Raw genomic sequence first — 72089 nt, forward strand, 5'->3', positions numbered from 1 at the left:
TCATGGTTTGCACTGTGGTGGTCTACTCTGTGTTAGACATTGCCTGGTGTGGCTCAGGAACCCCACTCTGGCATGGCAGTCTCTGCCACAGTTTCTGCAGAGGGCGACAGTGGGCTAAGAAGGTGAATGATTTGTTGGCCTCTGTTTTCTCTGGGCCCCCTTCTCGGCCAGCTGAGTTTTCCTCTTCCATCTCCCCCTCCAAACAGTCAACCTCCAGAGATCCCAGCCATCGGGAACTGTCTCCCAGTTGTCAGGGTCAATGTGCGCCATCTTCATATCTCACTTGCAGGTGTCCTTGTAACAAAGGTATGGACACCCAGGAGGTCATGACCCTGTGGCTAATTTACCATAAAAAACGTCTTTGGGTATTTGGCCATCATCCATCCAATGAATGTGGCCGAGCCAGTGCAGGCATTGTTGGCTTAACAGTGAGTGTATGCTAATGGAATTAACATCCTCCAGGACCTCTGAGTTGGTGACCTTGTCCTGCCAAGGGATATCAAGGATACATCTGAGACAGCAAAGGTGGAAACTGTTCAGTCTTTTCCCCTATCTAGCCTATGTTGTCCAGGTCTCACCACTGTACAGGAGTGCGCTGAGGACACAGGCTTTGTAGACTTGTAGTTTGGTGTTCTCAGTTACGTTGCTATCGTTCCACACTCTTACTCAGCTTGGACATAACAGCTGCAGCTTTTGCAATGCGTGTGGTTGATTTCATCATCAAGTGACAGACTGCTGATTGCTGGTGATTGTGGAGTCAAGATATGTGAAATTATCAACCACCTCCACCGTCACATTGTCAATGCTGATTACGGTATGGCAGCATCCTGGACCATGACATTTATCTTCCTGATGCTGATGGTCAAATCAAACTCTCTACAGGTGTAAGAGAGTCTGTCCATTTGCTGCTGCTGCTGTTCCCAGTGTGGGGAATGCTAGTGCGGCATCATTAGCGAGAGCAACTCTCTGATGAGGACTTGGAGCACCTTTGTTTTGGATCTCAGGTGAACAAGGTTGAACAGCTTTCCATCAGCTCTGTAATGAACAGAAGGTAGATGGTAGCAGCAAAGTGATGAAGTTGCCAAAGAATGTCAGCACCAGAACACAACCCTTCTTGATCCCACTGCACATCTCAAAGGGCTCTGATGTTGCCCTGGCATAGCTGACCTAACCTATCATGTTGTCATGGAAAGAGGAGATCACATTGAGCAGCTTTGGTCAGCAGCCAATTTTCTCCAGCAGCTTAAATAGCCACCTGTACTCATATGGTCAAATGCCTTGGTGAGATCGAGGAAGGCAATATATAGTGGTCTCTGTTCACAGCACTTCTCTTGCTAAGAAGATCCTGTCAATTGTGGATCTTCCAGTTCTGAAACTACTTCAACAACAATTACAACTTATATCTATACACTGCCTTTAATGTTTGAGTGTGCTGAACCTAAATAAGGGTAATTACAATGGAATGAGGGCAGAGTTGGCTGGAGTGGACTGGGAAAGGAGTTTAGCAAAAAAGATGGTTGATGAACAATGGCAGACGTTTAAGAAAATAGTTCATGACTCACAACAAAGATATATCCCAGTGAGGAAGAAGGATTCAAGGAAGGGGATAAACCAACCTTGGTTAACCAAGGAAGTTAAGGACAGTTTCAAATTGAAAGAAAAAACATACTGTGTGGGAAAGATTAGCGCTAAGCCAGAGGATTGGGAAAGTTTTAGAAACCAACAAAAGATAATCAAAAAAAAAGGGAGAAAATAAACTTTGAGGCTACACTAGCAAGTAATATAAAAATGGACAGTAAGAGCTTCTTTAAATATATAAAAAGGAAGAGAGAGGTCAAAATGAACATAGGCCCCTTAGAGAATGAGGCTGGGAAAATAATAATGGGGAACCAGGAAATGGCAGATGAGTTGAATAAATATTCTGCTTCAGTCTTCATGGTAGAAGTTACCAATAGCATTCCAAAAATACAAAATAATCAAGGGGCAAAAGGTTTGGAGGAAATAAATTCAACAACTATCACTGGAGAAAAAGTACTAGGGAAATTAATAGGGCTAAAGGCCGATAAGTCCCCTGGATGGGTTGCATCCTAGGATATTAAAGGAAGTAGCCACAGAGATAGTGGATGCACTGGTAGTAATCTTCCAAGTATCCTTAGATTCTGGAAAAGTCCCAGAGGATTGGAGAATGGTCAATGTAACACTCTTATTCAAAAAAATTAAGAAATAATTGTAGGGGAAACATTTTATCAACATCTACTAACAGATAGATTAAAAGCCTAAAAGTTCAACTGGAGGGAGGGAGACAAAAAGCAGGTAACTATAGGTCAGTTAGCTTAACATCTCTCATTGGGAAAATGTTAGAGTCTATTATAAAGGATGTAATAGAGCATTTAGAAATACATAATTTAATCATGCAGAGTCAGCATGGCTTCATGAAGGGGAAATCATGCCTAACAACTTTATTAGAATTCTTTGAGGAGGTAACAAGCAGGATAGATAAAGGGGAACCAGTAGATGTAATATACTTGGATTTCCAAAAGGCGCTCGATAAGGTGCCACACTTAAGGGTACTTAATAAGATAAGAGCCCATGGTATTGGGGGTAGTTTACTGGCATGGCTTGAGGATTGGCTAACTAATAGAAGACAGTGGGTTGGGATAAGGGGGGCATTTTCAGGATGGCAACCTGTAACTAGTGGAGTGCCACAGGGATCAGTGCCGGGGCTTCAATTATTTACAATATATATTCATGACTTAGATGGGGAAATGAATGTACTATCACCAAGTTTGTTGCGGATGTCACAAAAATAGGTGGGAAAGCAAGTGGTGAGGATGGCACAAGGAGTGTACAGAGGGATATAGATAGGTTAAGTGAGTGAGCAAAAACTTGGCAGATGGAATATAGGGAATTCTTGCTAAAACTATCGAAGGCACCAGTCAGGCCACACCTAGAATACTGTGAACAATTTTGGTCCCCTTATTTAATGAAAGATATACTGGCATTGGGGGAAGTCCAGAGAAGGTTCACTAGGTTGATCCCGGGTATGGAGGGATTTTCTTATGAGAAGAGGTTGAGTAGGTAGGGCCTGTACTCATTGGAATTTAGAAGAATGAGAGATGCCCTTATTGAAACATAAGGTTCTTAGGAGGCTTGACAGGGTAGATGCTGTGAAGTTGTTTTCCCTTCTGGGAGAGTCTAGGACCAGAGGGCATAATCTCAAGGTAAGAGGGCACCCATTTAAAACAGAGATGAGGAGGAATTTATTCTCTCAGAGGGTAGTGAATTTGTGGAATTCTTTACCGCAGAGGGCTGTAGAAGTTGGGTCGTTAAGTATATTCAAGGCTGAGGTAGGCAGATTTTTAATCAGTAAGGGAATCAAGGGTTATGGGGAAAAGGCAGGAAAGTGGAGTTGAGGATCATCCGATCAGCCATGATCTCATTGAATGGTAGAGCAGACTTGATGGGCCGAAAGACCTACTTCTGCTCCTACGTCTTATGGTCTTATGGTAATGAATCATACCAATGTGCTTCATAGTAGTATTATAAAACAAAGTATGACAATGAGCCGCATAAAGAGATATTGGGTGGAGTTTTAAGACACTCCCGCCCCTCCAGGGAGTAGGCTGGGAGTGGTGAGGTGTATAAAGGAGCAGGAAGGTGCAGGATGGAGACTCCGCTACCTTCTCGACCTCCCCCCAATTAAATCCACAACAGGAAGGGTCGAGGATGGCCTTCCCATTTGGAGGCCAACTGAGGCCCTTAAGTGGCCAGGGCTTAAGGGCCTCTAAAGGGCTTCGTCCCACCACCATTGGCATGTTGATGAAATGCCAGGTAAAACCTGGTAGGTCTGCCTGCGGCATGGAGGGAGGGGGTTCCTCTATCTCAGGCATCTTGTGCCCAATGAAGGGACCCTCAGGGAAAGGAAGGGACCGTGGAAGCTATCCCTTGCACTTCACAATAAACTCCCTCCCTCCTGAATTGCCAGGGTCTCACTAACTGGCCCCAGCAATCCTGCCCCATTCACCTATGTCTGAGAGTTCTGGTGATGAACCTCATCCTTGGACCTCCTGCGTACTGGCAGTGGCCACCTGGTGGCGCTGCCAGTGCTGGAGAGCTGCCGGTCTCTGATTGGTCAGCAGCAACCTATACGGTGGGAAATTACCGCACAGAGCTGGGAACCCTGATGGGAGCCAGTGGGTTGCCTAACAGGGACTTAATCCTGATGGGACTCTTGGAGCAGTGGCTCGCCAGATGTTGGCCAGGCCCACCATCGTGACCATTAAATTCTGCCCATTAGATCAGATGACAAAAACTCGGTCAAAGGAGATAGGTTTTAAGAAGTGTTTTAAAGGAAGGAAGTGAGGTAGAAAGACGGAAAGGTGTAGGGAGGGAATTCCAGAGCTTCAGGCCCAGGCAACTGAAAGCATGGCCACCAATGGTGGAGCGATTAAAATCGTGGATGCTCAAGAGGCCAGAGTAGAGGAATGCTGATATCTTGAAGAGCTGTGTGGGGTTGGGGGAGATTAGAGAGAGGAGGAGGGGAAAGGCCATGCAGAATTTGAAAACAAGGATAAGAATTTTAAAATCAAGATGTTGCTTGATCAGGAGCCACTGCAGATCAGTGAGAACAGGGATGACAGGGAATGGGACTTGCTGCGAGTTAAGACACAGGCAGCAGAGATTTGGATGCCCTCTAATTTACAGAGGGTAGTATATGGGAGATCCCCAACGTACGTTGAAGTAGCTGATTCTAGAGGTAATGAAGATATGGATGAGACTTTCAGCAGCAGATGAGCTGAGACAGGGCAAAGTGACCGACATTTCAGAGGTGGAAATAGGCAGTCTTAGTAATGGCAGGAATTCTCCTCTCTGCCTTTAGAAGCTCATCTCAGGAACAAATGTGACACCAAGGTTGCAAACAACCTTGTGCTGCCAGGGAGATGGATGGAGTCAGTAGCTAGGGAATGGAGTTTGGAGTAGGGACTGGAAACAATGGTTTCAGTCTTCAAAATATTTAATTGGAGGAAATTTCTGCTCATCCAGCACTGGATGTCGGATAACCAGTTTGATAATTTAGCAACAGTGGAGGAGTCAAGAAAGGTGGAGGTGAGGTAAGGCCGGGTGTCATCAATGTACATTTGAAAACTGATGCTGTGCTTTCAGATGATGTCGCCAAGGGGCAACGTGTGGATAAGAAATAGGAGGGGGGTGCAGGGATTGATTCTTGGGGGACGCTGGAGGTAATGGTAGGGGAGCAGAAAGAGAAGCCGCCACAAAATTCACCTTCCCCTCTGCTCCCCTTTCAACAATCAGAAGGAACCATTCCCTCCTTGATATCCTGTTCCGCTTTTCCATCACTCCCAACACCATGTCCCTCTCCCCTTCCCACAGCCCAATCCCCTCCAAGTGCAGGCAATGCAACATCTGCCTTTTTACCTCCTGCTTTCCCACTGCCAAAGGCCCCAAACACTCCTTTCAGGTGAAACAGTGATTTACATGTACTTTTTCAATTTAGCATACTGTATTCACTACTCATGAGGTGGTCTGCCCTATACTGGGGAGACCCAACCTCCATTCAGTTTGTAAACATGACCCTGAGCCTCCAATTGCCTGCCTTTTTAATTTTTCACCCCACTTCCATTCTGACCTCTCTGTCTTTGGCCTCCTGCACTGTTCTAAAGAAGCTCAATTGAAGCTCCTCATCCTTCAGTTAGACACTTCATAGCCTTCACAATTCAACATTGTGTTCAACAATTTCAGATCACAATCCCTGCTGGCTATTGGTAATGATACTGCTATTGCCACTTACTTCTCCTCAAGACCTAATTCTTTGTTTCTTTACTTAACCCAGTGTCACCTCTTTTTTTCCTTGCACTATCATTCCTTTTGTCATTTAATCACTCCTTCTTTCACCCTATCACAGACCTCTGCCTCTCTATTTACTTAAAATCTGTTGCATCTCTAATTTTTTCCAGTTCTCATTGACCTGAAACGTTAACTCTGTTTCTTTCTCCATAGATGCTGCCAGCCCTGTTGAGTTTCCAGCATTTTCTGTTTTTATTTGAAGTTTACATTTACATAGGCCACACAAAAAGATTGGCTCACAAATCCCATCAGCCACCCACCCAAAACAGTCTAATGCCTTCTCCACCCATTCAGTTTTCCCTCGCTAACTGTTCCTGTGACTGAGGGACTCACACAGCAGATTGAGGAATCATACAGCATGCCATGAGGATTGAGCCTTCCTAGGTCCATTTGGCTCCATTTTATATTGGTCAGCATTTCAACCAAATGAGTCACACTGTGGAGTTAAAGGGTGATGGCCTCTTAATATATTTTTTGATGGGTCAGCCAACTCTACTAAACAAACGCCTGAACTAACTACAGATCTCAAGGCGATTCCCCAATCTGCTGTGTGAGTCCCTCAGTCCTATGAACAGTCAGAAAATTAGTCTATGTTCTCCAGTTCATAAGACCATAAGACCATAAGACGTAGGAGCAGAAGTATGCCATTTGGACCATTGAGCCTGCTCTGCCATTCAATGAGATCATGGCTGATCTGATAATCCTCAACTCCACTTTCCTGCCTTTGCCCCATAACCCTTGATTCCCTTACTGATTAAAAACCTGTCTATCTCAGCCTTGATTATACTTAATGACCCAGCCTCTACAACCCTCTGTGGGAAAGAATTCCACTACCTTCTGAGAGAAGAAATTCCTCCTCATCTCTGTCTTAAATGGGCGACCCCTTACTTTGAGATTATACCCTCTGGTCCTAGACTCTCCCACAAGGGAAAACAACCTCTCAGCACCTACCCTGTCAAGCCCCCTAAGAATCTTATGTTTTAAATAAGGTTGCCTCTCATTCTTCTAAACTCTAATGAGTACTGGCCCAACCTACTCAACCTCACCTCATAAGAAAATCCCTCCATACCCAGGATCAACCTAGTGAAACTTCTCTGGAATGCCTCCAATGTCAGTACATCTTTCCATCATATGTGCAATGAAGTTTAATATATCTTCACAAGCCAGTTGAAGACCCCATTGCCCACACGCAGGGTTGCCAGATTCTGCTGGTTTCCGTCCGCATAGCTTTTCTCCTGCTGGTATTATGAAAGTGACACATACGCAAAGCAAGGGCACGTGAAGCGAGATGTCATTGTCTATGAGAGCCGTGCGCTCCCTCTGCACCCAATCAAAGCGCTGCAATGGTTCAATCGGCACGCCCCGCTAATTCTTATTCATGGGGTCATGGTTGGTGCACATGCCCGATTTCAATCTTGCGGCCCACTGAGATGAAGGGGGGCCACTCATGCGGCCCACTCACTCGCCTAGGCTGCCCATCACTGCACTACAGGAAGCACTGCTGTTTAATTGGAATGAATTCATTCAGAAGCATGGCATCCAGCTGTAGCTTTACAACAACATTTTCTATAAAAGGTCAAGTAAAATTCAGCGTATGTGAGATAATAAATGAGTAAAGGTTTAGAAGTCCAGAGCTTTAGGCCTCCGTCTCTGCTTAGTTCACCAGCCTCACCCAGTGGAGATATTACAGTTGATTTTAGTGTTCCATGTCAGAAGGAAATCAAGTAGGGGTTCTGCTCTTGATCATTATCTAGTGATCTTTGCTGGCAAGGACAGGTCTGAGCACATTCAACAAAGACAGGATTGAGCTGCACTATGATGCCCGCGCCTTTGAATAATCTGACAATCCTCACGATCAAACTCACACTTGAATGTCAACTTAAACCAGATACTGGAAAATTTCTGGTACTTGGATACCTGTGTCCCTGACAGCACATTTAGGGAAGGATGTTGGAAGGAAAATAAATCAGTTAAAATGCTGTGATTTTATATATGCACTTTGCTTAAATGATTGATGTTGAAAATAATTTTTTAAGGTGCAGTAATTCTTTTAAGCAAGGTAAGGTAATTAGCCATAGCCCACAAGGGACCATAGATATCACTTTCTATTAGAGAGAGAATTGATTTTATAGCTTGAGGGACGCAGCTTTGCATTAAGCATGAGACAAGGAAAGGAGGTAGCCCTCCATAAATGGCCACACTCAGCACCAGGATTGAAACTGTACCTTTGGTATCATACTACACCATTCACTAGCTAGTTGAGCTAAGCAGCCACACACCAACCCCATGCTTCCATGCAAAGTATTTTACTAACCTGATATATTTGACATAATTTTCGCTGCCCTTCTAGAACGAGGTTTTCAAGTATTTGGACTATTGCATAATGCATCTGCAATTGCACAACAAGAATTTGCACTGTTAACATAGGAAAACATTCCAAGCACATCACAAGAGCTTGATGCACAGAACTGGCACAGGGGGGCTGCTGTGATGAGGGGGTAGTTAAAAGCTTTTTCAAACTGCTAGGTTTTAAGGAGAATCTTAAAGGAGGAGCAAGAGGTAGTTATGAGAGGAAGAGGGTTATGAGAGGAATACTGGATCTTTGAGCCAAGATAGTTGTAGGGAAAATGAAAACAGTGACCTACATTTTTGGTTCTGTTTTGAAGAAAAGATTTATAAAGTTGCTGAAAAAATGGTTCTCATTTGCAGTCACCCGAGTCATTTCTTATGTTACAAATGCCTGAGTCTGGCCAGTTTATGTCATTTAACCCCTATAAAACATTCTCTGAAGAAAAATAAAAATAATAATTTTCAATCAAACTAATTGCCCTCACTCTGGCAATGAAGTCAGATGCTGTGGAAATATTGAGGAATTAGATTGACCCATGATCCTTAATGAGACAGGCTTCAGTTGCACAATGAAAGCATCTGGGCCTCTGCATCATTAGGAGACAACCAAAGTACTTGAAACATGATCTGAGTTTATAATTTATCATACTCGTATTAATTATTAATGTTGGTCCTGTCAAATTGACAGGGGCCCAGTTTTGGAACTTGAAGGGAGCCTCTTCATTACCAATGTTGCTAGCTAGTAGACATGAGCGAGGTTGAGTGTATAGAAATGGAGGGGAATGGCACTGCACGATGGAAAGGATACCTCATAATCTCTGCATGCCATGCTGCTGCTGACAGATTTTTCAATTATTCTGATATGCAGGAGGCTTCCACAGAAATGGCTGCATTTTTAAATTAACATACCTGATGAATGCACAAGACCTCTGTGCAGAATGCCACCAAGGTTGGAAAGAATAGAAGAAAGAAAAATGAAAAAATAGTGATTAGATGACATCAATCGTGAGCTTTTGTTAGCTAAGGGTATTAAATGATAAAAACCCAAAGCAGTTAAATGGAGATACAGATCAGTTATGATCTAGTTAAATGATGGAACGGGTTCAAGGGGGTAAACAACCTACTCCTGTTACTACAGTATTCTCCTTTATAAAGCTTTATAGATTTCAAGAAGAAGACTGAGCAATGTAGATGCTTTTGAGGTACTGAGAAAGAGTGATTTCAAATAGTGTGATTTTATTTCAAACAGTAAAAGTGCAGGAAGGTACTGTGTGGAACCACATATTTGGAACTTGCAGGGGACAGAAGAGCTATTCACTGGGTGGAATTTTATGGCGCCTCCCGTCAATGGGATTTTCTGGTCCCGCTGAAGTCAATGGACTGACTATCGCATGGCTCACCGCATTTTACGATCCCACCTCCTCCACGATGGGGCCGTAAGATTCCACCCACTGAAATAATGACCGCAGTAATATTGAAAAATAAAGGTAATAAGGATTGTGACAGAGAGATTGAAAGCTGAGAGGAGCTAGAAGGTGAGAGGTTTTCCTATCAGATATCAAGTTTTTTCCAGCTTTGTCAGTTTTCATGGGTCTATGATTCTGCTACAAAAAGGATAAAGGAGTCTTGATTTATTAGAGCAAATGAGGGAAGCTTCTCTAGACCACTGATCTCCCAGGATCCAAATTAAACAAGTCCCAATGTCTTGTCCATTGTGAAAGCATTGTCATCATTATACAGTCCAAAGTACATTGAGGCTTTTGAAATAAAACCTCAGATTTCCATGTGTCCTGAACAGTTCTCTAGTGTCTAATGTTAACTCCACTTTATTACCAAGCCAAGCATACAAGAATATCCCAGGTTTGATTTCTGTCCCATGCTCAGTTATCTTATCTCAGTTGAGATGTTAGACATGATGTGCCCCCTCCCTCGGCTAAGAAGGGGGGAAATCATCTTAATGACTGCAACAGTTATTCATGCTGAAAATTTTGTTTATGTGGACTTTGGCCGTGGACAGGAAAAGGCTCAGTCCTAATGCTTTCTTTGTGAGGTCTTGGTGAGTTACCAATAGGCTGCTGTTGCCACAGCGGCAATGGAACCCCTACGCAATTTTGGGGCTAGGTTTTTCCAGCATCATTCTTCAGGATTGTCACCATAAACCATGAATTGATTGATCACATGCTAACAAAAGATTCACAATTTGTATATATGTTTAGAGTGCAAAAATGCTCAGTATAGTCATAAATCAGTACACTAGATGGGCCAAATGGATAGGATAGAGAAAATTAATAGAGCTTGCAGAAATAACGCTCTGCTCTACTCACTCTCTACCAGTATTTGTATCCCAGCAGCATCCTCTATGAACTCAAGACAAGGGGCACAGTTTTACTCATTGGTCTTTGCACTGAGCTGATCTCTCATTGGCTTGGATCTCCACAAGTGAAGCAGGATTCAAAGTTAATCATGAAATGTCACAGGGAAGTCTCACCATTGAAATCTGACAATGCACATTGGACTCGCGTGCCACTCTGCTGAGGGCTTCCACCAGCTCTGCGTGATGTTCCCTCGCCTTCTGCTGACCCTCCACAATGAGTTGGAAAGTTGAATCCAGAGGCTCGTCATCTGACTTGGACCTCACAGATCCCTCTTCCCCAGCAGTCAGTCCAAGCGCCAGGGAGATCAGCTGAACCTGCCTCCTCCTGCTGCCAACGCGTGTCCGTGCAGTGACCACCAGATTGTCCTGCTCTAGATCTAGATCTAGTTCCCACTGAGGTGTGTGTCTCTGCACTGGCGGAGGGTGTGGGTAAGCGCTGTGACGGGTCTTCCAGGCTGCTTATTTTCAGCTCTTCAGTGGAGGAGGTGTCCTCTTTGCTGGAGGTGTGGATATGGACGGAGCTCAAGAACTAGCTGGCTGGCTGACGGCGTTGGTCACTTGGCAGAGCTCCCTGCGAACCAAAGTAGAAATAATTAGTATATGGCAACAGAGTCAAAAGCAGGAGAGAGAGCACACACAGTTGCATTAAGAAAGGGATGATGTTCTGCAGGATCCTCATGTGGGTGTTCGCCGCCGACCTCCCCATTCCTGCAGGCACAGTCCACGCCCTCACCAGGCAGTGCGATGGCACGCTCCTCAAAGTGAGTGAGGCGCCTAATGTTTGCCACTCCACCCCTCCCACCCCCAGTCTGGGACCTCTCCCTGCTGTTGTGAGCCAGATTCTCCTGCATGAAAACAGATGGAGAGTGTGTGAGCAGGACGCATGGCACTGTGTGGAATGTTTGTGTGGTGAGCGGAGCCATGGATGGGATGAGGAAGAAAGCTCCAGAGGATATCAGCCTGATGGAGATTTGAGGGCATGTGTGAGAGTTAATGGTGTTGTCCCTTGAGGTGTGAGATCCCTGTCGATGTGTGATTGGAATTAAAGATGAGCAACAAATGCTGGCCTTGCCAATGATGCTCACATCCCATGAAAGAATAAAGGAAAATGCTTCCACTGAATAGCAGAACAGGCTTGGGGGCTAAATGGCCTACACATGTTCCCTATATTCCTATGAGCGAGCTATCCAATTAGTTCCACTTCTCTGTATTCCCCTTTAGTTCTGCAAATCAGCAATCGGAAATAGTTTATCTTTATTTACTGTAGCTAAATGCTTCATGATTTTAAACAGCTCTTAGCATTTTCTGCTCACAAGAGAACAACTGCAGCTTCTCCAGTCACTACACAGGCTGCATTTTATGGTGGTGGCCAGGGTCCCACTCTCAGGATTGAAAATGAGGGGTGCAAACCCACTTTGGCGGTTGCAGGGTCCGGGATCACATTGGGCGGTGGTAGCCAATTAAGTGGCTGCCGTTGAGAGGTCCGACAGCACCTGCAGGATGAGGGTTCATCGATGGACGTGCGCCCTCAAAGTCAACTAGTGGTGCCTGGGGGTGCTGGGGCCAGTAATGCAGGCCCCAGCTAGGAGAGGGGAGTGGGTCGATCAGGGCAGGTGGCGCCATTGCTGCGGGGGTGGCCATTGCTACCAGGCAGGCCCCTCTGTAGGCCAAAGAATGTCAGAATAGGAGGTCCTCACCCTGGGTTCTGCTGGAGAGGACACAAATGCTGTTAAAATGCCAGCGGAGGTGGGAAGAGGCCCTTAATTCACCACTTATGTGGCCCAGCTAGACTCCAATGAGTGGGTCATCTAACACCTTTCCCACCACTGGCCAGATGGCATGGTTGCAGGAAGACAACAGGCATATCATGCCCTGCCTTCCCCCACCATTTTGCCAGCCATCCAGCCTCCCAGTCCCCCAGCCCTTCCCCAAAGGGCTTGTAAAATCCAGCCTCATATTATTGTAATTTCTGGTCCTTGGAACCATTCTAGTAAATCTCTCCTGTACTCTCTCCAAAGCTAACACACCCTTCCTAAGGTGTGGTGGTCAGAATGAGGCGCAATCCTTCAGCTGAGGCCTAACCAATGATTTATAAAGGCTAGCATGACTTCCTTGCTTTTGTACTTCATGTCTTTATTTACCAAACAAAACAATTACCATGCTTTTTTTAAACAGGCTTCTCAACCTTTTCTGCAACTTTCAAAGATTTCTGTACATAACAAATCTCCTTGTTCCTGCATCGCCTTTAAAATTATACCATTTAGTTTTTATAACCTCTTCTCATTCTTAACCTTTTTGGCCATCTGTCCTAAATTACCTTATGGATATGTTTTGTTTCATAAAGCTCCTGTGAAGCATTTTGGGACATGTTGCTACAGGCAGTCCTCAGACTTATGACACAATTGGTTCCTGAAAACTGCATCTTAAGTCGAAACGTCATAACTTGGAACCGATGTTCCCATAAGAGCAATGTTATAAATGGGGGATCCCCACACCCTATTTTCACCAAAATAACCCAGAATTTTGTACTCAATCAATTATAGACGAGTAACATAGCAACATTAATGTACTTATGTTGTAGAGAGCAATCATATCGACATTTTAAAAATCACATAATAAGCTAAAAATACATATAGAAATATAATGCAGTACTGTACTAATGGCGTTGGAACAGCAACTGAGCATGTTGAGTCAGGCAGATAGGGGGCGCAGACCATCGATGCGCATCAATGAATGTTTGAACTTGTTCGTTGGTGTGTCGTCGTAAAGTCAAAACCGACGTGCGAAAGTCAGAACGGGATGGCGATTTATAACTATCGTTAAGTGCCGCTCGTTGTAACTTGGACATCGTAAAGTCCTGGACTGCCTGTATGTTAGAGACAGTGTAAGCTGTTGTTGTTTCTTTCAAAACAGATCACATTATACCTCACTGTCATCTATGTCCATCTGAAATCTGCTACTGACCACCTTATTGTTTGCTATGTTCCCTAGGTGAATTCAATTTAATTGAAATCAGCCTCCTTCCGCTTGAATGTTTTTAAGTTCAACTGAACTTTGTCCTTTTCCATAATAATCTAAGGCTGTATTTCCCATTGCTCTTCTACTGATATGTGCTCCACTTAATCCCCCAGAACTAGATTCAGCAGTGCTGCTTTCCTTGTTTGGCTCGATACATAATAAAGGGAATCAAAACAGGGCTCGTCCGGGATTTGAACCCGGGACCTCTCGCACCCTAAGCGAGAATCATACCCCTAGACCAACGAGCCAATGCGATGAATGAATTCCTCCCTTATTTCACTTTTAGTATTATCTTGTGCTGCTAGTCCGTCTGCAATTTCTTTATACCGTTTTCTCATTATCATTCATTGAATGCAGTTAGTTCACTGAGAGGTATTGGCTGATGTTGGCAGGGAGGATTAACTGACCTCCCCCAAGCAAGGTTTTTTAACATTTAAACTGTTAAAGAATACCTAGTTCTTCCCCCCCAATGTGTGTAAATTAACTTAAGTTTATTAAAATGCTTGGATTGTGATTTGATCATTCCCACATTAGTAGATTGCCTTGAATTCGTGCACATTGTGTGGTGTAAAGAGCAATGTGCTATGCTGCATTCTTAATCATCCCTGTGAACCTGGACCGTACCCTCACTGCAGAAGCTCTCTGCCTTCGGTGTTTTGAAACACGTCCTTGTTCATACTGCAGGACAGGTCCAGCAGTAATGTTAGCTCCCAGTAACCGGATGCTGGGTACAAGTCCAACCCCCAAGCAATTTTTTTTTTCAACTGGGTGTCTGTCTCCCTCTGTATGATGGGGACGACAGCGCCGTATCATTCATAGTCTCCCTGGGATTGATAGTGCTGCATAGATGGAGTTTATACTATTATTAAAAATGCAACATTGAGCCCTAGCCCGGAAATAGGTGTCCAGCTTTCATTTGCGGACCTAGACGGTGAGCTCTGCAAAGCTGCGATGTCCTTTCACATAATCACTGACCACGTTCATCCGTTTCTTTCAAACATGCAGCACAATAAGCTTCTGTTGACAGTTTAGTACCGTTAACTTTAGCACTGCACAGAGCTTCACAGGTCGGCTCGTTGGTCTAGGGGCATGATTCTCGGTTTGGGTCCGAGAGGTCCCGGGTTCAAATCCCGGACGAGCCCCATGTTTTGAAATTAAACACCCGGGGTACTCAGTTTCAAGACCCCTTACCGATTTTTGTAAAATTTTACGTGTCTTTTTTTTAAAAAAAAAGCGGTATGCTGTCCAGGATTTGAACCCAGAGACTCTCACACGTTAAGCGAGAACATTACCCCTCGGCCAACATATTCCAAGCCACCCACTGTAAACTCTCCATTGGTTGCACTGGGGATTTGTCATTCTATTGTTATATTGCAGTGATTGTTCTGGAAAATTGGCCTCAGTGACTGTACTGGGACCTCCTTCTGTGGTTCTGAGATTTGATTCTATGATAACCTTAGCGTGCAATCCGAATTTAACGCGTTCTTATAAAATTGCACGCAACAATGAACTATTAATGTGTATTAATAAAATAGTAAGAAATTTGCACAATAAAGCTCGGGGCGGCACTTTGTGGTTACAGACGCTGTCACACGAGCATGTGGTTTACCACTTTTTTGTTATCAGTTTAATGTCCTGGAAGCCCCTTAAATTGTTACTGCGTGGATTTTGATGTAACCTACATCAGCTCTTTTTCTCGAATGCATGTTTAATTTGCATTTTCCTCCGTTTTAAGACGCACGGTACAGATAATAGTCCTTTTGTTTTTGTAATTTCAGGGAACACTTCACGAGCACAGGCAGCATCTGTTGAGAAATATGGGGCGAACGTTTCAAGGCGGCAACTTCGGATCGGATGCAGATCTGCCGAATTTTTTACAGTTGAGATTTTTTTTTCTTCTTTCGTGATGTCGTAATTTGTTCTGCGCATATCCTATCCACATTGTAGTTCATCAAACTTGTTACTGAAACAATTCATTAACTTCACAATAAGGAGCATGTTAAAAGATATAAGAGGAAACTAAGGCTCATTAACTTTGCTTCATAACATCCACATCCATGTGTAAAATTGGGTCAGTTTTCCCAAAATGAACATCAAGTTTATTAACATCTGAAGTTTTTTTTTGCAAAAATATACTTTATTCATAAAATATCTTCAATCACATTCCAAACCATTTCAAAAACACCATTACAAGGGTACAATCCGGGTTAAACTTTTACAAAATGTATCACCAGGTGCATCAGTACAAACAATATTACAATCATTTACAGCCTTTCATTCTGAGCTGTACAGCCCGAGGGGCTCTAAACAGTTCCCAGTCTCTCGGTGCACTGTGGCAGAAAGCTGAAGTTGCCTTTATACCACTGGTGACTGGCGGAAGTAGCAGTTACAGTGTGAATGCAGCCCAAATCCAATATAAAGGTCTAGAACACGTCAGGAAAAAGTGGAATTAAACTCCGGGAGAGATGTAAGCTCAGGTCATTACACCTGATTTACATTTCAAGTTTAGCACAAGTGTGAAGTGGTTTTGTCTCGACACCCGTGATAAACATGTGGAATGTGAGCGTATCATAACAGAGCACAACAAGTTACCATTTCAGATGTGTGATCCTTCATCACACATGTATCACAAGGTGCATCAATACAATCAATGAATATTACAATCATTTCAATATGGTCAATGCAGACAATCAGACAATGGGATTGGAGTTATCAACATCATGTTGCACTCTGAGGTGCTTCAATACAATTATAATACAATTAGCATTCAATGCATACATTCATTTTGAGCTGTACAGTCTGAAGGGCTCTCAACAGTTCCCAGCCCCTTGGTGCACTGTGGCAGAAAGATCTTAGACAGCGACCTTTCCCCATTGCGCCTTTGTGGTGGCTGCCCCAAGCTTTAGTGCGTCCCTCAGCACGTAGTCCTGGACTTTGGAATGTGCCAGTCTGCAACACTCGGTCGGGGACAACTCTTTGCGCTGGAAGACCAACAAGTTTCAGGCAGACCAAAGAGCGTCTTTCACCGAGTTGATGATCCTCCAGCTGCAGTTGATGTTTGTCTCGGTGTGTGTCCCTGGGAACAGCCCATAGAGCACAGAGTCCTTGTGATACATGTGTAAAAGTTGAATCTGATTGTACTTATGGTGATTTTGAAATGGTTTGAAATGTTCTTCCAGATATTTTATGAATAAAGTATATTTTTCAAAAAAAAAGTGTGATCCTTCATCACAATGATGACTTCTGTTCACACTCATTAACTCTGTCAGGGATTATAATTCACACAATCCAATTTCTTATGTCAGAAGCAGCACAGTAGCAGCCTTGAATCGTATAACAAGAACTTTATATAGCGCCTTTAACATGGGAAAATGTTCCAAGGCGCTACATAGGAATGTAATCAGACATAACCTGATACCAAGCCTTAATGAGGAGGAATTGGGATGAGTAAGTAAAACTTTGATGGAGGTGTAGGTTTTAAGAAAGATCAAAGGTGGGAGAAAGATGAAGAAGCAGAGAGACTTAGGGTGGGAATTTCAGAGTTTAGGACCTGTAGCGCTGAAAACACAGGTGTCAATGCTGAGGCCATAGGAGATGAACAGGATCAGAGTTGGAGGAGCATGGAGTTCTTGGAGGATTGGAGGATGTTACAAAGATAGGGATAGGATGACCATGGGGCGATTTGAACATGAGGATAAGAATATTTTAAAATCAAGGTGTTGGTGGACCAGGAGCCCAAGTAGGTCAGTGAACACACGGGTGATGGGTAAGAGGAACTTGGTGCAAGTTAGGGTGTGGGCAGCAGTTTTGAAGGTGGAAGATAGGATACCAACCAAAAGAATATATGGAGGTAACAAGAGCAAGAATAAGGGTTTCACCGTTAGATATGCTGAGGCAAGGTGGAAACAATTTTTTACAACTGAGCTTTTCCCTGTAATATCTTAAGATATTGTATTACAGAGGTGGAAGCAGGTGATCTTTGTGATGGAGAGGGTACAGGGTCAGAAGTTCAGCTCAGGTCAAATATAATGCTGATGTTGAAGCTGTAAACCCTGGTCCTACTATTTAATTTGCTGAATTTACTCCTTTTTATTTCCCTCTATTTTTCTTCCCACCTTCAAAACCCTCTTCTTCAATCGTGCCTCAATTTACTAAGCTTTCCATTCTACTATTTCCTACCAACTGCTCAGCATCCACTTTTTTTCTGGGTTATGAAGTGCTCTAAGAAATCTCTGTATATAAGGAGCATTAAGAGAAGTAGATGTTATTCTATATCTATGAGGTCTCCACTCAGTCACTTCATTTCGTGCTTAAAATGTTTCATGTCTTTCCTCAAAATCAGTCCTCTGACAGTGGTAAACAGTCCCACTGTACTTAAAGCTTGAATATCTGCCTTGGGTATCATTGATCAGAACTGTGCACTGATGGTATGGTCTGATCAAAGCACTGTACAGTTTAAGCATATGGGCCCATGCCTCTGACCTTTCATACTGACATCCTCATTCCGGTTAAGACACACAAAAGTGCCACATTCTACTGCTGTATATTTTTCCAGCTGCACCTCTCAGTGCATTGTCCACTTTTTTGAGTCAACCCTGCTTTCATGCCCACATGTCCGTCCTTGGCTTGCTGCAATATTCCAGCTAAGCTCAATGCAAACTGGAGGAACAGCACCTCATCTTCTGATTAGGCACTTTACAGCCTTCCAGATTTAACATTGAGTCCAACAACTTCAGACCATGAACTCTGTCCTCCATCCCCACCCCTTTCTGATTTCACCCACCCCCTTTTATTCATTTTTATTTTTTATTTTTAAATTTTTAAACATTTATTCAATTTATTTTTCCCACTTATTTTCACTGTTATTATTATTTTTAATTTATTTCCATTTTATTCATTGTTTTATCCCCAGCTTCTAGCCTCTTCGATCTTTTTTCCCACCAGTGTCCCCGCCCCACCCCACCCCCACTAAGGCCATCTGTCACTTTCCAGAGTGTTTACACTAGTCCGGCCATTATCACATTCTGCTTTCCACTCTTAATGTCACCGTTGGCACCTCCTTTAGTCAGAACCACCAATATTAACAACCCTTTGACCTTTTGTTTATAGCATCTTTCGCAATTTCTCCTTTGCCTCCACCTATCGTTGGCCTTCCGTCCAGATTCACCTGTTCTGCCGCTCCCTTAAACAGTATATATTTCACCACATTTCTACTTCCCTTCAGCTCTGAAGAAGAGACATACGGACTCGAAACGTTAACTCTGTCTTTCTCTCCACAGATGCTGTCAGACCTGCTGAGTTTTTCCAGCATTTTTTGTTTTTGTAACCTGGTCTTTATTGTGTGTCTCCCCTTCCTCTAACGAGGCAGAGCCTTCACTTTCATTCTCTAGAATCCCTTTGTAGATGGTTTCAGTTTACCACCGTTCTCACTCTTTAAAACCTGCGTAACTGTGCTGTTGGCCACCAACCCCAACACATTTCGCATATTTCTGCTTGAGTTTGTGGAAATTGCCATCATCCAATCTCTTCTTTTTACATCCCGTCAGACGTTCCCCTCCATTGCTATGTAATGTTTATTATGTATTTTTGTGCCCATTAAGGCTTCAAAGGCATTTTTAGATGATACAGTTGAAGAATGTTTTTGATGCTGTAATGTGCACTAAGCCTAGAGGGCGCTACATTCCTGAATTAATCAAATACAACGTGAACCCCTGAAAATAGAAATTAGGAGCTTGTACACAGACTGGAACAAAAGTTCAATGTCTATGCTTTTAAAAAGTGTAGAAAATAGAAAAATAGTCATCCTGAGGTCTGGAAAATTGCTTCCAAAAAATTAATCCCACACTCTAGGCCTAGCATCTCTGGTTCTGACCAACCTATTTTTCCCTTCTGCATCAAGGATTGTACAAAATGTCAGTATATACAATGACCTTTATGAAGCAAGGCCATTTATCTAGATGAATTAATTTATATTAAGCCTGGAATATGCCCACCCATATGACAAAAGCTATTACTGCCCAGATGTTGCTAGCTCAGAAATAGCCTTGACTGTATAGATCTTACAACAAGTAAAAGTAAGGATTTACATTGAAAGTGCAGTGAAATGTGGCCTATTAGGAGTTCTTGGACTTGGCATTCCATCAATTTTACTGCAGAGTGAGAATATCTAAAATGCAGCAAAATGCAGCACTGGTGGACTTAGAAATTACTGAATGAAGATGGGAGTAAGTGCATGTGATTTATTTGTTGCCGCCCAAATAGAATTTTTGTTCTAAAATTACACAATGATTCACACTCGTGTTGCTTTGATCTTACCCCTCTCTAGGAAACTCAGATACATGACACTTTATTGTGTCATGAAGATGTGCTTTATGCCAAATAATTTTTAATCCACCAGCTGGAAGCCTGAATTGAGCCTTTAAAAACAAGCTTTTTAAAAACACAGAGACTAAAGTGCCTTGAACTAACAGCCCAAGGTGGCTAACCACAATTTGCATCAATATATTTTCCACATTCTAATACATTGGGATGAAGTCAGTCTGTCTGCAAAACCCATCAAAGACAATGACTTCAGGGGCGCGTGAAGGACTTGCATCTCCTGTTTCATTAGCAAGGCATCTATGGCAACCACCTGAGGTATTCAACTGTTGGAGATGGATCATTAAGGCTAATCAATTGGGATAATGGGAGCCTGGCTAAAGTTAGCTTCCTAATCAAGTCACATGGACAATGGCATTTTTAAAAAATCCTGCTGGCAGTTGGAGAAGGAAAGTCACATGACAAACAAGCCCTTTGTATGTTTTAAGCACATCTTTTCTCAGAAGTACTGAGGACAAGCAGCTTAGGGAGAAGACCTAAATGGAGTCTCTGAAGGCGGAGGGGCATGTTAGTGGGGTGGTGAAAAAGGCATATGGGACACTTGCCTTTATCAATTGAGGCATAGATTACAAAAGTAGGGAGATCATGTTGGAGTTTTATAGAACCTTGGTGAGGCCACAGCTGGAGTACTGTGTGCAGTTCTGGTCACCACATTACAGGAAGGATGTGATTGCACTGGAGGGGATGCAGAGGAGATTCCAGGATGTTGTCTGGGATGAAGCATTTAAGTTATGAAGAGAGGTTGGATTGACTTGGGTTGTTTTCATTGGAGCATAGAAGACTGAGGGTCTTTATGAGGGACAAGATTATGAGGGGCATGGACAGGGTGGATAGGGAGCAGCTGTTCCCCTTAATTGAAGGGTCAGTCACAAGGGGACATAAGTTCAAGGTGAGGGGCAGGAGGTTTAGGGGGGATGTGAGGAAAAACGTTTTTACCCAGAGGGTGGTGACGGTCTGGAATGCGCTGCTAGGTGGTGGAGGCGGGTTGTCTCACATCCTTTAAAAAGTACCTGGATGAGCACTTGGCACGTCATAACATTCAAGTCTATGGGCCAAGTGCTGGTAAATGGGATTAGATAGTTAGGTCAGGTGTTTCTCACGTATTGGTGCAGACTCGATGGGCTGAAGGGCTCCTTCTGCACTGTGTGATTCTGTGATTCTGAGTCCCTTCTGCCTCCTTTTTTCTCCAGCCCACCTGGTAAGATTTGAGCCCTGTTTGTTGATTGTGGTCATCCAAGGATGCCCTGCTATAGACAGAGATTTCTTAAAAGAATCCAAACGAGCACTACCTTCTCCCAAAGAGCAACAAACTCAGTCATCCACATATTTAATTTGGAAGCATTGAATCCATTGAATTCAGCCTGGAACCAGCTGAGTCACCAAATACAGATTGTATATTCTTTTACTTTTTATGGAGGATGTGCTTTTTTAAAAAAGTTACAAATTCTAATTTTTCTTTATCTGGCTGGATTTTTAAAAAAATTGAAAGCTTCTAAAGACAATGGAGACTAGTCATTTGGTTGTACAGGAGTTGAGTATTGCTGAAAAAGAGACATCTTTCTCAAAGCTTTTCATCTTGCACTCGTCAGGACAATTTGCAAGAATACCAAATGTAAAGGGAACAACAATTTATACCGTATAAGGAGAGAGTTTTGATTGGTTGGCAAGTGGACTCTGATTGGTAGAGGTATTGCCATGGAGAATACACCAGCTGAGGGTGACTGACAGTTAGTTGCCAAGCATTGTTTGAAATTTAAAACAAGCAGCTTGACTCTGATTGGTCAAGGCATTGCCCTGAGGAGTGGCTTTCACTTCTTTTGTTTAGCTGAAACAGGCACAATGTGTGTACACGTTCTTTCTGTCTGCATTGAATGGGGCCCTGTGTATTAATATATGTAGCTCTCAGTACATGCAAATGCACCACACTGCAAGCCTGACTGACAATCTTCAATTGGTTGGAAGTGTAATTCTTAACACACTGAGGATTATTTGAAGAAATGTTGTCCAATCGCTGAATCATGCCTAATGTTAGATACTGTGTTTTGAATTTTGCAAGCATGGGCTGGTTGGGTACGGTCTGAACCTTGCCTGTTGCAAACAGCAGAAGGGACATGCTGTTTGATATAATCTACCAGTCATTGGGACGTACAGTCTACATACCTAGCATCACACTGGCACTGAAATTCAGCAACAGATGAAGTAGCAACACGAGTAGTATTTCCCACTAACAGGATACTGCCATCAAACCAAAAAGCTGTTCTGCCTATCACACAAATGAGGAATCTGATATATGAATTTCAGTGCCATGTGATGCTAGATATGTAGGCCGTACGTCCCAAAGGCTGGCAAACCGTATCAAACAGTATGTCCCTTCTGCTGTTTGCAATGGGCAAGCTACACACCGCACCCAATCAGCCATGCATGCAAAACTCAAAACAGTGTCCAGCATTAGATGTGATTCCACGATTGGACACTTGCTAAATAATTCTCAGTGTGCTAAGAATTACATTGACAATGAATTTTAGATTGTCAGTCGAGCTCACAGTGTAGCACATTAGCATGTGCTGGAAGCTACATATATTAATACACAGGGCCCCATTCTTTGCAAGCAGAATGAACATGTACACACATTGTGCCTGTTTCAGCTAAACAAAATAAATGGCAGTCATTCACTGGTTCATTCCTCAGGGGCAATGCCTTGACCAATTAGAGTCAAGCTGCCTGGTTTAAATTTCAAACAATGGCTTGGCAGTTAACTGTCAGTCACCATCAGCTGGTGCACTCTACATAGCAATGCCTCTACCAGTCAGAGTCCACTTGCCAGCCAATCAGTACTCTCTCTCCATAGAGTATAAAATGTTCTCTTTACGTTTGGTATTCTTGTGAATTGTCCTGATGAGTGCAAGATGAAAAGCTTCAACAACAAATATATCTCTTTTTCAACAAAGCAATGAAGACTGGCAGATGGCTTCAATATACAGCTTGCATTCCAACAGGTGGGATGGAAAAAAAAGACACTCAATCCCCTGGGGAACTTGAAAGACCCCACCTCCTGTTAGCTTTACACTATCCTGAAACTTTGCGAATGTTTCTGAGATAAGACATCAAAATGCAATTACTTGTTCTAAAACAATGTCTGCAGCAGACATGACTAATAGAATTTCTCTGGAATATACAGCCAGCAGAGTACTTTAAGAGATTGTCTACCAAGCAGGAGAGAGATCAAGTCACAGGCTGCAAAACAGCCGGAACGTGGAATCACCACATCGAGACTAGCCGAAGAACTGTACGCTCTTTTATTTTATCTTCTTCACAAACTATAAAGAAAATCCTTAAGCCTAACCTCTTATTCTGACATCTGTACAAGTTTGTGTGTGTGTGGGCCCAGGGAATGTGTATGACATATGAATTATGTGGTTGTGAATTACCTATTTTTTTTTAAATTCAGGAAATAGTTTCACCAAACGTGTTCTTGATTTAGCCTAAGAAAACCTGTCTGACTAATTCTTTACAATCTGGAAGGTAAATAATAGGGCCCGTGCAGCATTGGCAAAGCACATCCTCTATAAATTCACAAAAAAAAACCCTGTTATGGTCAGACCTGGAGTGGTAGGACAGGGGAGTCATTTCACCCCTTCTCATTTGGTCGTAACAATATGGACTCTAATTTGGCCAAGCTACGCTTCCCCAAGCCGTCATCTGTATTTATGTGTGTGAACTTGGAAGCATATGTGTGAAAGTTGGTGCGTATTTCATTATTTGCTTACATCAGCTTCAGTATAATAAAGCTAAGCTCTTTCTTTGTTAACCTCAAGAAAACTTGTCCCATTGGTTCTTTTATGATCACAGCGTGTAAACAGTTAAGTACTCACTGGGTTGGCAAGTATATCCTTTTCAACGAAAAGCCTGTTATGGTCAAATAAGGAGAATGCAAATATCCTTTATTCAAAAAATGGGGGAGACAGAAAGCAGGAAACTACTGGCCAATTATCTTAGATCTGTCATAGGGAAAATATTAGAAGCTATTATTAAAGATGTTATAGCAGGGCACTTAGAAAAATCAGGCAGAGTCAACATGGTTTTGTGAAAGGGAAATCATGTTTAATCAATTTATCAGAGTTCTCTGAAGGAGTCACATGCGTTGTGGATAAAGGGGAATGGGTGGATGTACTATATTTAGATTTCCAGAAGGCATTTGGTAAGGTGCCACATCAAAGGTTATTGCAGAAAATAAAAGCTCATGGTGTGGGGGTAACACATTGGCATGGATAGAAGATTGGATGGAAGCATGGATAGAAGCTAACAGGAAACATGGGGTAGCCATAAATGGATCCTTTTCTGGTTGGCAAGATGTAACAAGTGGTGTACCATAGCAAATTAGTGCTGATAAAAAAGAAGCATATTATCTAAATGGTGAGAAGTTGCAGAGCTCTGAAATTCAGAGGGATCGGGGTGTCATTGTGCATGAATTACAAAAGACTAGTATGCAGGGACAGCTGGTATTTAGGAAAGCTGACAGAATGTTCTTGTTTATTGTGAGTGGAAATAATTACAAAAGTAGGGAAGTTATGCCTCAGTTGTACAGGGCACTGGTGAGACCACATCTGGAGTACTGTGTACAGTATTGGCCTCCTTATTTAAGGAAGGATGTAAATGCATTAGAAGCAGTTCAGAGAAGGTTTGCTAAACTAATACCTGGAATGGGCAGATTGCCTTATAAGGAAAGGTAGGACAGGTTAGGCTTGTGTCCACTGGCGTTTAGAAAAGCAAGAGGCGGCTTGCTTGAAACATTTAAGATCCTGAGGGGTCTTGACAGAATGGATGTGGAGAGGATGTTTCCTCTTGTGGGAGAATCTAGAACTAGGGATCACGGTTTAAAAATAAGGGGTTGCTCATTTAAGACAGAGATGAGGAGAAATTGCTCTAAGAGTCGTGAGTCTTTGGAATTCTCTTCCTCCCAAAGGCAGTGCAAGCTGAGTCTTTGAATATTTTTAAGTTAATGGTTAATGGTGACTGACAGTTAAGTACCATTAACAGTGCATTCTCCATGGCAACACCTCTACCAATCAGAGTCTGCTTGGCAACCAATCAACACTCTCTTCTCATACAGTATAAAGTTGTTGCTTCCCCTGACGTTTGTATTCTTGTGATTGTCCTGATGAGTGCAAGACAAAAAGCTTCGACAAAATGTCTTTTTCAGCAATGCTCAAGTTTGATACTACCAAACAACTATCAGTAGGTTATGTTAATTAGTGAATGGTAACCTCTTACAATAATCAGAGCTCATCTCCTGACCTCATTATAGCGTTGGTCCAAACAGGAACTAAGGAGCTGAACTCAAGATGGGAGGAGAGAGTCACTAACCATGACTTCAAGGCAGAATTTGACTGAGTGTGGCATCAAAGAGCCTTGGTAAAATTGAAATCAATGGAAATCAGGGAGAAAACTCTCCACTGGCTGCAATCATATCTAGCACAAAGGAAAATGGTTGTTGTTGTTGGAGGCCAATCATCTCAGACCCATGACATCACTGCAGGAGTTCCTCAGGGTAGTGTCATAGGCCCAACCATTTTCAGCAACTTCATCAATGACCATCCTTCCATCATGAGGTCAGAAGTGGGGATGTTCACTGATGATTGCACAATGTTCAGCAACATTTGTGACTCCCAAGATACTGAAGCAGTCCGTGTCCATATGCAGCAAGACCTGGACAACATTCATGATATGTGGTAAGTAACATTCACATGACACAAGTGCCAGGCAATGACCATCTCCCCTTGATGCTCAATGGCATTGCCATCACTGAATCCCCTACTATCAACATCCTGGGGGTTACCATTCACCAGAAACTGAACTGGACTAGCCATATAAATACTGTGGCTACAAGGCCAGGTCAGAGGCTGGGATTTCTACAGTGAGTAACTGACCTCCTGACTCCCCAAAGCCTGTCCACCATCTACAAGGCACAAGTCAGGAGTGTGATGGGATACTCTCTGCTTGTCTGGAGTATGCAGCTCCAACGACACTCAAGAAACTCGACACCATCCAGGCCAAAACAATTCACTGGATCTGCACCGCTTCCACCATTTTAAACAGTCATTCCCTCCACCACTGACGCACAGTGACAGCAGCATGTACCCTCTTCAAAATGCACTGCAGCAACCCTCCAAGGCTCCTTAGGCAGCACCTTCCAAACCTGCAACCTCAACCACCTAGGACAAGGCAGCAGACTCATGGGAACACCACTGCCTGGAAGTTCCCCCCAAGCCACATACCATTATGACTTGGAACTATATTGCTGTTCCTTCATTATCACTGGATCAAAATCCTGGAAGTCCTTTCCTAACAGCACTGTGGATGCACTTGCACCAGATTGTCTACAGCAGTTTAAGAAGATGGCACACCACCACCTACTCAAGGGCAGTTAGGGATGGGCAACAAATGCTGGCTTTCCCAGTGATGCCCACATCCCATGAACAAAGAAGAAAAAGTGCCTACATAATCTCAACCAGCTGGGAATTCTATGTTCACAAGAAGGAACTGACTTCATGTCCTTGACAAGAGGTAGGCAAGTGGGGTATTTGGCAGTTTATCTGAATGAAGGGTAGATTGGTTTAACTATTTCAAATAAACAATTTTTATTTTTTCAATAGTTCATAGGGGATAATGGTAAGTCAATATTATTGAAACAAAGCCTTAAATGAATTCTGATGAATATTCAACAATGACTGCATTGAAAAAAGAACCTTTTCATCTAGTCAAATATCCCAAAGCACAGGAGCATAAACAGACAAAATTGACACCAAGCCAAAGAAGGGAACATTAGTATAGGTTTCCAGAGGTTTAGCCCAAGAACTAGATCCTACCTTTAAAGGGGGAGAGGTGAAGAAATGGAAAGGTTAGGGAGGAATTCAGACCTTATGGCTAAAGGCATGGCCACCAATGATGGGGTGAAGAAAATGGGGGGCTACACAATGAGGCCAGAGTTGGAGGAATGAAATTTTGGATGATCTCATATTTATAGAGGGTGAACAAGGGAAAGCTGGCTAAGTGAACATTTGAATAGTTGAGTCTGGAGATGGACAAATTTATGGATAAGTATTTCAGAAGCTAATGGGCTAGAGCAAGGTCAGGGATAGGAGATATTACAGAGATGGTGATGGAGAGGTTAGGGGACCAAAAGATCAGTTCAGGGTCAAAGAGGATACCAAGTTTGCAAACCTTTTGGTTCAGCCTGAGGCACTGGCCAATCAGAGATGGAATCAGTGCCTAGGCAATGGAGTTTGTGACTTGAGCTGAAGACAATGGCTTCAGTCTTCCTAATGTTTAATTGGGGGAAATATTGGCTCATCTTGGACTGGATGTGGTATTAACAGTTTGACAACAAAAAGGCACTGGAAAAATCGATAGAGGAGGTGATGAGGCAGAGCTGGGTGTCATCAGTGTACCCATGGAGCCTAATGTGTTATCAGATGATGTCAGCAAAACATTAACTTATCTCTTCCTCTTTTAGATGTTGATCAACCTGTTCATTTCAAACATTTTCTATTTTTAAAACCTTAACGCACATGAGGTTTGCTATTTATGTTGGCCATAATGATGCATGAATACTTTACATGTTTTTACAATATTCCTCTGTGCAATATTGTAACAATGATGTTGACCTGCTAAAATAGCAGAGAATAGTCATGCGAGCGCACTACTCATTCATCTGCTATTATCGGCAACTGTGAGAGTGAGCCTATCTTGTTCTTTTGCCTAGTTAGTGGAAGTAATGTTTTTTACATGCATCATTTTAAGAATCTAGATGGCAGAAGATATGTTTTACAGAAACAATCTCCAGCCCTCAGGAGGATCTGGCAGATCCAGTCTGAGGTTGACAAAATTCCTATTGATTGTTAGCATGACTCATTACATTTCCTCACATCTGCTCTAACCAGATAGTGTGAACTTGCAGAGGCACTGGCCATAATCTTTCAGCCTTCCTTTGTTCAAAAAAGGTTGTAAGAATAAGCCCAACAATTACAGAGCAGTCAGTTTAACCTCAGTGGTGGGGAAGCTTCTAGAAACAATTATTCGGGATAGAATTAGTGGTCACATGGAAAAATGTGGGTTGATTAGGAAGAGCCAGCATGGATTTCTAAAGGGGAAATCATGTTTAACTAACTTGCTGGAGTTTTTTGAAGAGGTAGCGGAGAGGGTTGATGAGGGTAATGCTGTTGAGGTGGCGTATGTGGACTTTCAAAAGACATTCAATACAGTGCCACACAACAGATCTGTGAGAAAAGTTATTGCTCATGAAACAAAAGGGACAGCAGCAACAGGGACACAAAATTGGCTGTGTAATAGGAAATAGAGGGTAATGGTCAATGGATATTTTTCGGGCTAGAGGAATGCTTGTAATGGAGTTCCCCAGGCGTCTTGCTTTTCCTGATATATATCAATGATCTGGATCTAGGTGTGCAGGGGGCAACTTTAAAGTTTGTGGATGATAAGAAACTTGGAAGTATCGTAAATTGTGAGGACAGTATAGAACTTCAAAAGGACATAGACAAGTTGGTGGAGTGGGCAGATAGGGGGCAGATGAAGTTCAATGCGGAGAAGTGTGAAGTGATTCATTTTGATAGGAAGAACATAGAGAGACAATATAAAATAAATGGCACAATTCTTAAAAGGGTGCAAGAGCAAAGGAACCTGGGTGTATATGTGCATAGATCATTGAAGACGGCAGGGCAGGTGGAGAGAGCAGTTAATAAAGCATACAGTATCCTGGGCTTTACTAATAAGGGCATGGAGTATAAGACATTAGTTAGACCTCAGCTGGAGTATTGTGTACAGTTCTGGGTGTCACAATATAAAAAATATGTGAACGCATTGGAGAAAGTGTAGAAGAGGTTTACAAGAATGTTTCCAGGGATGAGAAACTTCAGTTATGATGATAGAGGTTGGAACTGTTCTCCTTGGAGAGAAGAAGACTAAGAGGGGATTTGATAAATCATGAGGGGCCTAGATAGAGTAGATAGGGAGAAACTGTTCCTGCTTGAAATTAAGAAAGAGAGGGCACAGATTTAAAGTGATTTGCAAAAGAAGCAAATATGATGTGAGAAAAAACTTTTTCACACGGTGAGTGGTTTGAGTCTGGAATGCACTACCTGGAAGTGTGGTGGAGGCAGGTTCAATCACGGCATTCAGGAGGGCATGAGATGATTATTTCAATAGAAACAAGGTGCAAGAGTATGGGGAAAAGGCAGGAGAATGGCGCTAAGTCATAATGCTCATTTGGAGAGCCGGTGCAGACACAATAGGCTGAATGGCCTCCTTCTGTGCCATAACAGTTCTGTGATTCTTTCCCCAGTTACTGCGGTGTAGCAAAGAGGCCAACTCCAACCTTCATGATCACCCCTACCCACCACACTGCCACGCCACCACCCCCAACTCCCCCTGGCCATCCCAATCACTCTCTCGGGTTGAAACAGTCTTTTTGCAATCACAACATTCAATTTTATAAATCTAATGTGAAATTCACATTCACTGTCCATACCCTCACATGAAGAATGGACATTTGGTACAGCTATCAGACTTTCAACTTCATCAAATGTTACAGAAAGAAAGACTTGCACAGCCACAGTGCTTTTGAAGTATAGTCATTGTTGTTTTGTAGGCAGCCAATTTGTGCCCAGCATGCTCTCATAAACAGCGAGGTGACCAGATAATCTGTTTTTGTGTTGTTCGTTGAGGGATAAATATCGGCCAGGTCACCAGAGAGAACTGCCCCGCTCTTCTTCAAATCAGTGCCATGAGATCCAATCAGTGGAAACAATCTTTCACTATGAACATACCATTACCTTTCCCAATCCTGAAGGCCCCTACAAGTTACCCCTTATCTATTATCTGAAAGACGGCCCATATGTTGGTGCAGCACTCTCTCAGTGCTGCTCTGGAGTGTCAGCCTTTATCTTTACGCTCAAGTCCATGGCCAGGATGTTTAGAATGGCGTGGCTTCCCGTCCTGCCATCCGAAGAGCCGGCAGGGAACACACCCAGTCGACACTGCCTGCCCCGCAGCCATTTCAAACTTCAGCAAATGTTAATTGGCTGCAGGCGTGAATTCAGCCCCTCACTTGGGAGGAAGTCCTGCCTCAGAGAGCTGCCAGCCAATTTGATTGGCCGGCAGCTCTCTAGTCCCTGCAGCGCCAGAAGCTGTAGTGGACAGGACTGGGACTGCATTCAGTCCCCGGGGCCTAAGTACCAGGATTTCAGGAAGAGGGAACTTTTGGGTCTCGCACGGCAGGGAGGGTAGGGGAGGCCTCAGGGTGGGATGGACAGTGGGGGGATTTTGTTTTAAATTATTCATTCATGGGATGTGGGCATTGCTGGCTAGGCCAGCATTTGTTGCCCTGGATCAGAGGGCATTTAAGAGTCAATCACATTGCTGTGGGTCTGGCGTCACATTGTAGGCCAGACCAGGTAAGGACGGCAGATTTCCTTCCCTGAAGGGCATTAGTGAACCAGACGTCAGGGGAGAGGCCGGTGATGGGGAGGGAGGTCCTGCAGTTGTTGGAACTTAAGCGGGGGAGGGGGGGCGGTGCAGTAGCGGGGAGTCGGTGAGGTCTTCCACAGTTAAAAGGGGGCTTCTGATAGAGGTGCCGCACCCCCTTCCCATCCAAGGCCTAAACCCAATTATTTTCAGGCTTCCCCCACACCTGGGAACTTCCTCCGCCAGCCTCAGAATTGATGCTGTGTGTGAAAAGGCCCTTAACTGGTCAATAATTGGCGACTGAAAGGCCTCAATTTGGAAAAGGGTGGTGGCCATTCCAAGATCTCACCCTCCCCAGCGTAAGATTGCTGAGAGGTCGGGGTGGGTGGGAACCCAGCAGGAAGCCCATCTGCGATATTTCACACTCACCTCCCACCTACAAATCCGCCAGCGGGAGAGTGTAAAATTCAGGCCCATGTGTATGGAATAAGGCCATTGAACCCATCAAGTATGCATTGATATTTTTCTCCACATGAACGTATCTAGTCTAATACTGCTCCTCTGCTCAATCCCCATAACCTTAAATATTCCTCTGTTTTATGTACACTATAATTCCATCTTGATTTCATTTAGCTTCAATAACAGTTTGTGACAAAGAATTACAAATTCTAGCCACCCTCAACATAAAGAATGTTTTTCTAACTTCCCCTTTACTTTTTTATTATCTTAAATTAGTGCACTTTTATTATCATCTCTTCAATCAGTGGACACAATCTTTCACTCTGAACAACCTTTCTCAGTCCTAAAGACCCCTACAAGTTACCCTTATCTTTCTCAGTTCTCATGAAAATAGCCATAATTTCTCAAGTTATTTTTTATAATAGTAACCCGTTGCCCATGTTAACATCCTAGTGAATCTACACAGCATTTTTTCAATGTTTTTATGTCTTCCCTATAATTGAGTGCCCAAAACAGAACACAATATTCCAACTGCAAATTAGCATATTGTTTTCATTTGTTACAAATTCCCAATTCAATCATGTAAGTAAAAGCAATGTGAATGACAGTGACATTTTTTTTTATTCATTCTTGGGATGTGGGCTTCACTGGCTGGGCCAGCATTTATTGCCCATCCCTAGTTGCCCTTGAGGAGGGCATAATTGCCATCATAATGTGATCATTACCATCACTGTAACAAAAGTGGCATGTCATTCTTCTGGCTTTGTTTTTCATGAACAGTGATCCCTTTGAACAATGTATTGACAGAAATTTCTAATGCAAGGTCAAAAATATCTGTTTTTTCCTTAGAAGTATAATGGCCCAGGTTTTTGTGGCAAGGATAGTGGTGAGGCAATCAGTCCTCACCGTTATTATGGAATAATTCAGGCAGCAACTTCTGGCATCTGCACACACAGTTAACTGTGTAAATCAGAAGGCTGGTGTCCAACTTGCCCAGCCTTTCTACAAGTTGTTCTACACCAGAACATTGCCAAGGGATCTGGATTGAAAATACATGGAAGGGCATGAGTTTTTCTGTAGTTTCCACTAAATACATAAGCATCCTAGAAAAATGGTACGGTTTGTCCATTGAAATGTATGTGAATTTTTAATGGTGTGATAAATCTTAATTACTACCAAGCAAATCTCTGTCACTGGAAATTTTCCTTTACAAATGTGGAGTCTGATTGCTATAGATTTTAGTATTGTTGGGTATTTAAAAATAAAATTAAATATTTAATTTTGCTTTTTCCATTTCTCTTTCTTGTCTCTTTCTCAATCCCAACTTTCTTTCTCCCTCTATAAGTCACTATCTGCACATGAATTTACATTGAGTTATGTATTTTAACTTATACTTCTTGGTTTAGACCCTGCATGTCTCAGCAAAGATTCTTCAATCTGATTGGTTGAAGAGCCTCATTGTTTTATGTCCTTTTCACCCCAGTCCCAGGTTACTTGTTATGGACAATGCCAGACACCCGATAACCATAAGCTGCTGCTCAAAAGTCCATGAAAAGTTTGTGGAAAATGGAAGTATAATGAGTGGTAATCACCATTCATTCACCATTGACCACAAAGTCAGGTCAATGTAGTTCTCTAGGGCAGTTTCACAACATTGATTGTACACTACCCAACTCATTCAACAATATCATAAATATATAGCACCTTTAATATAGAAAACACCCAAGGTGCATTAGAGAAGCATAGACAAAAATTGATAGTGGCTCAAATAATGAGGTTATGGAGAGGTGACTGAGGGTTGTGTCAAAGAAATGGTTTTAAGGAAAGTCTTAAAGGCAGAGAAGGAGGTGGTGAAGTGCAGGACTAAGGGGGAAATTGAAAGATTAGAGTCTAGACAACTGAAGGCATGGCTGCCATTAATGAAGAGAATGGTGCTGCACAGGAAGCCAGAGCTGGAGCAACAGCAGTTATTAGAAAGTTCTAGAGTTGGGTCAAAGACAGGTAGGGCAAGGCCATGAAGGAATTTAAACCAAGGGTCCAGGTTTTGTGGTAATAATAAAAGTGAGCTAACAGTATTTGCCATTATTATGGAGAATATCATGCAGAAAATTCTGACATCGGTATGTGCACAGTTAAATGTGAAATTCCAAAAACTGCTGTCCGAGGTACCTTGCTCCTCCACAAGCTGCACTAGATTGGCACCTTGTCAATAGACTAGTCATTAAAACACCTTTAAGGACATGAATGTGCAGTACTTACCCACTAGTTACTAAACACTTCAGAAAAAGTTAGGCTTGTCCATTCACGTTTAAGTGCATTTTTAACATAGTGTTAAGTCTTAATTATTGCCAAGCCGTCTCTTATGCACTGAAAATTTACTTTCCAAAAGAATGGAGTCTAATCGCTTCAGATTTTAGTTATTTTTGGAGATTCTTTAATTTTTTTTTAAAAAATTATTTCTCTTTTATCTTTTTCTTTTAATTCCATGTCTTTTTCTCTTGCATTACTTTGCTTTCTGTACATGATTTTACATTGAATTAAACATTCTCATTTATATTTCCTGGCTTAAACTCTGCATTTCTCAATGAAGACTCTTCAATATAAATGGTTGAAGAGATGCCTTTGCCCTGTTCATACAGGTCCCAGATCCCCTCTAGAAAGTGCCATGCTGTTTCAGATGCCCGATAATTGTGAGTTGCCACCCAAAAGGTCACACGCAGTCTGTGAGTTCTGTAAATGCAATAAAGGCAAGTGCCATTTCCATCACTACTGATTGAAAAATGCAGGCAGATTGACCATTGGGGGACCCCAGAAGTAAGTAGAGGTGAAGGAAGAGAAGCCATTACATGTGATACTCTGGCTATGACTGGATATTTAAGTGTGGAAACAAGTGAGGAAAGTCTCACTGGGCTGGAAAACAGAGGAGCGGTGTTGGGGGAAGATGGGTGGGGTTGACTGTACCAAAGGCTTTAGGGAGTTCGAGGAAGGTCAGGAGGGTTACATGGTCACAAAGCATGTCATTTGTGACTTTGACCACAGCCTCGATATTGTTGCAGGGGCTTAAACCTTTTTGGAGAGATTCAACAATGCAGTTGTGAGAAAGCCGAACGTACATTTGGGAGGTGGCAGCATGTTCAAGAATTTAGAGAGGAACTGGAGGTTGGAGACGAAGCTATAGATGGCAAGGACAGAGGAGTCGAGTAGTGTTTTTGAGGAACGGATGCTGATAGTGATTTTGAAAGGGATGCATCAAGTACCAGAGAGGGAACCATTTACAACACAGTCTACATTAGCATTTAAAATGTGTGATATATGCCTGCTGGGTTTTTCCAGAATTTTTATTATGATATATTGTTCAATCGGTTGCACAACCATTCTAGCCTCCAATCAATACATTTATTTTCATAACGCGTCCGTTACTATTACTAAGCATTGTTTTCACGAACTAAAGGTTTTGGCACTCTATTTGCATGATAACTTTTTGTAGAAGTTTTCACTCCTGTTACTACCAGAGGCAGGGACAATGATGGGAAAGGATAAAATGATTTTCCTCTTCCATCCACACTAAAGCCGAGTTTTAAACACCTCTTTTCCACATGGGGACTGCTAACCAAATTTACCTTACTTTACAAAGTATTTTTTTCGCAACCTATCTACAGTTAATCTGTCGGAACAAACACCGGTATTGTTAATGTGTATTCAATGCTGGGCATGTCCTGTCTGCTCCTTTTTATTGCGATAGCGCCGCCGCTGTTTGCTTCATCTCTGGGCCATTCTCATGCTAATTCTGAGCTTGACAACCTTCATTTCAAAGACACTTCAAAGGTGCGACACATCTGAGCAGCGCACTGCACTCATCCTTCAAAGCGAGATCTCCCAAATCTCTGGCCCTACACAGATATGTCAGATATGTGTAGAGCCTGGGGAGAGGAGGGCGGTACAGGTATATAACGTTTCATATTCCCATTAATTGGCTTATACAGTATCTCAAGTCACTGAACCCGGCAGATCTTATCGATTAGTGAGGCATCTACGCTAAAAATAGCCCTTCCCTATTTTCCGTTCTCACAAAATTGATGCAGGACAGCCCATAAGTCAAATAGTAATCGATAATCAGGCTTATAGACCGTCTGGGTCCAGTGCCGGTCAAACGTGTATATTGGAACAGATTTAATGCCTCTTTTGTCTGTCCCCAAAGAGGAGCTCACTTCAAAATAGGTAACGTTAACGAAACCGGTTGGGCATTAAAAATATAACATTGGACACCATCAGTTTGGCACTGGGAGCAGTGGAATTAGGAACGGTTTATGTAAGTTTTTTCTGGTTGTAATTTACAGCGGACGGGTAAAGCATGGGGAGGGGAGGGGGGGAGGGGAGGGGGAAGTGGGCTTTTTACCTGTTGCATAATGCTCTGGGGGTTTTGACTGCTGAGAGGTGGTTGTACGTATTAAAAAACGTCTGCTGCACTGCAAAAGTAGACCTAACATTGGGTTCTGTTCAGAGATGAGGAGGGGGCAGTGCAGGGTGCTACCCGCCTTATTGAACGATGGATTGTAAGCTAGATCTGGGTAAAAATACATTTGAGTGTGCTTTCTTTTTTTGCAAACTGGGAATGAATTTCAAAGTCAGATATACAATAATAAACGTTTGTTTTACCGGGACTGTCCCTGGGGCAAACCCCATGGGGGGTGGGTGCTGGCGAGAGCTACACTGGTGTGTATTTGCCCAGCGCAGGATTAAAATGAATAGGAATCCGTCTCTCCAACCAACCCCAACCCACCCCCGCCGCCCACCTCAAACCTTCCACCTTTGATGTCCCGCAGCTGCCGTCAGCCCCATTCATTCCATCTGATCCACATGGTTTGCTGGAGTGGCTGACAGCTCGCGTCACACTGAGGTATAAAAGCAGAGGGGGGATTCCGGGCTCCTTACAAACTTCATGAGGGAAAGATCCTTTGTCACTGCAAAACGGGCTTCCCGAGCGGCCGATCTCTTTTAACCCCGAGCGCCGATCACTTTCACCAATCGCAAAATCCCAATCAATCAGGCTGGAATTTCGTATCGACAACTGCAGCGGGAGAAATGTTTTAAAAAAAAGAGGAAACTCCAAAATCTGAGATTGTGTCTTTTACAACTCAACCTTTTTGCGGCTAAATCAACCGGACAGAGATCCGAGAGCGGGCTGAATCCTTTGGAAGGGTTTCTGTTGGCTGGTCCATCTCCTTTCACTGAGGGACACTTTGTGACATTGATCACATCGTCCCAGCCATTTCCAACAAGAGGTAAAAAGGTTTCCTATGGCGGTCCCTGGAAAGCCAATGAAAGGTGAATCTTTGCACCAAGGGCAGCTCCTCCACTTATTTACAAACTCCCTCTATCTTATTTCCAGGTCTCGCCTCAGGCCGAGAGCTTTGTATCAGGAGTCCCTGCAGGTCAGCATCCCGCCTGGTTATTCGGCCAGATTGAAAATGGACATTGGAATTCGCTACATTTTGCTGCTGTTGGTGTTTCAGTGGCGGCCGTGCGGCGCTATACAGTGGCTGTGAGTATAACTTTCTGACTCTGCAGGTTTAGCTCTCGAAACAATCTTGATTTTTCAGTTTTTTTTTGTTTCTCGATAGAAGTCAGGGCATTTTTTTTTTCCAAGTTGAATCGCGGTTTATGTTGATACACGGAGGAAAAAGGAGATCTTTAATAAAACATGCAAATTGAAAAGTCGTGGGTAACTGGATCTAAAGAGTCAGTGGATTTGGTAGATGCTTTGCATCCTCTCGTTTGTGATTTGAACAAGTTGTGTAAAGTTTTGCTGAATGTGTACTTTTTAAATGTTCCAGATGAAGCAGAAATTGAACTCGTGTACACACACACGCACACTTATAATACGTCCTTTCTGTTTAACAGTGCCATCGCTGTCAGCGGCACCGCTTTAGGCTGGAACCAGACTCAACATTGCAAACTGGCTGGCTTAGTCCCAGACCAGCAGCAGCTCTGCCGGAGGAACCTGGAGCTCATGCACAGCATTGTCTTCGCGGCCAAGCAGACGCGGCTGGTGTGTCAGAACGCAATGGCAGACATGAGATGGAACTGCTCCTCAATCCACCTGGCACCCCACTTCAATCCAGACCTGAACAGAGGTAAAGCACGTTTCTTCGTGATACAGTAAGCCACAGTCCTCCCGTTAAGGGATTAATCTCAGGGCTTTGAGCGCATGGTCCGCGTTGACAATCTAGCTGCAGTATTAAGATGGTGGGATACACTGCGGTCCTACAACTTGTTATAACATTGAACGATGGTTTAGTGAAAGAAAGATAGCGCCATTCACACCCCAGGACATGCAAAATGCTTTGCAGCCGATGAATTACATTTTGAAGTGTAGCCTGTTAAAATACAGGAAGCACAGCAGCCGGCTGTCCACACGGTAAACTCTCACAAACAACGAGAGAATTCTGTTTCAATAATATTGGTTGAGGGCTAAATATTGGTCAGGTCACCTTGCCCTTCAAATAATGGCATGGGGTCTACCAGAAGAGGCCTCGGTTTAACATCTCATCCAAAAGATAGCATCTCTGACTCTGCAGCTCTCCCTCACTGCTGCACAGGGGTGCCAGCCTAGATTATATACACACACTGCCTGGGGCACAGAGAGAGAGAGAGACTTGAACTCGTAACCTTAGGACAAATATGTGAGACTGCTACCACTGAGCCAAGGTTGACACCGATTAGTTCAGTAGTCCCAGGGCATGTTTTGAAGAGCAGAGTCCTCTCCTACTGACTTGGCTATCATTCCGCCATTAATATAATTAACACATTTTACGTCTGTATGGAACTTTAATTTGTTTAGTCCCTTATGTGTTCAGGATCTCATAGAACCTCAATTATTATTTAATTTATTCAATAATTATTATTTTGAAATGTGTGAGTACAGCAGCCAATTGTACACAGCAAGCTCCAACAAACAGCCAATGAAAGGTAATAATTTTTGGCACTGTTGGCTGAGGGAAGGGTGTTGATCAAGGCATTGGGAAAGCTTGCTAATCTTCAGATAGTGCCACCTGAGAGACATGAACATCTTCCTGAACAGACAGGGCTTTGTGTTTAACAACTTACCAAACGATAGCAGCTTCTGTGGATCAGTTCCTCGCTGTCACTGAGCTGCAAGGTTGTGGGGTCAAGCCCCACCCTAGGACTTAACTTGCAAAGTGAGGGCTGATACTGCAGTGGAGTGTGAAGGGAGTGTTGGAGGTGTAATCTTTTCTGTGATACTTTAAAGGTGGATGTAAAAGATTCCTTGGCACTATTTTGAAGTAGAGTAGGGGAGCTCTCCCCACTGTCCTGGTCAATATTTATTCCTCAATCAATATTATGAAAACAATTTGGTCATTATCCCATTGCTGTTTGTGGGAGTTTGCTGTGTGCAAATTGCCTGCCACATTCCTTGCATTAGTCATGTAAAGTGCCTTGGGATGTTGGTGGTCATGAAAAGCATCATATCAATGAAAGTCTTGCCTTTTATAAAAATCCAGCACTCACAACATGCATTTGTTTAATATCTTTAGCAGGGAAACATTTCTAAAGGCACTTCACAGTGGCCTAATCAAAAAAACTGAATGCTGAACCAAAGAAGGAGATATTAGGAGGGTTGACCTCAACTTTGATCAACGAGGTAGATTTTCTGGAGAGGGAGATTGAGAGGAAGGGGAGCTTACAAAGGAAATTTGAGATCTTGGGGCCCAAAGGCTACATCCTACCATGGGATGGGGTGTTGGAACAAGAGGAATGGAGTTTTAAGAGGCTGTTGTAGGACTTGATGAAGCCATAGAGGTAGGAAGGGGCAAGGCCATGAAGGAATTTAAACACAAAGATGGCAATTTTAAATCAGACATTGTGGATTGGCAGCTAATCTAGGTCAGCAAGGACAAGGGTGATTGGGAGTGGGCTTGAGTGTGGGATGGGATATGAACAGCAAAATGTTAGATTGAAGTTTACAAAGGGTGGAGGATAAGTGACCAACCAGTCGGATACTGGTTATTCTTTGAAAGAAAAGTTATTTTTTGCTTAGTGCTAGTTCTAGAATGTGATAACATCCATCCAGGATTGTTAGCAAAATTGAACCACATGAGATAAAAGGGGCAGGAGCAGCATGAGTACTAAATTGGCTAAGTAATAGAAAACAGACACTTGTTGTGCAAGGCTGTGTTTCAGATAGAGGGAGGCTCCCCAGGATTCAGTACTACGGTTTTTGATGTATATCAATGACTTGGACTTGGAGGTCCAGTTTCAAAACTTGCAGATGACACTGAACTTGGAACTGTAGTAAACAGTGAAGAAGAGGACATAAACAAGCTGAAATGGGTGGACTCATGGCAGATAGAAGTCAATGCAAAAATGTGTGAGGTTACATTTAGGTAAGAATGAGGCGAAACAATATGAGCAAAATGGTGCAACATTAAAGGGGATGCAAGAAGCAAGAGACTTTGTGCCATTTGCACAAATCTTTAAAGGTGTCTGGACAGGTTAGCAAACCAGTTAGTAAACATATGTGATCCTAGGTTTTATAAATATGACTTAAAATATTAAAAAAACAGGGAGTTATGTTAAATCTATATAAAATTTAGTTCAACCCCAGCTGGATTATTGTGCCTAATTATGGGCACCACACTTTAGGAAGAAAGTGAAGGCTTTGGAGAGACACAGAAGAGATTTACTTGAATGGTTCCAGGGATGAAGGATTACAACTATATGAGTAGACTGGAGAATCTGGAGTTGTTCTCCTTAAGAGAACAGAAGGCTAACAGGAGGTTTGATAAATGTGTTTAAAATCTTGAAGGTTTAGTTAAAGGAAATAAAGATGACTGCTTTATGCAGCTGAAGGGTCAATAACCAGAAGACACAGATTAATATTTAGCAAAAAAAAAACACAGGTGACAAGAAGAAAAGCTTTTTTACGCAACAAGTGGTTAGGATTTGGAATGCACTGCCTGAGACGGTGGTAGATGCAGAATCAATAGTACCTTTTGAAATGGAATTGCATAAATATATGAAGGGAAAAAATTGCAGACATGGGAACTAACAAGGTTGCTTTTCAAAAAGGCTGTGCAGACTCGATGGGTTCATGATCTTCTCTGTGCTGTTCTATAATATTCTATGTTATATAAATGCAAGTCAAATATTAATTTTTAAGGTTAAATTAAAATGATACTAGCACTGTATCTGTGCACCTACTGTTTCTTTAGATAGCGTCATCTCATATTTCTCTGAATAATGTCTTTCATTGTATTGTCTGCCATTGAATGGGTGTTTTTTTAAATAAAACAAAAGGGTGGTAACCTTTAACACTGTGCAAAGCTGGAATAAGACAGGGCATTTAAAACAAAGGGTGCATGAGTGAAGTGGTCTTAGTCATGCATGAGTGAAATGCGAACGTGCCCAACTGTGCCTGTGCACAGCATTTTATAAAGGGCAACAATCAAAGAACAGACTTTTGTTTTTGCTGTCTGGTTTTATCAAAATCACTGCACAGTCGACCCAGAATTTGTTGCAAGATTCAATCGATCACTCCTAAAAGAAGATGCTAATACTCTTGTGAACATCTTGCCAGAGCTTTGAAAGTAAAAGTTTCTTCACTTAAGCATAACTAGATTGTTCTTGATGGTTGATGATCATGATTTCAGGAAGCTGCATTAGTCTCCTGAAATTCATTCACTTTTAAAATCATTGCCCTCATTTTGAAATGCTTCCATGGCATCGCTCCACTGTGCCTCTGCAATCACCTCCAGTCTGACAATTTAGTGTGCAGGCCCCAATTTCAGACATTTAGCATTCCTTTGCACTACCATCTGCAATAGAGCTTTCAGTCATCATGCCTCTGTCATTTGGAATTCCATCCCTAAAATCCCTTAAGACACATTTTGCAATTTTTCCAACTATTTGCTGTCTGCAGCTACCCTATAATGCACCTTGAGCTAGTTTATTACATAAAAGCCATAGAATATATGCAAATTGGTTTTACATAATTTAAGCTCATTCTGTCTGGTGCTTTTGGCACCTACTTGTTAAAGTTCCTGTAGATTAAAATCAAACCTTTTGAATTGGGAATCAGCATTGTATCAATACAGCAGCCTTGAAACAACCTTCTAAAATCTGCCTCCTTTAGTTTGGGATTTGCCTTCAGCAGTAAGCTTTATCAATTATATAAACCAAGATAGCGAGGCCATTGATATTAGCAAGTGAATTACAAAGTCTCACTATAAACAGGGTAATAAATTTCTCCCTAATTCACCATTCAAAATAAACTGCTATCCTATGAGGCCCTGAGCCAATGACCTAATTTCCTGTGAGATCCTATATTGAGGGATCAAACAGCAATCCGCATGAAGCAGCTGAAAGAAAGGGAAGTATTTCATGTATTTAAAGTTTAAAAGAAAGCTGAATGTCCAGGAGCCGGTTATTGAAAGCAGTACTGTACAATCTTTAGGTTCAGCTGATCCTGCTCAATCTTTGCTCTGTCTGATTGCTTGCACCCTTTGATTGCATTGACACATTTTAAAAACAGAACCATTCAAGGCTATGCAGTTGAACCAATGGATGCAGGTGGTGCCGTAAACCACAAATTAGAATTTTCTGTTGATTTATGATTGTCTTCTTTACTCTTTCAGTCCAATTCTCATACGATAATTTGCTTGGAACTCATCCTTTATAACTGCATTATTAGATATTGTTGGATATCCTGAAGTTTTTTGGAGTCAGGAGGTAATTTCAGCTATATTCTGAAATAACTTCAGAAGGGTCTATGGCAGTGTAACTCATAACTGATTCATAGCAGGGGAAGGTCAGTGTGCTGTTGTTCATTCTCTCTTGTATGTACCCTTCATAAATACGAGTGGATCACTCATGGTATTGCTCATTGTATTTGATAATACCTCATAAGAACTGAAGCATCAAACCATATAACAAGAAATGCATTACAATAGAAAAAATACATCCTACTTGCATTTGAGATATGTTTTGGCAGAACTTTTGAAAAGCAATAAAAAACAAATGTTTACGCAGTGCGCAGACATCACTTATCCCTTTCGTCTTCCTTGGAAAGTATTGCCCTGGCCGCATTAAGGTAAGATTCAACAATCACATTTCAAGTGAATAAATGCTGAAAAGTCATACTTCAAGTGTATGAAGGAACTATCATGCCTGAGAGTGCGGTGTCAAGGCACTAGACCTTCAAAGTGTCATGTAGGGCAAAAACATTGTGATAGGCTCATTCTGTTTAGTTACTATGCACATTTTTGATTTACTAAATGCGAATACATCAGAAGCCTCAATGAGGAATGAGCAGTGCAGGGACAGAACTTTTGAGTTACATAAAAGCTATCTTTCATGAACCAGCAAATAACCAAAAGGCAGTCAATCAAATTGCTCTTTTAATTTCTAACAACTGTTTGTCTGACATTTTCCATTTTCAGTCAGATTGGTGTATGGAGCCAAAAATATTTACAGGATAATCACTTCAAATATTATACAATTCTGAAAAAGATTCGACTAAATGCCTAATATTAATCATTTAATGTTAAAGATTCCTGGAGGATGCTTCTCTCACCTAAGCCTACATTTTTGCCTGGAACTTGGGGCTAGAAATTACAACTAAGCCATATATACTTTGCATTTTCAGCTGCCGTGGAAATATTGTAGACTTATGCGTCTGTGCAGATACATGAGAAAGATGCATCAAACATCAGCAATTTGTACATTTAACACCATTAATAAAGTAATTACGATCTAATGTTGAGTTTGGAATGAGTTTTTTTGCATTTCTGAAGGTGATTTCTGTTTTTGTCTGTGCCAGCGGTGGATATTGATGAGGAGTAGGCCCGGCTTATCTGAAAGACTACCTGTTTATAGCTATTAATTATCAGAGACTTAATGGGGAGAAAGCTCCTTGGGTGGTGCTTTACCAATAACAGCTAGGCCTTTTCCTAATTTTTAAAAAATTCCTTTATGGGATGTGGGTGTCATTGGCTAGGCCAGCATTATTTTCCCATCCCTAATTGCCCTTGAACTGAGTGGCTTTCTTGATCATTTCAATAGGCATTTAAGTCAACCACATTGCTGTGGGTCAGGAGTCACATGTAGGCCAGACCAGGCAAGGATGACAAATTTCCACCCCTAAAGGATATTAGTGAACCAGATGGGGTTTTCTGACAATCGGCAATGGTGTTGTGCTCATCATTAGACGTCTAACTCCAGATTTTTTCCAGGCAGCTGGAGCATTACCCTGGGTCTCTGGATTATCAACCCAGTGACAATACCACTACACCACTGCTTCCCCCATTAAAACATGGTAGCTGAAAATCCACAACACACAAGGGCTCTGTTAAAACCTGGTTTACATTTTTCTTTTTTAATTGAATCAGTGTATATTTTCTCACAAGCTGTGTGCATATGTTCACACAACATAGGTGATGACCATCAGTGGTGCAACATGCACTTATCTGGGGGATCCATTGTGAGGAGCGCGTTCTAAGTTGAGAAGTGGGCACTAATCATGCTTTACTTAATGTAACAAACCAGAAAAATCTGGGAGTTGGTGGTTGTCAAAAACAAGTTTAAAGGTCTCTAAGAAAAAAGTGCTTGCATTTATTTAGCACCTTCAACAGCCTCAGGACATCCCAAATTAGTACTCTTGAAGTCACTGTTATAATGCAGAAAATATAAGTCAATTTGCGCACAACAAGGTCCCACAGACAGCAATGTTTTTAATACTGTTGGGTGTTGAGGGTTGAGGACACTGGGAGAGAACTACTTTGCTCTTCAAAATAATGCATGTGGTTCTTTATGTCCACCTGCGAGGGCAGACAGGTTTAATGTTTTATTCAAAGGATACATATATAGCATGTTTGTAAGTTAATAACTGTGAGGCTTGACTGGTCTTCATACATTTTTCATTTGTTTTGTTTTGCATCCATTGCAGGAACAAGGGAATCATCCTTCGTGTACGCCCTCTCTTCTGCTGCGCTCAGTCACTCCATCGCTCGGTTCTGTGCCTCTGGCGAGCTGCCAACCTGCTCCTGTGGTCTCATCCCAGCAGAGGTTCCTGGGCCTGACTTCAGGTGGGGTGGTTGTGGGGACAACCTCCGCTATGGCCTGCAGCTTGGCTCTGTTTTTGCAGATGCACCAGTGAAAGGCAACAGGGCTGGAACACAGGCAAACAGGCTGATGAATAAGCACAACAATGATGTTGGCAGACAGGTAAATGGCTAACAGGCTGAAGCATATTTTCCCCGCACCATATTCCATGGTCAGACTGCACCTCAAAAGATTGTGCTAATATCCATTGGGTTATATATCCTAAATCAGGGCCAGTGTAAACAAGCCTCACTTCAACATACAATTTCAAATTGGTGTCAATTTTCACCTCAAGGCCATATTCACTAGCTATTGGAACAGCAAATGCTGTCATTCTACCTACTTCATTCTCATCCCATGCCGTAGATGAACTCTTCCTTCTGCACAGTGTAACCATGGCAACTGCATTGAATTCACTACTGAGATTATACACCACAACTGGGAAGCTGTACCCCAGCCATGAGTTTGAGCTATGAACTAGGAAGATTCCCTCAGTCCAGAGTCAAGTTCAGAGTATAATCTGGCAGTGCTACCCATCGACAGTTTATCATAGGCTTAGGATAGCTCTATATACTGAAGGTATACAGAGTAACTAACCTGACTCCACAAAGCCTGTCCACCATCTACAAGGCACAAGTTAAGAATATGATGGAATACTCCTCTTGCCTGGGTGAGTGTAGCTCCCACAACACTCAAGAAGTTTGACACAGTCCAGGGCAAAGCAGCCGCTCGATTGGCACCACATCCACAAACATTCACTCCCTCCACCACCGACACACGGTAGCAGCAGTGTGTCCCATCTACAAGATGCACTGCATGAATTCACCAAGGCTTCTTACACAGCACCTTCCAAACCCATGAGCAATATCATCTAGAAAGACAAGGGTACCATCTAGAAAGACAAGGGCAGCAGGCAGATGGGAACACCACCACCTGGAAGCTCTCCTCCAAGTCATTCATCATCCTGACTAGGAAATAGTAATGGATGGGGTGCCAATCAAGTGGCTGCTTTGTCCTGGACAGTGTCAAGCTTCTTGAGCATTGTGGGAGCTGCACTCATCCAGGCAAGTGGGGAGTATTCCTCCACACTCCTGTAGATGGTGCACAGGCTTTGGGGAGTCAAGAGGTGAGTTACTCATCGCAGGATTCCTAGCCTCTGACCTGCTCTGTAGCCACAGTATTTATATGAATAGTCTAGTTCAACAAGATGTAAACTTTTCAAGGGTTTTTCCAGCGAGGGTAAGAATTGAAGCTTTCATCAGTTCAGTGCTTTCTAATTGATTGCAATACAACACACTCTCTGAAGAAGCATAGAATCTCTGACAGCAACTTTTGGATTCCCATGTTTAACTCTGCGGACTCCAGAAGGTACTGTCAGTTTCAGAGGAGTAATGGCAGCAAATACTGACACAATCATTATTACTGCAAAATCCAGGCTATACAGGACAAGTAGCACAGCTATATATACAGAGCTGTATATATAGAGGAGTTATTCAGCAGTGCTCCATATACTGAGAGAGTTCAATATCGACAGGACAACTCCACAAATAACAAAAACTTATATACCGCATTTAATGGGTGGAATTTTCCCAACCCGCTGGTGGCAGGCGTGATAGGTGGCGTGTGCGGAAAATATGGCATGAAGGCAGGTTGTGATCGCCTGCTCAGCCCGCCAATGGTGGGCCGTGTTTCCCGCCATCGGTCAGCGGGAAGCTAATTGTAATACATCAGCATATAATTAAAAGGCCATCCCGCCAGGCTCTTGGAACCCCGTCATATCGTCCATCCATGACAGCAGGAAAGCACACCGACGTGTTTCACAACAGCACGCAGGCAACGTGCACTTGGTGGCCTTCACTTTGGGGGAACTGAGGTGAGTGAGGAACAGTTCTCCACAGCTCGACTGTTTTTTTACAGGCCTCAGGGGCGCCTGGGAGTAGGGGGCAAGTGCTGGCCAGTGTCGGAGGGGACTGCTGGGGGGTGCTGTCCAGGGGCAAGTGCTGGCCGGCCTTGGGCGACTGCTGAGGGGTGGGTAGGAGGGGAGGGGGGAGGTCAAGTGCTGCATCCCGCACACAGGCAATTGATATCAGGGTAAGTGAGGGAAGTGGCCACGCATTAGGGCACCTGTATAAACTGACCAGGCCTCCGCAACTGATCAGGCGCAGTCACAGTGATATGACTGGGGTCAGGCTTCTAGCCTGCCCGCCCATGCAAACAATGTGGTGGCACCAAAGGGCCACCAAGCACTCCATACCTTCCCACACTCCCCCCACCCAGCCCTATCCCCCGGCATAGACTTCTTCAAGTCTGCCACCACTTTATTGGTCTGCAGAGCAGTTGGACTGCACACGTTGTACAATCTCCTCGCTAACGCTGGCCATGTAGCAGTCACTGCTGGAGGCGCTCACAGCCCATTGCAATCTCAGCATCCCGGTTTGGACCAGTGTCCCCCATGTCACAGGTTGACAGGGCAGCCATGCAGTGCACTCATCTCTGACTGTCTGAGGGTGACCAGCACTCTCCGGGAAGCGTTAGGGGGGGGGGTCACACAGATCCAGGAAAGGTGCTAAGTACAGTCATGATAACCACGTCACTCTCCCTTTCATGCTGCAGGAGGACCATGTCAGGATCCTGGATCCTGGTGACCTAGCTGTACACCTGATGGCCTACAGAGACTATAGAAGACAGAGGAGACAGTGACTGAGGCCCCTGGCTGCGCAAAGGCAGGAGCAGCAACCTCATGAAGAAGGGGCAGCAGGAGCTCCCGCACACATTGTCCTGGAGTGACAGTGAGCTGTGGCTCGTCAGCACCTAGCGACACCCAGGGTTGGCTGCCATTCCTGCAGATGACTGAGAACCAGTGTTACCCACGACTGCACATGTCTAGGGACCTGGTGGCTCACATCTGCCACTTACTGCAGGACTTGGCGCCAAGAGGACATGGAGGGCATCCACTGCCAGTGGCTGTGAAAGTGGCCGTGACGCTCAATTTCCATGTGAGTTGCTCCTTTTAGGGCTCCACAGGTGACCTCTGAGGGATTTCACAATCCACCACCCACAAATGTAATGAGGTCATGGACGCCACCTTCTCCATGGCACACAACTTTGTGCATTTTGCCCAGGACCGGGACAGCCAGGATGCAAGGGCCATTGGATTCGCCCTGATCTCGGGATTCCCACAGGTGCAGGGTGCAATTGACTGCACTCATGTGGCACTCAGGTCTCCATTGCTACACTCAGTGGACTTCATCAACCGCAAGGGCTTCCACTCACTGAATGTGCAGCTGGTATGTGATCACCAGAAACCCATCCTGCAGGTATGTGCATAGTTTCAGGGAGTGTGCACGACGCCTACATCCTGAGTCGCTTGCAGATCCCTGCAGTCTTCCAGGGTCCACAGAGACTGCAGGGTAGGCTCCTTGTGGACAAGGGCTACCCACAGATGCTGTGGCTGATGACACCCATGCAGCAGCCTCAGACTGCAGCAGAGCGACGCTATAATGAGGCTCATGCAGCACATGGTGGAACAGACCATTGGGATGCTGAAGATGCAGTTCCGGTGCCTGGACCAGTCTGGTGGAGCCCTGCAATATAGTCCACAGAGGGCGTCACACATCATCATCATCGTCTGCTGTGCCCTTTACAACCTGGCGCTGCAACGGGGAGACAAGCTGGCTGAGGAGGAGCTGGAGGTCTCCTCAGATGAGGAGGACGCCGATGGGGATGAGGGTGAGGGGTGGTGATGTTGACAGGGATGAGGCTTTTGCACAGGCTAAATGAGGCAGGTGCGCTCGGGAGGCCCCCACAGCTGCCAGATTTGTGGTGGATGATGACGACATACAGTGGGGTGTCCCCATAGATCCTCACATTGCAATTGTTTAAACATTTGACTCCAGTCTGGCTTATGGCAGCGCCACAAACCTCTGTGAGAATGCTCCTCTCATGGAGACGCAGTGGAGGCCCTAATAGTCGCTCAATCGCAGGAAGAGGATGACAGCATGCAGTGAGGACACTCCATAGATCTTCACATAGCCTCTGAGAATGTCTGAGCTTGCTCTCCATGATCAGGGCCAGCTCAGAGATGCAGCCATGAAACTTTAGACTCATCTGATGCTGTGTCCGCCTTCAGCACCTCAGCCCTTCAGGAGCTGGTGCACAGCATCACTGGTCACAGATGCTGGTGTGATGGGGTGAGCCCTATCTTACTGGTGCTGAGATCACACAGAGAGAATGAGAACTCTGTGACGCCAATGAGAACTCTGTGACGCCTGCCCGCTATATTCTGGCAGTAATGATCAGCACTGCCGAGGTTCAGCATCAGTAATGTTTCCAGGGAGTGTGAGGCTGGACCATCACTGTGGTCTGAAGGCCGCACAGAGCACAGGGAAGAGGCCCTGGACTGAGACACCTGCTTTTTATCTTGTGCAGAAAGGTTTCATATCTGAGTGACAAGAACACTGCTCATCAGAACAAGGAACCATAGGCAGGGAGACACTCTTAGGAGTTTATTGATAATAGTGAACAGTGTACAAGTGATTAACACCCGTGCCCAGGCTGTGCAACTACTTTTACCTAACTTTCCTAACCCTGCCATCACGTCTTGGTGCTCCTCGGACATCCACAGCAGAGGTGGAGGCAGCCCGCTGACTGTGATGCCCTGTCTGTGATAACTTTGGTGGGTGTCCTCTGGAGGGCCGAGTCTTGGTGGGCCACAGCCTGCTTTCGGGGTCCTGCTGTGTGGCAGTGGCACCCTCCATGGCCTGCGAGGCTGGAGCTGCGGAGGTTACAGGAAGAGGGAATTCAGATGGGCCGGTCACTCCCAGAGTCACCTGTGTGGATGGCCCCGGAGTGTGCACCTGCTGATCCCCCTCCCTATGGGTACCCGAGGGCCCATGGCTGACTCCGTGAGTGGTAGGGGTGGCTGGAATACGATCAAGCTTCCCAGCACTCCTCTCGTGTACATACTGTTGGAGGACAACTATGGCATCAGCAATGGAGTTGAGCCCGCACAGCAGTACAGGACTGATGTCCTGGACCAAGGTCTCCATGGTGGCTGCCATTCTGCCAGTGTTGACCTCGGTGCATTGCAATGCCGGCACTATCACCTCAGCTTGAAGATAGATGGATTCCTCCATCGTGCCTTGCAATCTGAGGAGTGCAGTGGACATCCCTTCTTGTTGTTCCCCAGCTTGTCTTTGCAGTTCCAGCAACTGAGGTATGATCAAGTTCAGAGGCTTGTCATCTGACTCGGACTCAGCAACGTTCTGGCCTCCAGCAGGCCTCCGAGTGCTGGGAACCTGGGAAGTCCCTGCCTCCGTCTGCGGTGGATCAGAAAGTGCGATGTGCTCACCTGATTTGTGAATCCGAGGCTACTCTAAAGCTAAGTCCCACTGAGGTATGTGTCTTTGCGCTGGTGGAGGGTGTGGGTGAGCGCTGTGACAGGACTTCAGGGAGGGTGTCTCCAGATTTCTCTTCAGAGGTTTCTTCAGGGCTTCATTGGAGGCCCTAGGTCATTGACTCTGTCAGCTGTTTGGCAGATGTGCCTGCAAAAGCAAGGAGAGATAATTAGTGCATGGCAGCGGCCTGTGAAACAGGACACATCACTCACAGCATGGTTGACTGATGGATGTTGCACTGCTGAATCCTCACTTGGTAGAGTAGCGCCGACCTCACCATCAGCACAGGACTGGTCCCGGTCATCGCCGGCCAGCTGGATGGCTCTGTTTTCGAATTCTGTCAGAATTTTGATCTCTGGCATCCCTCCACCTTTCCCTCCTGCTGTGAGCCAGTTTGTCCTGCACGGATAGAGATGGGGAGAGTATATCAGGACTCCTGCTGGGCCAGATGATAAGTATGCCTGGCCTGTGTGAGTGGTGAGTGGTCCCATGGATGGGATGAGGACAATGATGGTGTGTGTGAAAGAGTGAATGGTGATGTCACTTGCACTGGCACTGAGTGAGGGCCCTGTGAGTGTGTGATGGGTTTGTGAGTGTTTGAGTTGGGAGTGATGAAATGAGTGACTTACCCTGGCGGAACAGAGGAAATCATTCATCCTTTGCAGCACTAGGTTGCTGTCCTCTTCAGGGTGTTTGCACTGACCACCACTGCCACCGCCTCCCAAGCTGGGTTGGTGACTTTGCTGTCCATCCTGCGGCCAGAGTCGGGGGGTAGACCACATCCTGACGAGCCTCCTCGGCATTCAGCAGTCATTCGAGGGACCCATCGTTGAAGTGGGGGGCTGCAGTCTTTTTCCCTTTGTTGACCATGTCTCCCGGGTGGCAGTGAGTGCTTTGTTGGTGGCTGCCTTTTAAAGATGGCGACCGGCGTGATGGAACAAAGGAATGATGGCGGAAGGGTGAATGAGAGCCCGCTTGCCATGGAAACGGTGTGTTTCACAGGAGTGAATATATAATGAGGCAGGCTCGGGAAGGTACGGCGTGAAAACCTGCCATTTTCATCGGCAGGGAGGACTCCATTTTACACACCCGCTACCGCACTTTTGTGCAATTCTGGGAAAATTCTGCCCAATATATTAGTGAAATGTTCCAAACTGCATAACAGATGAAAATGCAAGAGTTAGGCGAGGTTATTGAACTTATGGAGAGGTAGGTTTTGAGAAGGCTTTGAAGGAGAATAGAGATGTAGCTGAGGGGGTTCAAGAGCATTAAGACAACTGGCTGAAGGTGGAATCAAGAAGTGGGTAGATGCAGGGAGACAAGTGAGAGCAGCAATGACATGTAGGACTGGAGGAGGTCACAGTGGATAGGAAAGGCATTGTAGAATTTGAAGGAATTTATAGAATATGACAAGAGTATTGATTCAGTACATTAGGGATGAGAGCCCATGGAGCTTGGTGAAAACAGGGCTAGTATGAGACTTGGACATATGAGCAGTAGAGGTTTGGGTGAGTTGAAATTATGTAGGGTCAAGGGTCAAGGAGTTGAAAAGGCAGCAAGGAGAGCATTGCAGAGATGGATCCAGGTCAGATTCACAAATTGAGCAGATATCCATGACCTGGGTATTTCAGACCAACCCACCGGCAAGAGTACACTGTATAATGCAATAGCTCCACCTGTAAGAGTATGTGGAGTACACAGAGCAACCCCACCTACTGAGAGTATACAGAGCAGTTCCACATACAGAGTATATACAATATAACCAGAGCATCCCACATACTAAGAATATGTAGTGTACCTGGGGTAGCCCCACTCCTGAAAGTTTAACTTAATCCACCCATTATAAATCAGTAAATATCAGTCCTTTTCTGGGGAGGCAGCTTCCAGAAGCTTAGGAAGAAAAATCCAAAATCACAGCATGTGGGCCTTGTGGGACATATCTTAATCCAAAAGAACATTGACAGGGATCTCGATCTCCGACTAGATCTCCAATGATACTGTCACTGAGCAATAATGTGTCATCTGAGATTGATACAAAGATCAGAATTTAATTTGGTTGAATAGTAGAGAAAATAGTGGTGACAATGGCATTGTCGCATCAACGATGTTTTACACTTAAAAACATAAAATTAAGCCATAGCATTGAAAGCATTAAACCATATTGCCGGTAGTCCACACTGGGGCACGTACATCCTTTTGCTGTAGCAAACAGTGGGTTTGTATTCAGGAGAGAAGAAATCAATAGGGCCAAAGGACTTTCTTTAACTGAACCTTCACCCAAACCTGACGTGTGATTTTGTGTTATAGTGGGTGTTTTGGAGTAGGCTAATCACTAGCTTTATCAGCATGAGCGTTCCTGTATCTGAGATGATCAAAAAAATTCCTCTGTCCCTGGGGCCAGGGAAGGAGTAGGGAGAGAGAATGCTGTTTTGAGTACAGTTGAAAGCGGAGTTGTGAGAATTGATGGATATGCCTACTAGTGACCAGGAAGGTTTATGTAGACCTCTACCTTGGGAGATTAAATGGGTGAAGTAGAGGCTAGATGGTATGTGGATGGACTGGTCTAAATTAGCCTTATTCCACACTTAAATAATTCTCCCCAGTATTGGTGTCCTTTGTATTATGTGCAGGAAAAAAACTGCTTTGTTACTTAGCCTTGCTAACATGATTTTCTCTTACCAGGCATTGATTAATTCTTTGGAAACCAAGTGCAAGTGCCATGGTGTTTCTGGCTCATGTTCTGTAAAAACATGCTGGAAGGGATTACAGGAACTAAACAAGATTGCGGTGAACCTGAAGTCAAAATACCTGGCAGCCACCAGAGTGATTCACCGTTATGTTGGCACAAGGAAACAGCTGGTGCCTAAAGAGCTCGATATAAGGCCAGTTAGGGAGAGTGAACTGATTTACCTGGTGGGCTCACCTGACTACTGCACAACAAGTGAAAAGCAAGGCTCCTATGGCACCCATGAAAGGTAGGGACCAGGTCAACTATGGTTCTCTCATTGCCTTTATTTTCTCTATATATTCATTATCTATTGAACTAGAAGTGATGGATTTATTCCTCTCCTGACCACATTGGGATTCAGTCCTGCTGGGATGCAATTCTGTAAGTGCCGTCTGCCCTCCAGCTCTTTGCCCTGCCCAGTGACCATTCCTCATGTGTGAGTTCAGATGGTGAGAATCAACTGACCCACTTTGGGCAATAATTTCAATATATCTTGTCTCCCTTCTGAGGAAATAAGCACTGCACCAGTAACTCAGTATTACTCTTTTCTCTCATTGGAGTAGAACAGGAGATCTCTGCTGCTCTGAGATCTGATCTAACAGCCATCACAAGGGTCGTAAAACATTTATAGAGGTCTATACTTTTAAGAGCGAGGTTACACTATGGCACTGAATGGCTAAAAGCTTAAATATTTGTGATAACATTCTCAAATCTCACAAAGATAGGAATTACGAAGAGAAACAGGAAGAGAGAGAAAACAATGGGGAGAAAAGAGGGCAAAATATATTAATGTTACTTGATCAGCCCCTGGTGCCCACATGGTAGATATAGCTTGTGGCTTTTAGCAACATTTGTATAAAACTCATGACTGGCAGTTAGGATTTGTCAAATGTGGAATCAATTTGACTGCAGAGACCACAGCTGAGTAACTCTCTCTTCATCAAATGTCTATACACACTTGTACTTTCTAAAAGGGATCACGAGTTAGTGTGCAGAAGTACAAAACTTCACCCACCCTCTCCCGTAATAGTTGAGGGCCACAGCAACTAATTGTAATGTCTCACCTAAACTCTGATAAAAGCACAGACCTGGGATCTGTCAGGTGAGAATGCTCCTTATATGAGGGTTTTGCCAGTTATTAATTTAGGGTCACACACATGCCTAAGACTGTAGTCCTCAGTCATTCTGATCAGTAGATGTATTCCATGGTTTACAGGTCCAATTTCATGGTAAATATAGTAGTCAATTGTTAATTGAAATGATCTTTAACTGCTCTTCCTTATTTGCTTCACCTATAGACAGTGCAACAAGACTTCTGTGGGCAGCGACAGCTGTAACCTGATGTGCTGTGGTCGGGGATACAATGCATATACAGAGACAATTATAGAGAGATGTAGTTGCAAGTATCATTGGTGCTGCTATGTAACCTGCAAAAAGTGTGAAAGGACTGCAGAAAGGTATGTGTGTAAGTAACCGCCAAGAACCTTACTGTACAAAATGGCACCATAGCACTAGACTAAATTGAGCAGTATCTGAGAACATAAACTGTGAGGAGAATTTTAAATATCTGGAGACGGTTTCCAAAAAAGACCAGTATTCCTTGGATACTACTGGGAGAATGAGTGGAATTGAGAAACCTCTGTATTGAAAGAAAAGAACAGCAGATAAAGGCAAAATTTAAAGAGCCAAGAGAATGGACTCTGCTAATCATCTTCAAAAGATCGGCAAACGGACACATTTTCATTTATCAGAAAGATTCTTTTGTTCCTTTACTGTGTTCAGTGGCCTGAAGGACAGCTTAAATGTTTGGCAAGATGAATGCCAGCGATTTGAGGAAAGAGAATGGCGTTGAAAAATAGGAGAGCTGTGATCAACAATGATCGTTTGTTGAAGAGAGAAAGAAAATGAAGCACAAAACCAAAAGAAGTGCTGCTTACCCTGAGAAACATTAAACAGGGCACACGTTACAGCATTGAGGGGTCAAATATGGCCTTGAGGCAGATCATCTGTTCTGAATCCTTACACTGAAATGCTGTGAGTATAGCGCAGCAAAGCAGATCTCAAGCAATATGGTAACAAACATTCCACCTCGTTGGGAGTGTTACTCTAAAGCCATTATAAGATTACAAATTACGGTGTGCCTGAGCTTATTATAATGTGCAATAAATGTGCCATCCTACCACTGACAGATAAAATTCATTTGGAAAAGGACTTTTTGTAAAGGTTTCAGTGTTGCCAAGTACTTGGCAGTTCTTATTTATAAAGTGTTTTTTTGTGGGGGTGGGGGCACTGGGGGTGGTGTTGGGAGAAGGCAGGCTAAATTTTTCACACAGGCTGGAGTATCAAGCTTTGGTGAGGACAGTTCCTATGTACAGGAACAGGGGAAGGTGGCACTGTACCATTCTGTCACTTTCACTTTGGTAGCAACCAGCTAATATCTCAACTTCGTATTTCTGTTTTATGTCTGCTTTATTATTTATTTCCCTAAATAAAACATTTTTACTGGTCTGAAGCTCTGTGACAGTCATTTTAGAGATTATGTGAGTGGGATTATGCATTAATTTATGATTTTTTTCCCTGTTTATCTTGCTAACTACTTCAAACTGATCTCAAGCTATAGAACCATCAACATCCTGGGGGGGGTTACCATTAACCAGAAACTGAACTGGATTGGCCATATAAATACTGTGGCTACAAGAGCAGGTCAGAGGCTAGTAATCCTGTGGCGAGTAACTCACTCCTGACTCCCCAAAGCCTGTTCACCATCTGCAAGGCACAAGTCAGGAGTGTGATGGAATACTCTCCCCTTGCCTGGATGAGTGCAGCTCCAACAACACTCAAGAAGCTGGACACCATCCAGGACAAAGCAGCCTGCTTGACTGGCACCCCATCCACAAACATTCACTCCCTCCACCACCAATGCACAGTAGCAGCAGCGTGTACCATCTACAAAATGCAGTGCGGAAACTCACAAAGGCTTCTTAGCACCTTTGAAACCCATGACCGCTACCATCTAGAAGGACAAGGGCAGCAGATGCATGGGAACACCACCACCTGGAAGTTCCCCTCCAAGCCACTCACCATGTTGACTTGGAAATATATCGCCGTTCCTTCACTGTTGCTGCATCAAAATCCTGTAACTCCCTCCCTAAAAGCACTGTGGGTGTGAACTGTGTTCTCACGCACAATTTCACATTTTTGGGGATAGTTAATCCCCTTATTAACTGGTGCAGCCCTTGGGAGCAGAGTGGGAGGTTTGAGGGGTGGTGGGTGAGCCATGGAATCATGTGGGAAGCTGGGGTGGAGAGCCCATTGCCTTCTCGACTCTCCCATGCCCGATGACATCAGCGGCGGGAAAAGTCAAGGATGGCCTTCCTGCCTGGAGGCCAATTGAGCCCTTTAAGTGACGGGCCGAATGCCAGGTGGGTAGACTGCCCAGTAAAAGCTGATGGCCTCTCTGCAGGCTCAGTATGTGTGGGGATGGGACGGGGGTGGGCGGTCCTAAACGAGCACCCTGTGGCCCCCGGAGGCCCCCCTTACAGCAAGGGCTGCCCCCTGAGAAAGATTCCCACCCTGCCCTCAATAATACCAACCCCCCCTCACCCCCCCAACCTCCTCCAACTGGAGCTACTGGCCTCAGTAAGCCATGCCCACTTACCTGAGCTCCATGGTGGCTGCTCCTAGCCAGCATTAGTACCAGCAGTGGCTACCGCTCCTGGTGGCACTGTAGGAACTGAGGAGCTGCCCGCCATCTGGCCAATAGCTCTTGGAGGCGGGACCTTCATCCTTAAAGGGATGAAGCCCCAATGAAAAACTGAGGAGCTGCCTGCCATCTGGCCAATAGCTCTTGGAGGCGGGACCTTCATCCTTAAAGGGACGAAGCCCCAATGAAAAGCAGTTAATTGCCCGATGGCCATTGAACTGCTTCAGGGCTTCAGGAAATGGCCATGATGGGATTGCCCCCTCCAGCTTCCTGGCCTGTGTCAGGACCACTGCTACTGCCATTACATTCAGTCCCAAGAGTGCAGGTGTCATTCCCTCCTATAAGCTGCCAGAGATCGTTTTAAGTATAATTTTTATTTGCAATTTATCCCTTTCGGCTCTTTGAGCAACCTGGTTGACAGGTGTCAGCAGGTCATCAGCTATGGTTCGGTAGCAGTGCTCTTATCTCTGATTCAGCAGGTTGCAGGTTCAAGGTCTCCGCTAAGCAGATGTGTGAAGGATTCTATGGCACTACCTTGGAAGGGCAGCGGAAGTCTCCCCGATGACCTAGCTAGTATTCATTTCTCATCCAATGCCTAAAGAACCACCTTATCTGGTCATTGTCACATTGATGATTGTGGCACCTTGTGCGCAAATGAGTTTTGTGTTTCCTACATTACAAACTTCAAAATTGATTCATTGGTTATAAAGTGCTTTGTGCCATCAAGATGCCACAGCATGTTTAATGTTTCTCATACATATAGACATCTAGCTTCTTATACAGTATATTGTCTAAAAGGGGTGGAGCATTCTGAAGGAGCAATGGTCTATGAAGCTAAAACGTCACCTGCCTCAAGGAATAAAAGTTTCAAACACGACAGTACAAATAAAAAATCTGAAAGAAGAAAATGATGAAAATACATAGCAGGTACCAAGAGCATTTGCAAGGATAGTGGGCTCTTTTAATGAATGCTCTTTTCCCAACCCTAATATGTGTCTTTCTCTTCATAGATTTATCTTATTGCAAAGGAACACGTGCAGTAATTGGCTTGGAGGAAAACATTGACCTGCTTTGGCATTGCTGTCTATAAAGTAACCAGCTTTATAGAGTTACCAATAAAAAAGTGCAATTCAACAGAGAGGTTCTGGCGACAGTCTAAACACTGTGAGGAGCTCGAGCGTTTAACACGTGCACTTAACCCAGTGCTTGGCCTTAAAGATACTTTAAAGCATCTATCCAAATAAATAGAAATATATAACAGCCTGTAGTGTGTTAAGCAGTATAGAGGGAACAGAGAATTATAGGCTTCTTGATCTTTCAGTGATTAAAGTAGAATGTAGTGCTGTATTGAAAGTCAGAAAGGCAGGTCAGGAAGGTTCTATCCATGTTCAGTCCATGCCGATGGAGCTGATCTGGTGTGTAGCCTCAGTGACATTTAGTAAGGAAAAGGAAAATCAAAGGGTTTCTGTTGCTCTCCAGTGACTCCTGTCGGATAGTAAGTAGGTGTGGGTGTTGGTCAAAGACTGTGGTTAGTTCATACAACTAAACTGCATGCTGACACTCACTAAGAATAACTTGCATTTATTTTAAAAAGCCGTGCTTTAAAAAGCCGTGCATTTATACAGCACCTTTCATGACCACTGGGTGTCTTAAACAGTTTGTTTTGAAATGTAGTCACTGTTATAATGTAGGAAGTGCAACAGCCAATTTCTGCACTGTAAGCTCCCACAAACAGCAATGTGACGGTGATGATGACCAGATAATCTGGTTTTGTGATGTTAATTGAGGGATAATTATTGGCCAGACCCTGTTCTTCTTCAAATTTGTGTCATGGGACCCTTTACACCTACCTGAGAGAGCAGACAGGGCCTCGGTCTAATGTTTCATTTGAAAGATGGCACCTCCAACAGTGCAGCATTCCCTCAATAACGCACTGCAATTTTGCAGCCTTGATTTTTGCACTCAAATCCTGGAGTCTTGAAAATTCTATAAAATGTCTTTAAACATAGTAAAATATCCCGGACGCTTCACTGGAGCATAAATTTGAAAGAATCATAAGGAGATATTAGGGCAAAATCTAACCTCGAGACACCAAAACTAATTACTTCAACGATGCAATGAGTGGGAGGGCTGTGAAACAGCACAGCATGAGAGGAGGGAGGGAAAGTTGAAAAAAAATGACTGGTTCATTAATGATGATTAGAACAGTGCATGATTACTTACAATTTTAATTTTTATTGCAGCACCACCAAGTGGTTAATTGAAGAGTTACAGTACCTAACGTCCCAATCTTTGCTTTATATCGTTGCTTGGTGTGCAGTGCTCTTATTTAAATCGCTCCCTTTTCTTCCAGTCTTCTGCCCTTCCCTCTTGAAGGCACTGATTCTTGCTCGTTGTGATTCTATGGATGATTAACAGCCTATCACGCCTTGTGGAGGTGGCCCATTGCCATTTGTTTCGCTGGATCAGCAATGGGAGGCTCAATCAAAGCACCAGTGCAGTGCTTAGTGCCCCATTGCTGCCGAATCTCCACCATTTTTTCAGGGCCTTGAAATGGGTGGCCCAGGCAGTTGGTGGGCATGGGTAGGAGCCTCATTAACTCAAGTAAATTGAGGCCCTATGAAACCAATAGGATCCCAGCACAACTTTGAAGTACCAATGGGTGGAGCATCGACAGTGCCTGCTCTGCCCACTGCCACCTGACCTGCTGTGACCTAACCAGCTGGTCCTTAACTAGACTGCCATAGGCTTTTCAAAAAAGGTTTAAAGATAGGTTTGTAAATATTTTTATGGTGTCAAGAAGAGCATTACAGAAGCAGCAACCATGATAACTCTGGGTATTGGGAAGTTGGTTATGACGGAAGTGGATTTTGTCACTTGTTTGGAAAAAGAGGCTTCAAGTGACCTCATTGAAGCTTCCTGGATTATTATTCTGAGCCAGATATATTTTTCCCTACAAGAAGAGCTTCAAATGCCACAGGGAACAAATTTAAAGCTGAGAAATTTAGGACTACAGAAGGTCAAGCAAAAGCTTTTCATCAAATCATAATAGGTTTGGGAATATGCACATGAGATAAATGAGTTAATTTCAGTTAAACTACTGTTTGCAGAGAAGGGCTTTTTCCATTTGTTTACAGGATGTGGGTATCACTGGCAGGCCAGTGTTTATTGTCCATCCATAATTGCCCCTGAGAGGGTAGTGCTGTGTCATGTTGGTACACCTACTCTGCTGTTAGGTGCGGAGTCTCAAGATTTTGACACAGTAATGATGAAGGAACATCGACAAGGGCAGCAGATGCATGGGAACACGCATCACTTGCAAATTCCTCTCCAAGCCACTCACCGTCCTGAGTTGGAAATATATCGCTGTTCCTTCACTGTCATTCGGTCAAAGCCCTGGAACTCCCTCCCTAACAGCACTGTGGGTGTACCTACACCACATGCACTGCAGCAGCTCAAGAAGGCAGCTCACCACCATCTTCTCAAGGGCAATTAGGGATGGAATAAATGCTGGCCTAGTCAACAATGTCCACATCCTGTGAACATATAAATGAAAAAAAAATATATATATATATTTCCAAATCTGGATGTTGTGTGCCATAAAGGGGAACTTGCAGGTAGTGGTATCCTTCTAGTTAATGGGAGTCAAGGGTTTGACAGGTGCAGCTGAAGGAGCCTTGGTGAGTTATTGCAGTGCATCTTGTAGATGGTAGACACTACTGTGTCGATGGTGGAGGGAGCAATTGTTTAAGATGTTGGATTCAGTGCTGATCAAGCAAGCTGCTTTGTCCTGGATGGTATTGAGTTTCTGGGGTGCTGTTGGAGCTGCACTCACCTAGGCAAGTGGAGGGTATTCCATTACACTCCTGACTTGTGCCTTGTAGATGATAAACAGGCATTGGGGAGTCAGGAGGTGAGTTACTCGCTATAGAATTCCCAGCCTCTGACCTGCTCTTGTAACCACAATATTTATGTGGCTGGTCTGATCAATGGTAACTCCCAAGGTATTGATGGTGCGGGATTCAGCGATGATAGTGCCATTGATATCAAGGGGAGATTTTTGGACTTTTTGTTGGAGATATTGCTTGGCACTTGTGTGGTGCAAATCTTACTTGCCAGTTTTCAGCCCAAGCCTAAATGTCATTGAGGTCTGCCTGCATGTGGCCACAAACTGCTTCATTGGGCAGAACTTTTATGTCTCGCAGGCAGGTGCCGCTCGGCCCAATCAGGTGTAAAAATGATGTCATCGTGCCCTCGGTTGGCGGGCGCCCGCCGACAATTAAAAGGCCCATTAAGGCCCTTAATCAATTAATTGAAACCTACTTTTCGCTGCCCGTCCAACCTTATGGTTGGCGGGTGGGCGAATTGGCCAGGCGGCCATTGGATTCTTTATCCACGGGCGGGATGAGGTTTCCAACGTTAATTAATAAAAATATAAACATTTTTAATATGTGCCTGTTCATGTGACTGAGTCATATGTGGGGACATGTTTCCCTCATTTTAAAAATTGTTCTTTTTGTCTCTACAATTATTCAGCTCCCTGAGGCAGCGCTGTGCCTTCAGGGAGCTTTCAGTGCGCGCTCCCCCACGCGCATGCGCAGACTTTAGCGCTCACACTCCTCCCGTCTCCACCCCAGCAGTGCTGAGCTTCTCAGCACGTCTATCACCCTGGCTGGCTGTTAATTGGCTGGCCAGCGTGAAATCGCAGTCAGCGGCCAATCGTGGGGCAGCAGACTGTTTCCCAGCCGCTCTTGCGCCCGCCCAACAACTGGAAAATCCTGCCCATTATCGGAGGAGTTATGAATGGTGCTGAACACTGCAATCATGAACAAACGGCCTAATAAGTTTTACTGGTTTCTTAAAAAAAAAATCATATTCTTTTGGAGAATGTTGTGTCATTGACACAGACCAATAATGTTCACGGTCAGTATTGTTACCTACCTCTCCTTCTGCTAAGTGTCACAAGAAGATTCAGAATTTACCTCAGTGAGATGTCCTTAGTGCTAAACACCATCTTGCAGTTGATATCATCTGCTTCATGAGTGTTTGCGCCACATTTTGAGTTGTAATTGTAAGATCAGCACCATTAGGTAGGATTGGCTATTGTCCAGATGCTGACAAGCTGGCGAAAAGTAAACTGACAAGGTTACCTCCAGTGAGGTAGCCCCGCAATTTTAACCTCTGACTTGTCAGAAGTTACTACACATCAGACACAGCAGACACAGAGGCACGATACCTGGCCTTGTGTGTTCCTAGCCTTGGGAGGGAAGAAAATTCAAGCAGAGTTCCCAACCCTGATCACATTGATTCCCTAATGGGAAGTGTGTGCGCGGATCAGACTCAGTTGTGGTGTCCCCACAGTTCAACCTGCTGACAGCTGCAGTATGTTCATGTGAAGAGCAGCTACTCGGGTGAGATTCTGAAGCATCTGTGGAAATATATCTCTTGAGTCACAGAAATAACAGAAAATAAGCATTGAGCGGGTTAATGAATTAGATTTCTCTGCACATTTGCTTCCCTCACCCAAATCCAATTGTCTCCATTCCTATCCTGTTAGCACAGATTCATACTGGAGTAGGGTTCGCTGGGTGCTGGCAGCCTTCCACTAACTTGCCCAGGAGGCAATTCTTCAGATTGAGTCCAGACAGCCTGCATTCCTTCAAACCACACTGGGACCATCAGGATAATCCCTCAGATTTTCTTAAGAACTGAAATCTTCCGAAGTTTCAGTCAGATTAAGGGCAAAATCAATGGAAGCAAACAAGTGTGTGTTATGCCAACTGAATGGAATTTGTGCCTGTTTGTCACAGAGGAGGAGAACAAGTAATTAAACGGAAACACTGCAAAGCAGCAGTAGAGTTGGATCTCAGAATTCATGCGGCTGTTTTTCCCTGAGATTCAGGAGTCTGATGACTCCTCTTTTTCACTCTATCTTCCCTCTAAGCTCCTGGCCATGACTGACCTTCTCCTGACCTCTCCGAACTCTGCTCACGCCTCCCACATTCTCCAGTTTGTTTTAGTTATAAGGAAACTCTTTTAACATTTTGCTTGTAGGAAATTATTTTACGATCCAACTCTGGAGCAGCAGAGCAGAAGTGTATTGAAAGATGGTCATTCCATTAGAAAGTACTATGTCTACATTAAACAATCGAAAGCTCTCCGGCTGCGGAAGGAATTAGAATTCCACAGATTATATAGCAGCACTGTGCACAGGAACAGAGCTCATGTCTGGAAGGAATATTAGAGAGACTGAAAATGTTTGTCTTTCCCACTGCCTCCACCTTTTTCCCTTCTCCTAACAGCATGAATTGATGCTGGGTCCAGGTCCATAGGAACTGTCAGTGTCTCCTAGCACCTTGACCTAGCAGTCAGTTTATTTTATTTTGTATTTTTAATTGCAATTAGTCTTTGTTTACACTTCTCCGCTATCCTGTCTGCTTTCGTGTGGCACTGTGGCAGAAATGGGGAATTCAAGCAAAATGAAGCCTAACGCTGCCTGGCTACTTTGACAGTAATTTTCCTCCCTGTGGTCACACTGGGACAGCTGTTGACCACTCTTGCTCTACTTTGGGTCTTTGAATATATTCAAGGCTGAGTTAGGTAGATTTTTGATTGACGGGTGTCAAGGTTATAGGGAAAAGACAGGAAAGTGGAGTTGAGGCCACAATCAGATCAGGCATGATCTTATTGAATGACAGAGCAGGCTCGAGGGGCCGAATGCTCTACTGCTCCTAATTCTTGAGTCCTTGTGTGCTGCATGTAAATGGCAGCACAAGGCCCAGATTCCTGCAAGATTCATCTTTTGTCTGTCCATGTTAACGCCACGGGAAAAGAGGTAGCAGGCTCTTGGAAGCAGTAACAATTGCCACAGGTGGCCCCATTGAGAGAGAGAGAGAGAGAGAGAGAGCCTAGTAATGGTCCTCTCTCCTTGTGTTCCATCCCCATTACTCACCACTGTAGGCCTTGTTTACTCCTATGTCTACAAGGCCAAAGCTCCTGCTGTCCTCAGACATTTCTTCCCCATTAATTTTGTTCCCACTTCCCCAACCCCACCTCCAAGCTTGTGGTGCTCCTGCTACAGTATTGCTGGAATTTCCCTTGGATCTGAAGGTCGCCTCCCTATTGGGAATCCTGCCAACAGTGTGTAATGCATCGATAATAAGCATCAGCCCAAAAGATGGATTGGGTTTGGGACAGGATCAAATTGGTGGGTGGAAGCTTTGTTCTGCCAAAATTCTACTCCAAAGAGGGTAGGATAAAAATTGGCCCCTGCCGGGTCAGTTTTACCAATGTGAAAAGGGTGCAGCAAAGGTCAGTTTTGGGAATCAGCATAGTTCCGATGAACATGTTTACAGATACTGCTACATTGGCATAGAATGTTAAGCCTCTTACATATGTAAATATGGAGGGTAAAGGTGTTGCAGGATCCCTGCACTAAATTGGTCAGCAACTGAGCAGATGGGCTGCAGGATTATTCAGCAGCCATCACCGAATATGTGGAGCCAGCTCCGCAGCACTTCTCAAAGCTGTTTCCAGCTCATGATCAGCTCCTCTCTTCCAGAACTTACCCGAGGACCATTGCCCTAATTGGGGAACTGTCTTTGAAGAAGCAGCAAGTGTCAGTAGCTCACCCAAATCATTGTGGTGAGCCTTGAGACTAGGATTGCCAACTGTGATTAAATGTATTCCTGGAGGTTTTATCACATGACTAACCCCTACACTCCAGCCATTAGTCGGCCAACACATCCATCCTTGTGTCGCACTGCCTTCCTAAACTAATTGCAAAGCAAAAAGATTCATTACCCAATTGGATGATGTTTGACTATCAGCCAAACAGCATTTTTTCCCCCCATTTTCAATGTTTTTATATCTGGGAAAAAGAAATGTTAAAAGAAGATTACAAAAAAAATCTTTTTTAATGTCCCTGTGATTTTTCACAGGGTTGCACACAGCAGTGTCCTGAAGATTGATCTTCAATTCCTGGAGACTCCAGGCCAATCCTGGAGGGTTGGCAACCGTACTTGAGACCCAATTTTGGGCTAGCCTCAAGCCTCTCGGTAGCGCCATCTGCGTGCCTTTTATTAATTACTGAAAACTGGCCAAAGTCAATTTCTATCCCAGTGTTCCCAAATAACGTGTTGATAATCACAACACTAAATTACATTTATATGCTGTATTTACTGTAGAAAAATGAGCAGGGTATTTATAAAAGGTAGAATAAAAAACAACTGATGCTAAGAAATAGTGGGAGAATTAAAGGAGATGATGGTTTTAAGAAAACTTTTATTTATGATCACAACTAATTTATTGTCCCATACCTATTAATAAGAGGCATGATATTCTTTGGATCACTCAGCTACATTTTAACAGAAGCAGCAGATGCCTGTACTCCTTGGTTTAGACGTGTCCCACAAGATGGGGAGTTCAAGTTTCTTGCTCACTAAAAACTGAGAGAGCAGCAACTGAACTTGTTCATTGTAAAATGGGCATCAAACAGTTGTAGTGGATGTCGATCCCCAGACGTGTCTGCGACACATCTCCAACACCGTGACAAGTAAGGAAACACTGGGGGGGTCTGTGATGCCCATTCAGGTGATTTTTTTTGGGGTGATAGGGACCAGCTGTGAGGTCTTCTAAGTGCATGAAAGCCCCCGCTCACACCCGGGTGTCAGTCCTTATTACTACTTAAAAGAATTGGTACTTAAAAGAAGAAAACTGAAAATAAAGTGAAACACAGAAAATGAACCATACCTTACAACAATAGCACAAGAAATTGTAAATTATTACAGCAACATGAGAAAATTGTCATTACAGAATTACCAGCTACTAAAATAATGCTTCAATGTGGCATAATACACATGCTAAATATATGCAAATATTTGCTGATGGAGTAAAGGAAGGACACCTAATAATATAACCATGGCAACACCATGGTTATAGCTTGCATTTATATGACACCTGTAATGCAGGAAAAAAAGCTCAATAATTTCCCTCTTCGCTGTCTGCAGCGCATTCTGGGTATATCTTGGCAGGACAAAATCACGAATGTGGCAGTCCTCTCAAAGGTTGAGCTCCTGAGGGTGTTGGCACGATTCAAACAGAGGTGGCTTTAGTGGACCAGGCACGTCTGCAGGATGGAAGATGTTCGCATAACCAAGGTCCTTCCATATGGTGAGGTAGCCAGGACCAAATGACCAGTGAGGCACCCAAGGCTCTGCTTCATCGATGCTTGCATGAGTGACATGAAGGCCCTAAAGATCAACTATCATACCTGGGAGTCACTAGCTGGTGAAAGAGGGAAATGGCAACACTGCCTCTGGTCTGGCATGCATCGCCATGATGACCAGTAGCTTCTGCAGCTTGGCAAAAGGTGCCAATACCATAAACAACACACACAACGTCACTTGGCAGCTTCATACGTGACATTTGTGGCCAAGGATTGGCCTACACAGTCACCGTCTCTCTAGGATTGGCCTTCACAGTCATCAGCTGAAAGCACAACTGTCAGTCATGGGGTACAGGGAGTGGGGGGAAGGAGGGGTGGCGGTGGAATGGTGTTTTATCTCTTACTCCTCATGGTCTGAGTGGCTAGGCCTACAAGTCCTCCTGCCTCCTTACCACAGTTGCCAACCTTGCAGGATTGGCCTGGAGCCTCCAGGGATTGAAGGTCAATCTCCAGGACACTGCTGTGTGCAACCCTAGAGAAAAATCATTGGGGCATGAAAAAATATTGGGATTTTTGTCATTTCTTTTGAACATTTCTCTTTGCCAGATATAAAATTATTTAAAATGGGGAAAAAAGGGCTGTTTGGCTGAGATTCAAGCATCACCCAATTGAATAATGAGTCTTTTTGCTTTCCAATTGGTGTAGGAAGGCAGTACATTACAAGAATGGATGTGTTGGCCGACTACTGGCTGGAGTGGTGGGGGGGCAAGTCATGTGATTAAAATCTCCAGGAATATATTTAATCACATTTGGCAATCTGTAGTAATTATGGTTTTATTTAGTGTGCAATGTACCTTTAAGAATGATGCTTGTTAGGCAGGATCATATGACCTGTAGTAACCAATAGGAAAGTAACACAGGCTACCTCAGCAGTCAGTTTAGGGATGGAGTTGGAGTTGAAGGCACACGTGTAGTTGCTGCTGAGTATATTATAAATAAACGTAAAGTTTCCGCCCAAGAAATGTCTGCTGATCAATACTATCACTAATAATACAACCCAGCCACCCTACAACAAACTGGTGATGAGGATAAAACAGGATTGAACAGGAGAAATCAAGTTAAAAAGAAATCGGCACTATAGATCGCCCAGTGATTGTAAGTAGAAAGCTCCGCTAGAATTGAAGAAGTTATCCTCTCTCAAAATGCCACAATTTGGGATAATTGATCCTTTGAACCTGCCACAGATGATTGGTCTCAATACATAGAATGCCTCACATTCTTTTTTCAAGTGAACAAGATTACGGGGGAAGAGAAGAGGTGAGCGATCCTCTTCAGTACTTGTGGGAGCAAAACTTACAGATTGATTTGAAGTTTGACGGCACCCAGTGCCCCAGATTTGAAAAATTTCGATGAATTGGTGGACCTCGTGAAGGGTCACTTTCAACCCAAGTCCTCAGTCATGATGCAGAGGTTAAGGTTTAATTCACGAAATACAGCCCCCCGGGTGAGACAATTGCATGCCACATGGCAAATTTGAAGCAGCTAATGGAACATTGTGAGTTTAATACGACTCAGAATGACATGTTCAGAGATCATTTAGTGTGAGGTGTGAAAGAAGACACTATTCGGAAAAGATTATAGTCCGAAGTGAATCTGGCTTTCAAGAAGCTGCTAGAGATAGCGCTGACCATGGAAAGCGCAGTAAAAAATTCAAAAGCAATACAGGGTGTGCAAAATGGCGCCATCCTCCAGATCAGGCAGGAAACCTCAGCCGAAAGAAGCGCAAAAAAAGCGAGACTCCGCCGAGAATTGGGACACAGCCTTTGCTAGCTGAAGAATAAACAAAAATAACTTTGCAGCAAAATTGAAGAATAATTTTAATGGAGGCGGAAACAATCAGTCTTTTAGCGATTGGCAGTTTAAAAAAAGGAATGCTACTATTGTCACAGAAATGGACATATGACGAAGCAATGCAAGGAAAGATTCAGGCAGGCTTGTAAACAAAAGAAGAAGCCCAATGAAATCTACAATGTAGAAGAGCCTAAAACAACAAATTCACACATTTACTCGTTGTTTAATCTGAAAGTTGGAAGACAGACCAATATTGGTCATAGTGAAACTAAATAGCAAACTTGTTAGAATGGAAGTGGACATGGGAGTTTCCACTACAGTAATTGGGGAACATACCTTCAGATATCTGAATAATGGTGAACATCAATTAAGTTTAAATTAACAGCTGCCAAGCCAAAAACATATACAGGTGAAGACATTCAATTAAAAGGCATAAGCAGAGTAACTGTCCATCATGGAAGCCAGTCGGCAAAGCTACCCTTGATGGTGGTAGCAGGTGAAGGGCCAAGCCTCCTGGGGTGAAATTGGTTAAGGGAGATTAAGTTAGAATGGGCTAAAACTTTCCAGTTGAGAGCAAGTAGGCTACCAGAGCTACTTAGAAAGTACACCACTGTCTTTAAGGATGAACTGGGTAAAATCCAGGGCCTGCAGGCCAAGATTCATGAGGCTCCAGAAGCAACTCCTCGTTTCATGAAGGCGAAACTGGTGCCACATGCCCTGCGAGCAAAAGCCGGCATTGAACTGAACAAGCTAGAGAAACTGGGCATTATAAAGCCTGTTAAGTTCTCAGAATGGGCAGCATCCATAGTCCCCATCCTTAAACCCGACCAAAGCGTCCGAATTTGTGGAGACTACAAACTGATGGTTAATCAAGTAGCTAAGCTAGACAGGCACCTCATTCCAAAAATCAAAGACCTGTATGCCAAGCTGGCAGGAGGGACAACGTACACAAAGCTTGACATGAGTCATGCTTATCAACAACTAGAGTTGGATAATAGCTCCCGGGAATTTGTCACAATGAATACCCACAAAGAATCGTACCACTATACACGATCTTTCGCAGAGCAATGGAAAGCTTACCGCAGGGACTGCCCCAGGTTGTAGTCTATTTAGACAATGTATTGGTGACAGGATTCACTGAAAAAGGGCACTTGGCAAGCTTAGAATAGTTCTTAAAATGTTTCTTGCAAGCTGGAGTGCATTTTTTAAAAATGTGCACGTTCCAAGCGAGGGAGGTAATCTATTTGGGTCACTTGGTAGATTCATAGGGCCTCTACCCGATTGAGGAGAAAGCGAGAGCCGTAAGAGAGGCACCTGTGCCAAAGAACGCCTCAGAGCTCAAATCATTCCAAGGAATGATCAACCATTATGGGCAGTTCTTACCCAATTTGTCTACAGTGCTGGCCCCCCTGCATTCTAGACTCAAAAAGAACCAATGTTGGTCTAGGGAGGCGCCCCAGAAAGAAGCTTTCCTAAAGGTGAAACAATTGTTGCACTTGTCCAATCTAGTTGCCAGATGCAAGAATTGGTGCTGACATGTGATGCATCTCCCTATGGAGTAGGAGCGGTGCTCTCTCACCAGATGGACAATGGCAGGAAATGGCCAATAGATTGTGTAACAAGAACGCTCACCACCGAGGAAAAGGGATACTCGCAGATAGAAGAAGGCCTGTCCATCATCTTTGGTGTCAAGAAATTTCACCAGTACGTACACGGCCGCCATTTTACAATCGTTTCAGACCACAAACTATCGCTAGGATTGTTTAGTGAGGACAAGGGTGTACCACCCATATCCTCAGCAAGAATACAACGATGGGCCTTAATTCTGGCAGCATACGAATACACTTTCGTACAGAGACCTCGCAATCAAATCGCAAATGTTGATGCCTTTAGTTGTTTGCCTTTACAAGAAAATGATGAGCATATTCCAGTTCCACAGGAACTTGTTTTACTGTTAAATGTCTTAGATTCCCCGCCAGTATGTGCTCAACAAATCAGAGACTGGAAAGTAAGCATCCAGCCCTACCTCAGGTCCGAGAACAAGTGCTACGTGGTTGGTCACTGGCACCCATATCTGACGAAATGAAACTGTACTTCAACAGAAGACATGAAATAAGCAGCCAGGATGGCATCTTATTGTGGGGAGCACAAGTGATAGTTTCTCCAAAGGGAAGGGAGCCACTTTTAATTGAACTACACAGTGCCCATCCAGGAATTTCCTGAATGAAGACCATAGCACACAGTTATCTATGGTGACCTGGGATGGGTGGCGAAATAGAAAGTTTAGTAAAGCACTGTGTGCAATGTCAGCAAATACAAAGGTTGCCAGTGACAGCTCCATTACACCCATGGGAGTGGCCAGATAGACCCTAGGTGCGGTTACACATTGACCACACTGCACCTTTCCTGGGAACAATATTTCTGCTCATTGTTGATGCCCATTCAAAATGGTTGGACATATATGAGGTGAAGTCATCAACATTGGCCGCTACAATTAAGAAACTACATCAGAATTTTGCTATTCAAGGAATACAAGAGGTAGCTGTTTCCGATAACGGCATTGCATTTACAAGAGCTGCGTTTCAAGTGCTGAGGGCGATTCAAACATTCAAGGCAGGCATGAAAAAGCTAACTGGCGATTCCTTGGCAACCAAGCTAGTATGTTTTCTTTTTCATTACAGGACCACCCCTCACACAACAACAGGTGTTACATCTGCCGAGTTATTGTTGAAATGCTGTGTCAGGATGAGATTGAGCTTAATAATGCCCATTCATAGAGGGGAAGGTGAAAAGGAGTCGGGGAAGCCAGAACCGTGGGTGAGCCGGTATACGTGAAAAACTTTCGGGAAGGACCAAAGTGGTTACCGGGTGAAATAAGCACGGTGATCGGACCTTTATCTTACCACATGTAGGTGGAAGGCCAGCTCATCTGTAAACATAAGGAAGAGAGAGACAAATCACCAAGATTTGGTTCCACAAGTGACCATGACCAGGTCTACGTTTCCTGTTGAGGGTACTCAACCCAGGACTGACATGTCTGATGTTCCTGTAAGAGTTGAGGATACAGAACTGCAAGTGCCCACCGAAGCTCCTGATGTTCAGGCAGTTCCAGAAAAGAAGGGTCCTGACAACGAATCTGAAGTTGTGGAGCTGCGACATTCCACACATACCAGGAAACCACCTGAAGGACAGCACTTGTAAATTCCTTACCCAGTGTAAATATGATGTTGTCTTGAAGAATATTTACTTGTAAATATAATATGTATAGCTGAGTTAAAGAGGGAAGAATCTAATAATTATGGTTCTATTTAGTGTGTAATGTACCTTTAAGAATAATACTTGTTAGGCAAGATCACATGATCTGTAGTAACCAACAGGAGCGTGGCGCAGGTTACCTCAGCAGTCAGTGTAGAGATAGAGTTGGAGTTGAAAGCACACATGTATATGCTGCTGAGTATATTGTAAATACATTTAATGTTTCCACCAAGAAGTATCTGCAGATCAACTCTAACACTAATAGTATAACTGGCCACCCTACAACACAGTCCTACTCCGCACTTTGCCCTGCCTCCATACTTGCTTAGAAATAGCTACATTTCTGACACTTTGCAGTTCTGATGAAAGGTCATCAAAGTTAACTTTGCTTCTCTCTCCACAGATGCTGCCTGATCTGCTGAGTGTTTATAGCATTTTCTGTTTCTAATAAGGAGTTTGAGGTATTTATTAAGCACAGAGACAAACTATTGTATACACTGTATGAGAAAACAACATCAAAGCAAGCTCATTTAAAAAAATTGTATGAATAAACTATACTTTATAACATATTTAAAGTAACTATTTTCTCAAAATCCTTTCTGTGGAAAATGGTCAAAAGGTTTTGAACAGTGATGCCTGGATTGTCCTTCTGCCATACTTTCACTGCCAAGTTGGGGCAGAGAATTTTCAGTCATGGTCTTTAGTTACAATAAATTAAACATGTTTCAAGAACTACCTCAAATATCTGGGGGAAATTAATGTTTGTTCAAAGAGAAAGATTGCTTATTAGATGAGTTGGTATTGTGGCAATAAGTCTATAGAGAGACAGGGAACAAAAAGGTCTCCAATTAAAAATATGCATTATCTAGCTCATATCACGAGATTACAGCATTAATTTAAAACATTAGTAAATTTCAAGTGTATAAGCCAACTCATTGGGATATCTATTCAATGCGCTTATTAGACCAATTTTAACGATGTGATTTAGATTTGTTCAACTTCTAAAAATAGACAGAGTTTGCACTCTGGTACATTTTTTTTATTTCTTCAAGTCATGTGGACGCCATATGTCTTTGGCATGATATGATAAATGATATTTTACATTAAAAATATTTAACAAGCTGCATGTAGTCTTGTCTACTTTTATTTCTACTTTCTCTATAAAGCATTTCCCAGGAAAGGATATTGTAAATACTTTCCCCACTTTGTTTCAGGTTCTCACTTCCTTCACAAAAACAAAATGATTTTTATGCGCCCATTAAGGGACATTGGGTTACTTTTTCTTCTGTGCAAAGTTAACAAAAAATATTTTATAAACTGTTGCGAGCCCACTAGTGTTTAATAAAAGATTTTAAAATGTCTATTCGCAGAGGAAACTATCCCTCATTGTTTCATTGAAGAAAAATATGTTCTATGCAAAGACAGTATTAAGCCGGTTTTAAAGGAGTTGAAGTGTGTTGCAGAGTGTTAAATGATATTCAGTTTATATTTTTGATAATCTTCATCTAGCCTATGAAAATCAGCTAAAGGGTCTCTGGCTTTCAATAAAGATACAGCTATGAAGTCTCCCGGTGCCTCACTTTGTAAATATAATATTCACTGTGGAACTGAGCCTTACAGCTTTGGTTCATTTCTGATCTGTTTCCAGTCAATCGATGTCAGGGTTGTGGTGGGAGTTTTACAATTGTCCCCAGTATCCTTGGTTAGGGAAGTGGGATAAAAAAGTGATTACCAGTTTTGCTCCTGCTCAACATCCAGTGATCCCTGTTGGAAAATATTGCAATGTGGACATTGGATGAGAACAGAACTGGGATTTAATTGGCTTTTGAGTTCCCTCATCATCAGTTAGCCTAGGTTCACAAATGAAGTGTTTCCCACTTTGGTGAGGAAGGCTGATACCAGTGGAAATGCACCCCAACAAATGCCCAGCATCTTCAGGAGAACAAAATGGG

The 72089-nt window shown here is 43.6% G+C and overlaps 1 protein-coding gene and 2 non-coding genes across 3 annotated transcripts; 2 read left to right on the forward strand and 1 right to left on the reverse strand.

Annotated features, from left to right (window-relative positions):
* Positions 1–13782: 13782 nt before the first annotated feature.
* On the reverse strand, positions 13783–13854 carry trnap-agg (transfer RNA proline (anticodon AGG)). Its single transcript has one exon. It is a non-coding gene; the product is annotated as a tRNA-Pro (tRNA).
* An 822-nt stretch (positions 13855–14676) lies between these two features.
* On the forward strand, positions 14677–14748 carry trnap-ugg (transfer RNA proline (anticodon UGG)). The gene has a single exon. It is a non-coding gene; the product is annotated as a tRNA-Pro (tRNA).
* Positions 14749–36327: 21579 nt separating this feature from the next.
* On the forward strand, positions 36328–54131 carry LOC144683335 (protein Wnt-11b-like). The gene is made up of 5 exons (XM_078546270.1): positions 36328–36461; positions 36821–37053; positions 43884–44161; positions 52117–52409; positions 53461–54131. Exons 1-5 carry the CDS (start codon positions 36388–36390, stop codon positions 53633–53635), a joined length of 1053 nt encoding a protein of 350 aa, XP_078402396.1. The 5' UTR covers positions 36328–36387; the 3' UTR covers positions 53636–54131.
* Positions 54132–72089: the final 17958 nt, after the last annotated feature.

This window comes from Cetorhinus maximus, chromosome 8 (assembly GCF_964194155.1).
Source record: "Cetorhinus maximus chromosome 8, sCetMax3.hap1.1, whole genome shotgun sequence".
Taxonomy (NCBI): Eukaryota; Metazoa; Chordata; class Chondrichthyes; order Lamniformes; family Cetorhinidae; genus Cetorhinus; species Cetorhinus maximus.

Coding starts and splice junctions, on each gene's coding strand:
- LOC144683335 (XM_078546270.1), top strand. CDS start 36,388: ATGGACATTGGAATTCGCTACATTTTGCTGCTGTTGGTGTTTCAGTGG. Junction 36,462..36,820: donor TGCGGCGCTATACAGTGGCT/GTGAGTATAACT, acceptor TCTGTTTAACAG/TGCCATCGCTGTCAGCGGCA. Junction 37,054..43,883: donor CAATCCAGACCTGAACAGAG/GTAAAGCACGTT, acceptor CATCCATTGCAG/GAACAAGGGAATCATCCTTC.